This window comes from Schistocerca cancellata, chromosome 12 (genome assembly GCF_023864275.1).
Source record: "Schistocerca cancellata isolate TAMUIC-IGC-003103 chromosome 12, iqSchCanc2.1, whole genome shotgun sequence".
NCBI classification, from domain to species: domain Eukaryota; kingdom Metazoa; phylum Arthropoda; class Insecta; order Orthoptera; family Acrididae; genus Schistocerca; species Schistocerca cancellata.
In genome coordinates this window covers 41337263-41409351 of record NC_064637.1, presented here as the reverse complement: position 1 = coordinate 41409351, position 72089 = coordinate 41337263, and the positions used below count along the sequence as shown (strand labels likewise).

The 72089-nt window shown below is 39.2% G+C and overlaps 2 protein-coding genes and 2 long non-coding RNA genes across 5 annotated transcripts; all 4 read right to left on the bottom strand.

The window, feature by feature from the left end:
* Window positions 1-20971: 20971 nt before the first annotated feature.
* On the bottom strand, window positions 20972-27780 carry LOC126109785 (uncharacterized). Its single transcript, XR_007523729.1, has 3 exons — window positions 27658-27780; window positions 24924-25017; window positions 20972-22747 (listed from the first exon to the last, which is right to left on the bottom strand). It is a non-coding gene; the product is annotated as an uncharacterized LOC126109785 (long non-coding RNA).
* A 9042-nt stretch (window positions 27781-36822) lies between these two features.
* Window positions 36823-44452, bottom strand: LOC126109784 (uncharacterized). Of its 2 annotated transcripts, XM_049914844.1 has the most exons (3): window positions 44376-44452; window positions 42939-43005; window positions 36823-42195 (listed from the first exon to the last, which is right to left on the bottom strand). In XM_049914844.1, the coding sequence occupies exon 3, from the start codon at window positions 41346-41348 to the stop codon at window positions 40437-40439; it is 912 nt and encodes a 303-aa protein (XP_049770801.1). In that variant the 5' UTR covers window positions 41349-42195; window positions 42939-43005; window positions 44376-44452; the 3' UTR covers window positions 36823-40436. The 2 variants fall into 2 exon arrangements, with proteins under 2 accessions (XP_049770801.1, XP_049770800.1); XM_049914843.1 differs by lacking the exon at window positions 42939-43005.
* Window positions 44453-59357: 14905 nt separating this feature from the next.
* LOC126109786 (uncharacterized) lies at window positions 59358-67712 on the bottom strand. The gene is made up of 3 exons (XR_007523730.1): window positions 66449-67712; window positions 61040-61236; window positions 59358-60150 (listed from the first exon to the last, which is right to left on the bottom strand). It is a non-coding gene; the product is annotated as an uncharacterized LOC126109786 (long non-coding RNA).
* A 2643-nt stretch (window positions 67713-70355) lies between these two features.
* LOC126109432 (piggyBac transposable element-derived protein 4-like) lies at window positions 70356-72059 on the bottom strand. The gene has a single exon (XM_049914464.1). It carries the CDS (start codon window positions 72057-72059, stop codon window positions 70356-70358), a length of 1704 nt encoding a protein of 567 aa, XP_049770421.1.
* Window positions 72060-72089: the final 30 nt, after the last annotated feature.

Genomic DNA, 72089 nt, shown 5'->3' with positions numbered 1-72089 from the left:
ACACACACACACACACACACACACGCACACGCACACGCACACACATCCCAACCTCCAAATTCAACCAGTTTAACGAGTATTTATGATTATAGAAAAGTTATTGTGTATGTTAACAATGATTGCATAACTTGTCTCCATAAACAGTCAACCCATTAAATTATACTGAGTAACTTACCCACACACAAGTTAATATCACTTGATCACTGATACAGCAAATGTCATCATGTAAAAACACTAAGTTCATCTTAAATAACACTGGTCAACACTCATTTTCTTGCCAAGGATATTTGAGTGGCTTTAGGGTGGGTTAGTGGTGCTGAGGACGAATATAGCAACCATTTATGCAGTTTGGCTCTAGTTTTTGAGGTAATGCATGATTTATTCAAAAAATTAGAAAAAATTGCTAATACTGAACTCGAGCGCTACAAACTACAATGAAAAAAGAAAATAATCTTTATAAATAGCTTCTATGAAAACCTGATAGGCATTTGTCCACGTATAAAACATAATTGAAAAGTTTCTCTATAAGTATATCATTTTCCGTCCATGATGAACCGCTTCCTGCACGCTTTCCTTTTATAGGTCTCTTCAGAACAGTCACTTTGCAGATTCCAGCAATAATCTGCCATCATATGCCTGTCCCATCTTCCTTTATATCTTTCCTCTATTCCTTTCATATCTTGATGGAACTGCTCTCCTTGTTCCTCACTGAAATCACCTAGATTACGAGGAAATCGATCCAAGTGGCTGTGAAGGAAGTGCAATTTTATGCTCATGTTAGCACCTAAGTTTTGAAAGTTAGTGAGCATGTTTTTGACCAGTTCCTCGTAATTGGGAGCTTTATGATTGCCCAAAAAACATTTTTCAACAGCGACAAAACTGTTCCAGGCCGATGCTTCAGTGACAGTCATGACACTTGGTATCGTTGATGAGCCTGCGAATTTGAGGACCATCAAATATTCCTGCCTTAAGTTTTTCACTACTGAGTCCAGGGAACGTATTGCAGATGTATGTGAAGCAATTACCATTTCTGTCTAAAGCTTTGGTGAATTGCTTCATTAGTCCTAACTTAATATGTAATGGTGGAAGAACAGTCTTGTCCCTACTAACCAGAGGTTCATTAATGATGTTTGCTTCACCAACAGCCATATGTTCCCTTGGAGGCCATGTTTTCTGCTTCCAATGTTCGTGCTTTGCCCTACTATCCCACATGCAGATAAAACATGGGTGCTTTGTGTATCCACTTTGTTGTCCAAGCAAGAAGTTCACCATTTTCAAATCAACACAAATCAACCACTGGTGCTGCATATACTGAATTTTCTGCAGAACCATCTTGATGTTAGCATATGCTTCACAAAGTTTTGTTGAGTGGGCAATTGGAATAGATGCGTAACGATTGCCATTGTGTAGGAGAACACATTTTAAACTTCTAGTGGAACTGTCTATGAAGAGACGCCAGTCCTCTGGTCTATATTCCGGCAGCCCCAATTCAAGTAAAAGTCCAGGTATATTGCTGCAATACACTATAACCTCTTGTTGGTTGAAGTATGGAAGAAGGTTTTCTTCTCTCGTCCGGTAAGCTGTTATTTTAACACTTGGATGAAGACAGTTCTTTTCCTTAAGCCTGGATGCTAAGAGTTCTGATGCTTGCTTTGAAAGATTGAGTTCTCGTATCAAGTCACTGAGCTCCTTCTGGTCGAACTGCTGGGGTTGTGTCTCACGTCCTTCGTATTCCGAACCACTACTTGTACATTCCTCGCCGTGCACCTCGTCATCTGATGATGTTAGCGTGGGTAATGTTGTGAAGGTTGGTACAGGAACATCGTTGCTGTGCACCACCGGTCTTCTTGCTGACTCCAAATCGGGATATTCCCACTTTCGTTTTTTGAACCTATTAAAACCTTTCACATTAACAATGCAAGAATAGCAATCATCTGTATGGTTCTTCTGCTCTCGCCATACCATAGGCACTCCGAAGTTTAAGCTTTTCCTTTTTCGTTTTGTCCACTGCCGTAAGCACTCCACACAGCATTTACAAACTTTATGGGGTGCCTACGCCTTGTCTTGATCTCAAAGTTTAATTCCGAAATATGCCAGATACGCTTCCTTCACAAAAGGAGTGATATTCTTCCTGTTCTTTTGAAGAACGTATTCACCACAAATGTAGCAGAACTCATCTGGATGGTTCACGCAAAGACGGCGTGAAGAACTCACGTTTTCCTAAAACAAAATTGCACAAATACTACGTATTATGCAGAACTTTCTTGTATTTGCATGTCAATCACATCCAACAAACATCATTAATTGTTTTGTGTGAAATGAATACTCACCTCTTATTTGCTACGTCACGATGAAAAGGTTCTATCTCCTTGAAGCTGCACTGCACATGTGTGTGACTTTCGACCATCGCCATTTTTCTTGTTTACACTGAACGCTACCTATCGGCTGTTGTGGGGATTACCTCGGCCAACAAATGAATGTCGAGTACCGCCGAATTCAAATCTGCACAACCCTCAATATCTTCAACACACGCACCGCACAACAGGACTGAACACATGCTGACAGTGTGATGTTTGCATAATGTAATCCTCAACCACACAGATGCACTCCCTGAGCACAATTGTTTAATAAAGATAGTACAATATCACTAATTAAAAAACAGGTAGCAAATACATTACACCATATATGGACCCTGCAGTCGATATTATCCACATGAAACTCTCATTTCCACAAATAACCTATATCTCAAAAACCAGAGCCAATTTGGAAAAAGTACAAATATACTCGAAATGAGTATCATAACAATATCCCATTTTCGTTCAAACTTCCCTGGCAACGAAAAAAAAATTTTATTTTGTAGAGCTGTGTAATTGATGACCATTATCATCTTCGTTTCCCCTCCATCCCATATCTGGTCAGGTTGGGGTAGGTGATAATTGATGTTGGGTAATATACTGTTACGAGAAATAGGAGAGATGCTGCAAGTGCATACATTCTTTAAATTGTAAGTAATGTTCCAGTATCACTGCTTGAGACATTTATTGGTTATTACAACAGCTGTTTCAGAAGATTTCCTTTTTCAACTAAATGTACATTGTATTTCACATGAAATGGTAAAATATAGATTGCACGTAGATTTTGTCCTGTTTTATATAATGTGATGATATATTTTGATGTAATGTCGTAGATATTTCCGTTAATTTTTTTTGTCAGTTCACACCATAGATGTTTTATATTATGCCACGCTGTATAAAACAGCACAAAATTGATGTGAAATAGATATATAACAATTTCACGTGAAATACAATGAGAGCAGTCACAAGGTACAGTCACACCACATTTTATGTCAGTACAACATTCGACAAGTGCCGAAGTGATAAGAAGATTGCAGCTCTGCATTGATAACAATGGTCATCAGTTTGAACACCTTCTGTAAATGGACATTCAAGCCACCTTTTTGACCTAAGTTGATCTTCAAAGACCTTGCTGTTACACATCATTGGATTTGTCTTAATAGCTGCTGTCATAAAATAAGTACCAAACTAAAGCATCCCATTTAAAAAAAACATAGTTGACCTTCATATCTCTGACATGACGCCGCCTAGCAACAAAAAACAAAACGTCATATTGTTACCCCCGTTGTCCCATGCAACTTTTGTCCCACAAATATTTCAGCTACTATCGTACTTTAGGAGTTATTCTAGGTGGCAATAGTTACTCACCCTGTATATTACTTTATACCCCAGTAGGTGTCATGGGCTTAACCCTTTCATGGTCAGAATTGAATTTGTACAGGTTTTTGAGATACGAAGAGAGTGGCGATTTCCTTTCAATGCCATTATTATACAACCACTACCAAAATACTGTCTTAAGTTTTTGCGGTAGCAAGTGGAACACACGTCCTGTGAACCGATGCAGGATATCATCTTCTGTTGACAGAGTGACTTTGTAATCTACTTCCTTAGTCATAAATGGGCTTTGGTAGGAAATCACATAACTGACAAATTATATATATTTGGAATCATTTATTTGTTACGCAAGTGTGCAAAAATGATAGTTATATTTTAGTTAAAAATTCAAAACTTACAGAACCTTACTTGCCATGAAACTTAGAAAAGAATGGTATGGCACAGACTTTTACACCACAAGCAGTGCAAATGACTTTTTAGAGCAATTGCGACACACTTCAAATTTCGAAGTAAAACCACTTGCAGGATTTGCAAGACATTGTATCTTGTATGGAGTAGATGTCTCGTACACTGTCAAACAAAATTTGGTCAGTACTACAATGTTGTTGTTGTTGTTGTTGTTGTTGTGATGGTCTTCAGTCCTGAGACTGGTTTGATGCAGCTCTCCATGCTGCTCTATCCTGTGCAAGCTTCTTCATCTCCCAGTACCTACTGCAACCTACATCCTTCTGAATCTGCTTAGTGTATGCATCTCTTGGTCTCCCCCTACAATTTTTACCTTCCACGCTGCCCTCCAATACTAAATTGGTGATCCCTTGATGCCTCAGAACATGTCCTACCAACCGATCCCTTCTTCTAGTCAAGTTGTGCCACAAACTTCTCTTCTCCCCAATCCTATTCAATACCTCCTCATTAGGTATGTGATCTACCCATCTAATCTTCAGCATTCTTCTGTAGCACCACATTTCGAAAGCTTCTATTCTCTTCTTGTCCAAACTATTTACCGTCCATGTTTCACTTCCATACATGGCTACACTCCATACAAATACTTTCAGAAATGACTTCCTGACACTTAATTCTATACTCGATGTTAACAAATTTCTCTTCTTCAGAAACGCTTTCCTTGCCATTGCCAGTCTACACTTTATATCCTCTCTACTTCGACCATCATCAGTTATTTTGCTCCCCAAATAGCAAAACTCCTTTACTACATTAAGTGTCTCATTCCCTAATCTAATTCCCTCAGTATCACCCGACTTAATTCGACTACATTCCATTATCCTCGTTTTGCTTTTGTTGATGTTCATCTTATATCCTCCCTTCAAGACACCATCCATTCCATTCAACTGCTCTTCCAAGTCCTTAGCTGCTTCTGACAGAATTACAATGTCGTCGGCGAACCTCAAAGTTTTTATTTCTTCTCCATGGATTTTAATACCTACCTCGAATTTTTCTTTTGTTTCCTTTACTGCTTGCTCAATATCCAGATTGAATAACATCGAGGAGAGGCTACAATCCTGTCGCACTCCCTTCCCAACCACTGCTTCCCTTTCATGTCCCTCGACTCTTGTAACTGCCATCTGGTTTCTGTACAAATTGTAAATAGCCTTTCGCTCCCTGTATTTTACCCCTGCCACCTTTAGAATTTGAAAGACATTGTCAAAAGGTTTCTCCAAGTCTACAAATGCTAGAAACGTAGGTTTGCCTTTCCTTAATCTTTCTTCTAGGATAAGTCGTAAGGTCCCTTTTAAGTAGTACTCTTTGTACCACTTCACCAGCAGATTTGTATTCAATTTCACAGTTACTGGTTGGTACCTGCCAATACCATTCAGCTTACGTAGAGCATGTAGTGAAGGGCAGCCTTTCTCCTCCACATTAGTTATTAGGAAGTCAGGTTAGAACTCTCTTACCCATTTCACTTTTCCGGTGCCTTTAACAAGTACAGTGCAGTTTGTTGGTACCACTGATTTGATGGAGTTTAATGCACTATCCAGCGAGACCCCAACTGAATTAATGTTGTAGTGGTGATGGTTCTCTGCCAACCATTTTGCTGATTCAATATCAAGTTTGTAATACGGTGTTGTACATTGAAGAATGTAACTTCCAGAGGCAAACACTGTTCCATCATCGCACAGCATTTGGAATGCCAAGTCCTTAGGAACAAATTCATTCACACATGTCTTGAAGCCTTGACAGTCGAAGACTACAGTATACATCTTGAAAGAAGGTTACACACACACACACACACACACGTGCTGCTGCTGCTCGTAGATGTCGATGTTATCGGTTCAGAGGACATGATGTGCTGTGCTCCAAATCACCCCCCTTATGTACTAAAATTAGAGTACAGCCAGTTAAAACAACTCCTGTTATCAACACGTGTTGGGCAACCTTTTGCTGGCGTGGGTGCTTGCTCAGATAATTGTCCTGAAAGGACAAATTATCTCGGTGGGACAGTGCCGCCCCCATCGCGACCTTGGGACCCCGGGGGCCCCCATTTTTTTTATCAGTTGCTGACCCTCGAATCATGAGAAACGACGCAGTCATGTTTTCGATTCGAGCCTTGAAGCAAGCCTGTAGTACATGGTTGGCGGTCTCCACGGCCTGGCAGCCCGAGTGAGATCTGGTGTCCGCCTCCCGCCCCCGACTGCGCCGTGCCCTCGTCGGGAAGGCGTTAATGCGGGTGCGGAGAGCGTTGATGTAGTCACGCCCAGATAGCAGGCGACTGGTCTCGGTGACCCATTGATGTTGCCCTTTTTGGCAGCGGAAGATGACAGCGCCGTACCGTCGATGGCAACGTGCAGGCGCGCGGCCCACATTTCTCCAACCTGCGTCGACGATTTGAGGAGGTGGCCCTCCCACGTAAGGTGCCGCTCCAGCACCTCAATCTCATGCTGCACCTCGTCCAGGCCTGCACCGTCGAAAGCTGGCCCTATCTTCTTTAACGCCAGGAGACGGGACCGTCGAAGGGTTGGCCCCATCCATCGGCACGATGGGATGCCAAGGCCCCCTTGGCAACAGGAGCATGGAAGTAGCCCAGAGGAGTGTCCGCCGGAAGGCGGAACCATCTCCTGATGGCGGCCCTGATGATGATGTCCGCTGATTTCAGGGCACCCACTCGGGTGCGGCTGAGGGCCAGCCCATGGTACAGGCCAGGGAGAAGTACGTTGGTGAGAGCGTGGAGGTGCTGTTGCGGCTTGAGCCGAGCTTGGGAGATGACGTCGAGCTGCTCTCCCAGGTGGCATCGGGGGTTGAAGATGCAGCGGCCCGCGGTGGAAAATTGCAGCCCCAGGTACTAGAAGGTTTCACCCACACGCAGGGCAGGCACGGTGGTGTTGCCTGCCTTGAAGGTGACGTCTCCGTCCACCTTCACCTTCTTTTCACGTCCAGACGCGACCAAGGCTAGGGTGAAACACCTTCCAGGCGTTGATATGCAGCCCCAGGTGTGCGAGGGCTGCAACGGCTGCATCGATGAGGGACTGCAAGCCCCTCGCGGTCGATGCGAACAGCAGGACATCATCTGCAAAGGCCGCAGCGTTGACTCTGCGACCGAGTATCCGAGCTCCGATGTGGGAGGGAAGTTGACCTAAAACATAGTCCACCGCAAAGTTGAAAAGGAGGGGGAGAGAGGATTGCCCTGACAGATGCCCCTTGACGGCTGCACACACACACACACACCCAAGCCGGCGCCGCCCACTATCACTGTCGTGCTGCCCTCGTAGCACCTCTCGACGTATTCGATAAAGCAGTCCGGCAGGCCATGAGCCCTCAGCACAGTGCGAAGGGCAGCATGATCCACCGAATCAAATGCTTTAGAAACGTCGGTCGACGCCACAAAGACAGAGCAGCAGGAGCAGACTGCGTCGGTGAGAGCAGTGTCCAGGATGAAGGTGTTCTCCGACATCCCATCCCGGGGGAGGAATGCCCACTGACGTTCATCCACAGCACGTGTACGCATCAGGCGCGATGCGAGAACCTTGTGGAAGGTCCGCGCCAGCACTGAGCAGACCGTAATGGAGCGAAAGTCAGCGGGGGATGTTGGTGCAGCCACCACTTGTATTTACTTGAATGCTGACCCCAACTATAAAGGATCCTTTACAAGTAAAGTCCTTGTCGCATTTGTAGCATTGGTATGTACACGAACAATCCTTATCTGTAACAGGAGGCATCATTTCGCTCAGCTTCTGTGGATGGGCTGTGGCCATATGCCTCTTAAGAGTCTTGCAATAACTATACTCGTTTCCGCAAACTTCACATTTAAAGGAACTCGTTATTAAACACTATTACAACACACGAAACGCTTTCACACGCAAATATTTCACACACAAATGGTACACTATAAAACACTTTTCACACGCAAAACACGATATAAAACACTTTCCACAAGCGAAATGTATTAAATCGAACGGCTAAAAAAACAATGCTATACCGCAATGTGCAGCCGAATACGGAAACCACATGGGTCAACTGAAACTATGCCCAGGCGATGAACAAAGACCGGGAAAACTGAGGGTGAATGGGCGGGACTTGTTCCGGAGGGGGTGAGTGGGCGGGACTTGTTCCGGGTGAGATTCTAGTGCTAACGATACTTGAACATCAAGGTCTACCAGCGGGTGGAGTGTAGTGTATAACTCTGGCTGGAGACTGTCGATTAGCCAGTTCGCTGCCAGAAATGGCTGAGGCGTAAGGGGTTGTCTGCTGCCATTGCCCCCCCCCCCTTCTGCCCCCCCCCCCCCCCCCCCCAACTCCCCCGGCGACCAAGGACCGGGTGGAAGGAGAATGGGGGCCTCACAATGGCTGGCTCGGTTTCTCTCGAACTGCTTTGTGCGCCTGAATGACTTTATGCTTTGTCAACATCTCAAAGGATACTAATCAGAGCTCTGAATATCACATGGTTTTATGTATGCTTTGTTGTTGTTCTTCTCCTTTTTTCCTACACCACCTTCTTCAAGAAAAACTGCCTCGGCTTCTATCTTGACCTCAATTGCGCTAATTCTGTTCTCTATCCGGTTTTGGTTAACAGCAAGAAGTTTCTGGGTGTCCTGTAATTCCCTTGCAACTTTAACTAGTCTGGACTCAAGATTTTTAAATTTGATATCGGTGTACGTGCGGGCATTCTGTCTTTGCACACCTAATCTCTCAGACTGAGCTTCCGCCCTGCGTGTAAATTTGTCCTTGGTGAAGTGTTAACTGATGGAATAACCTATTTTCATACGTTTATATATGGAGAAAGTCTTGTAAGTTCCGGCTATACCTACATTCATTCAGTTTACGAGTTTAGTCAATAACGAGAAAGCCGTATTGTGAGTGGTTCGAGCAATCAGCACATATCTTTACAAATTCATTGTATGACATGTCGGTCCCTACGTGAGCAGGGTAAATGTGCTTTAAATTGATTGTTTTGTTTGAATGCTATAGTGAGATTTGCGTTGTCCCTCACCAACTGTTTTGGGATACTGGAATACGTCTGGCTCAGATAAAATACATCAACACCCATATGACGGCTTAAGCAGAAATATTTACGGATTTTATCCTGCTTTTCAACAGCGACATTCTCGAATATGAAGACAGTATTAGGCTTTACGTCTTCATGTGGGGGAATGTCGTCGCTTTCACTGAATGCTCTGTACGTTACACCATCTACTCCATCTAATATTTTCTTCAGTAACTGGTACTTACGCTGAAAGTGTGTTTTGGAGAAGACGAAAAGGTGCTCGACGCGGACTCCATCTATGTGCGTTAGCAGAGCCATGAGGACATTGGTCTTACCACAGTTCGAAGGACCTACAATTATAGCTCGTATGCTGTCAGACAGGAGTGCTCCATTCTTGCTGGTCTTCTGGTCTTGGTCATCATCACAGGACCAGTCACCTACAACAAAGTCCTTGCAGTGAGGGTTTTTCACCCAGCCTGCCATGATACCTACTGTGCTAGGTCCAGGCGTGCAATAGGCTTTTATATGATAAAGTGTGTGTGTGTGTGTGTGTGTGTGTGTGTGTGTGTGTGTGTAGCCACTATAGTGCAGTCACCTTACGAACTGAGCTAACACAGCTACACAATATAATGAACTAAAAGTCATGTCCATTGAGGTAGGTGACATTTTGTCTTGACAAATAAAAACAAATTTAAGATTATAAATATATTTATTTATAAAAATATTTACAAATATGATAATCATGATAAGAAATCAATTGATTCTTTTTTAAAGGGTGCAACAGAAGTACTGTATTTGGAAAATAGCTGTTTCTTGTACGCTTTAAATTCAGCACGTATATCGCATAATGCTATAGGTGCATTGCAATAGTCCGGTACGCCACGAGTAAATTTGACTTCAACATTTTCAATACATATTGAAGGAATAGCACAAGACTTGGGCACTGCAGTTGTACATGCACTAAAACAATGCTCTATATCATCTATGTGGATGCTACATTTGTGAAGCCAGTTTATATCATTACTGTATACTGCTTGAACATATGGACACCATCTATTTAGTCTATCTATCGCGCTAGTTACAGCCGTGCCTAAATTTAACAAGTTATCAACAGTCGAGTGCTGCATGAAAATACTAGAACTGTCAGCACTATTAATTCCTAGTGTAGCATCACGATACATCGATAGAATACTCATAGTTAGACTGCCGCAGTACACGCCCTGGTAGAATTGGGATGGATAATAGTCAGTAGTAATATTATTCTTGATCTGTGTTTTTACACAACAGTTCATCCCACTCTTAGTCAGAAAACTTCACTTTAATATTTTTGAGCACTAACACGGTTGTGAAACTTCAAGTCCTGCACGAATACGTTTTGAACCTCTAACTGGTAACATACAACTTGAGGCGAATTGTAAAGGTTGAGGTGCACTGGCCACAGGTATCTTCTCATCGACGACATCCACACCTGCGCGGTTAGCCTGCTGTTCTCGAATTGATTGCGGCAGGTCTCTTGGGCGATGATGGATGGATGGTGTGTAAGGAGCAGCTCAGTACTGTGAAGCCCCGTCAAGCGCAGCCTCCGGCACTGAAATTAACACCTCGCTATCTTGCTCCAGCATAGTGAGAAACTGCACTACAGGGTCCTGAGTGGAAGAGTCCGAGGCATTCACGTGTGTGGACCCGGACAGGTTGGAACCTGCTGATGATGCTGACATCACGGGTGCAGCTGCTGCAGGACAAAGAGAAATATTGATAAGAATGATAATAATAATAGTTTTCAGACTTACTATTTTGCTGCTTCGTCTTCTTCCTACTCTGCTGCTGCTGTGGTGACTGACGCTTCATCTCGACTGTCCGACTGACTGGAACGAAGATCGAGGAGCTGCTGAGTGCCCCTTACATAGAAGCCAACTACGTCGTCGTGATGCTGTGCTCCTATTGGCTGAATCACGTGGCCACGTGACCTATCGAGGTGCCCTCTAGCAGCGAACTTGTGAACTAGATCAGTTCTTCGGTCTTCTGGATTGGAGGCAGTCATGTCTTGTGGTCCGGGAGCTTACATGTAGGCTTTAGAAAAGGCAGACAGTTCCAGCAGTAGCAGATGGTTCCATGAGATGGGTAATGCATTTTTAAAGCATCTCGCTGCAAAGAATTTATTTGCAGGACTGTATTCTTGTTCCTGTTCACATGCTCGAGTATTAATGCGTGTTTCCAGTCCACATGTAGGTGGCTGAGGAGGCAGTCCTCGACTGTATGCTTGCAAACTACACAGCTGTTAAACTCATCGCGGTCAGACAGCAATAACTCGTCAATGGAGGACATTCAGTATGACTAGGAGGATGGTCTTCAATGATATATGTAGCTTATATGGATATGTTTAACATGAAGCCAATTGGCATATACTAGACGGCTCTTCCTGCTAGGTGGGACAGCCCTGAGCTCTGCTTCTAACTCGAGCTGGAATTGCCTTAAGTGATCTGGAAAAACAATGAGAGATATGAAATAAGAAAATAATTTTTTTAAATGGTTAATATAAATGAGTAGCATATTAAATATTATACTCACAAGGCAATTCTGGATGTGAGTCTAGCACAGGAGCCTGTTGGACCCCAGTCCGCCCCTCGAATTCTAAAATGAAGTTCATATCTAGGCGGGTTTTGGATTCTAATGATAGAGATTAGCTCCTCGAAGGCGTCCGCAATCGCCGAGTACTGCAACTGAGGTATGGTATCGCCGACCTGATCTACTTGACTAAAAGGGCGGGAGAGAGAACTGCCACTAGCCACAGGATCACTAATACTAGAGCTATAACTAGACGAGGTGTGCTGTACCTCGCACGATGGAGGTGATACACGTGCTGGCCGCTGTGAGGGATTAGCGGGCGTGCCCCATGAGAGCAGCCGGGGGCAGGCTCTGAGACCTTGGTAGGGGCGGTGGCAGTAGGTGGAGGTGATGCACGTGGCAGCCGGGAGGCGCCAGGCTGCGTGACCTTGGCGACGTACATTGTATACGTACGTGTATTCTAACGATCACACATGTGGTTATAAGGAGATGGATTAATTACCTTTCTGGCTCTGACTCCACAGCGTGAACAATTCATCGGGGCAGTCTACTGCCCCCCCCCCAAAAAAAACTCTTCAAATCCATCATCCAATAACTGGATATAATCATCTAGAACAAACAAGATACTTTATAAATAGAATTGTTAGAGAAAAAGGAATAAGTATATTATTATTAGAGAGAGGTATTAAAAAAACTTAAGAGTAGGCTGTTGTTGTTGTTGTTGCTCTAATTGCCATTGAATGGCCTCGATCTCCCTATCAACGACCATATCATCAGTCGCGTTTCCTGTAACCGAACGAGATAAAAATTTGTTATTTTGAAAAAAGGATAGCTAGAGTGAAAGATGATTTATTTTTCGTATACTCACGTGAGTGGTGGTGGTCTGGAGCTGGGAGATGAATCCAATTATGTAGGGGGCTACGTGAGACAGCCCCGAGCTCTGCTTCTAACTCGACCTGGAATTACCTTAAGGGCAGACATAGACCAAACTGCATACTGATATTTAAACTTCGATATCTCCTACAACATTACAGTTATAAATTTAAAACTTGACACTATTGTGTAGTACATAATGAACTATAGTCTCTGCAGTGTTTGTTTGATCATGCTCGTGGAATTTCATTATATAATGATTTGAATTTTAATTACCAATGTACATGTAATGTACCTTTTCTCATAAACTATTCAAGCATTAAAGCTGAAACTTTATAGTGTACTTCTTCATTAAAGGCTATTAAAACGTGTGCAACAGATTTTTGTTTCAGCTCATAGTTACTTTCAAATTAGTTTTTCAGTTTTGTGTTACCTGGGACTGCTCTATTTTTCTCAAATTTTAAAGGATAACTTTTCCCAGAGAAAAATAACGGAAAATTGGTGCACAGGATTATTCAGTAAGTACTTCTTAACAACTCTGCCAAATTTCAGGATTTTAGCTCTTATAGTTCCTGAGAAAAGGTACATTAAATCTAAAAATCATCACTTTACGGTAAATCTCATTTAAAGTTTTTATTCCATTTTTTATGAATAGTGCCATACTTCTATGAACTAATGCTGTCCATATCCATAATCTTCATTCTCTTCCTTGTCTTGCTGGGGTATTCTCTCTCCCCGTTTCCTTTGCCTAGTCATCTTTTAGATATTGTCCTCTGCTGCCTGGGCTTTGTCAAGTCGCACTTCATCGATGCTTCGGAGTATCTTCAGTGTGAATGCACCTGCATGGAAGCCTAATCTCTGCAGGCACTTAATCCTGGCTACATTTCCACTGTTGAACTCTAGACAGGCATTACATGCAGCTATATTCACAACATTTGAGGACACAAACACTGTTTTGGGACAACGCATCCATATAAGGTGATTGTAGCTCTTATTTGAATTTTGTGTTTTCCCATGTACACATTTTTTCAGCAGTTCAGGATTGGCTAGATATCTCAAATTTTGCTTTATAACATTTAAAACAGCAAGTGGCAAACCATGCTTATGGGTGTATGGCTTTCCACTGGCTTCTGCCTGAAGATATTCGCACCATGAAATTTCACAGAGGTAGTGTTGAGGAGTCTGATCTGTGGAAAGTTTGTGGAAGAATGTTGCCCACACTGCTTGCTGCATTGTTTTCACACTGTGTACATTGTCCCTGATGGCTTTTCCATAATATATTTGTAATGTGCGAATTTCTTTGTCAATCTGTTAACACCTCCCAGTGGCCTTCCATCTTCTAATTTTTTGCCCGTCATTTCTTTCTTAAGTCTGAGAAGTCTGCCACCCATTCGCTTTTGAACATGTCCCACATATTCAAGCACTAGAATCTCCATCACCTAGGTACTTCACATACCTAACTCCATATTGTTCTACTGACCTTTGGAATATTAGTTTCATCCCAGCTGCCTCCATCCCACCACTTGTTCCCTGATAATTCTTCCAGCAGACTTTCTTGTGTATCTCCTGACACCTTCCTTCTTCACTGCTGTCATAATTCTTTTTGGTGTCGCAATAAGAGCAATATTTTCTCATTGCTAGGAAGTCCAAGATTTTGCCTGTGTCCACACTGATGACAGATGACACACCATGAAGTGATGTATGTCCCCATTTCATCCACGTTCCATTACAGGAGACACACAGATCTGTCTTCACATCACAATTACCTTCTGTCCCTTCACTGTTAACGTCTACACAGCCCGTTGCATGTTTTCCTTGCACTCAACCTCAAGAGCTCTGAGGAGTGTTTTGTTGTACTCAGTGAATCTAGCCACTGGTCGTGCCTTCTCTTCCTACACCCAAGCATCTCATGCCATAACACAATCTTGTATTAGCTTCATACGTTTTCCCATGGAGAGCAGAAGTCATGAATTGAGCATCATATTTGCAGACGTCGCAGAAAAGATGTACATTACTTACAATGCCAATTCTGGCATTGTCATCATACAGTCTGAGGTCTTTGGACCCACAATTACCACATGCACATAAAACATTAATCATATGGGCAAGAATTTCTAAGTCAATTAACCAAAATCCACTACAAAATTCGCCTTAGCTCTGTACATTGCATCATTAATTCCTTCACTGATTTTTCTTCTTCGACGAACTTGGCGATTTCATCGAAAACGGTTCTTCAGACATACAAGGAACATTTACAATGTTCTTATTTAAACATTCTGTGCTCCTTACACGTGAAATTCGACACTTTCTCACTCTGTTGAATACACGGCCACTGTTAAGAACCATTTTAAGCAAAAAAAGGCAATAAATTGCCAGACAACAAACTGTAACACGCATTATTCAAAAGCAAATCATGTTAATAACCAAAGGAACAGGCATGTATAATCTTTGTCACAGCCTCCTAAATACGTCTGCTGTTCGTTTCGACTGTGTGACTGAAAATATAACAAAAATATATTTAGTGTCAAGAAGGAGTGAAGCACAGCACAGATAAAACGGTCGTATGAATAAAACAGAGAATATACTTTATACTCAGAAGTTCGGAGAAAGTTCTCTGGTTGGCATGAATAAAGCGATTCTGAGAATATACTCATGGAGGTCTCCTTATACCTCCATGAATATACTTCACCCGAATATGTTCTCAGTGTGGGGTGAAGGGTGGGGGAAGTTGTTCAAAGCAAAGTATATTCTCCGATTTCGTACGAATAAAGCCAAAGAAGTTTCTCACAAGCGGGGAACATTCTCTGTTTTTGTGAGTGAGCTCCATAGCATACTTCGAGCTGAGTGAGTTGTGTTGTGTTGTTATTAAGCGTTACCGAGTGTTTTTAGCGAAAATGGCGGAATTTATGTTTCTTGAAAGGGAAAAAAAAAATATACGTAGTACGCAGGAACACAGAAGAAAGGAACTGTAGAAGTTTGTATAGATGTAACAGTCAAAACATTAATTGGCTGGCGAATCATTTTCTTCCGGAAAATCACGAAAGAAGAGGAAGCGCCCTTTCCAATGAATGCAAAATGAAAATATTTTTGCGCTATTTAGCGGATCCAGGTTTTCAGATAGGTGTAGGAGAAGATTTGGGTGTACACCAGACTACAGTATCAATAACATTTTCGTATGTTCTGCAACAAGTCAACAGGAAAGCACCGTTGTGGATCAGATTTCCGAGAAATATTAACGAACTAGAAACAGCGAAAGTTAATTGGCAATCGCGATACAAGTTTCCATGTGCGGTAGGGGCCCTAGACTGCACTCACATACCTATAATGAAACCTTCTTCACATGGAGACGAATAAGTCAATCGAAAGGGCTTTCCATGTACAGGGCGTTTCAAAAAGAAAGAGCAGATTTCAAACATTTATTTCTCAAAAACTACAAATGATAGAAACACAATTCAAACGGTCCTTCACTCAATATGAGTACCAAATGTTACACAACAAATATCAAAACTGTACCTCAATATGAGCACCATTTGTTACACGACAAATATCAAACCGGTATCTCATTTCTTGCCACACACGACGCAACTGGTCTTTAGTTACCGAATTCACGGCCGCAACAATTCGATGTCGTACCTCTTGAAGAGTAGCGGGCATAGGTGGGACATAAACACAGTCCTTTATGTACCCCCACAAATAAAAATCGCAGGGAGTAAGGTCTGGTGACCTGGGAGGCCACAGACGATGACATTGATCTTGTGCTCCTGCTCTTCCAATCCACCGTCCTGGAATGGTGATATTTAGGTACTGTCGTACAGGTTCAGAGAAGTGTGGTGGGGCGCCATCTTGCATGAAGATGAAGTGATTTGAATCTTCCTGAAGTTGAGGAAATAGCCAGTTTTCTAACATGTCCAGGTAAATGGTTCCTGTGATAGTTTTCTCCATGAAAAAGAAAGGTCCATAAACTTTGTTTACCGAAATTGCACAAAAGACGTTAACCTTTGGTGAGTCTCTTTCATGTTGAATAACGTCCCTCGGAGTTTCACTCGCCCAAATTCGTACGTTATGCCGATTAACTTTACCAGAAATGTGAAACGTTGATTCATCTGAAAAAATTAATCGTTCGGCAAAATTGTCCTCTTCCATGTCCTGTAGAATTGCAGTTGAAAATTCGAACCTTTTGTTGTGGTCGTCAGGACGCAATGCTTGCAATAACTGCAGTTTGTACGGCTTCATGTGCAGACGGTTACTCAGAACGCGCCATACCGTTGTTTTAGACATGTTTAGTTCGTGACTTGCCCGTGTCGTGGATTTTCTAGGGCTCCTTTCGTAAGCTGCACGGACACGCTCGACATTTTCATCCGATGTGCGTGGACGACCCGTGCTTTTTCGCTTGCAGATGCAACCATCTTCTACGAATCTGTGATGCCACTCATAAATTTGCTTATGACGAGGTGGCTGTTTGTTGAATTGACGGCGGAATGCACGTTGCACACCAACAATGGACTCTAACTTTGCAAATTGCAGCACACAAAATGATCGTTCCTGTGGTGTCGTCGCCATTTTCCTACAAACAAACGCCAGCGCCACTGCGGATTTGCATGGAACTTCTGCGCGGACCATTGAAAAACTTTGAACCTTTCTCTGACAAGAAACGTTTGAATTGTGTTTCTATCATTTGTAGTTTTTGAGAAATAAATGTTTGAAATCTGCTCTTTCTTTTTGAAACGCCCTGTATAAACGTGCAGGCGACGTGTGACAACAGTGAAATGAAATGTTTACGAGTGTTGATGCTTCATGGCCAGGGTCTGTACATGACGCTAGGATATGGAGAAACTCCGATGTCTATCGTATATTGCGTGAGAACCAGTGCAACGCCCTAATTTTAGGAGACGAAGGATATGGCATTGCACTGTGGTTAATGACACCATTTCAAAATCCAGAAACACTTGATGAGAGGGCATACAACAGACTTCACTCTAAGGAAAGGGTGATAATCGAACGGTGCTTTGGACAGGTGAAAAGGTGTTTCCCAATTCTGCAAAATAAAATAAGGCTTGCCCAAACAAAAATCCCCAGTGTGATAGTAGCCTGTTTTGTTTTGCACAACGTAGCAAAACATGTAGGGGATGAGGATTTTGAGGCACCTAGTGATGACGACAACAATCTTCCAGTACTGGGAGAAGAGGAAGCAGCAAACGTACATGTTCGTGGAACAAATAGGAGACGGGAAATTGTAAATGTAATATGACAACTGTCTGCCCAAACATTGAATAATTAAACCCAATTTGATATTTTTTTTCCCCCCTCTATCATCGATTTTACTTTCAACAAAAATTGTTTAACATGTAACTATTTTGAACAGAGATACTACTGTAAATAGCTTTGGACACAATCAGGTTAACATGAACTGCTGGAACCTTACTGTAATTTCTGTACTGTAACTTCAGCAGATTGATGGCACAAGTTTTTATTTTACTTTACCAAAATTGTTCAAAGGATGTGGAGAAGGTATTTGCCATGTGCTACAGTGAATAAGTGCACAACTGTCTAACCTGCAGCATTTAAAATACAAACAAGTTAGGGTGAAGTGGGGTAAGTGTAACCACGTTTTGGCATAGTTCAACTTTGACACCAAATTGCCAACTTGTTATTGAAGATATGATTTTGAAATTTCTCATGCTCAAAGTTTGACTTACTGACTTTTAATAAATACACATTTTGTTTTTGAAAAAAAAAATAATAATATGGTCAAATAATTGTTTTCAAAATTTTGTGTTGTGAGATTACACTTGCCCCATGGTTCGGGGCAAGTGTAACCCCGCATTGTTGTACCCATACAGAGCATTGTAAAAGAGACTTGGGATAAGTGACCTGATTACCCAATTTTTACTGAATTTGAAGGTTTTTAAATTATTAAAATATCTTAAATTTTACTCAAGATATGAACTTTTTAGCACACGCCTCTTTGTATATTATGAAATACACAGAAAATGTTAGCTAAACTAAAAAATAAGTGTTAGCCTAAACCATAAAAAACTGAAACAGAATGCGTCATAGATGATTTATTTTTGTTTTAGGCCAGTAATTTATTAGTTTAAATTCTACAACAGTAATTTTTTTTCTCTACTAGGCAATTTAACAAAAATAATAAAATACGTAGCCTCAAGAGAAATTCACTTTATAAGTTCACTTTCTATTATTTTTCATGGAAATTGAACTAAAGTTGTAGGCAATTTGTGTTTAATGCTAAACTGCCCTAATTCAACTTATTATATTCACACTTAGGCCCTAACTATTATTTAGTCACTGAACGTTGTATGAATCAAACGTAACACCAAATGTCAGGTCTCCCTTGTGACCCAAAGTAGGCTCAGGCAGCACTGAATTTTGAGTATGTCACTCTCTCGCAGAGTGAAAATGTAGACGTCCATTCAAGTCCAAAAATTAATTACCAATTTATGTCAGATTTGACAACTTATGGTTAAATATAACAAACAAAGGAGTAAATTAACATGTGTGATAAATCAGAGGTAAAAATACAGCTTCTTTAAGGCACCATAAGCCATGCTTACATTAACCCCATGGTTACACTTACCCCACTTCACCCATACTCTTTTTGCTGTTCTTTACCAGAAATTGTTTCAAGGATGTGGTGAAGATATTTCCCAGGTGCTACAGTAAATAAGTGCACAACTGTCTAACCTGCAGCATTTAAAATACAAACAAGTTACTCTCTTTGCTTTGCTTTACTTTACCAGAAATTGTTTCAATGATGTGGTGAAGATACTGGCCAGACCCAACAATATAAGTGCATACACTATTTTTAACATTTCAGATTGGATTATATTACTCTTATTGTTTCATTGTAAAGACATTTGTACTGAATAATTTTTGTAAGAGGATATGGAATTTGGTAAATGAGGAATGAAAATGAACATTCACTTTAAAAAGATGTTTTTATTAATAAAATTAGTTATGTAAATAAGACACTACACAATTTGTTTCATTGTTTGTCTTCTTCGCGCATCAATTTCTGCTGCTTACGTTTGAGTATGTCCAATTGATACAATAGCACCAGCCTTTGCAGCTCTGGAGTAGACAAATTACGTGTCTCATCCATTTCCATGCTTAATCGCCGACGTTTATGCACACTCTCATGCCCCGAAGCAGGCGATTGTGAAGGTACGACGACTTCGGGGCCCACGAGGTCCATATGGTCGGCTGGAACTAGTGGTTGCTGCAAAATTGACTCTTGTTCATACATGCAGTCTGTCAGCTACCTCCGAATTCCTTGGTGATGTGATGACAGAGGTGGAACCACTAATGAAAATTTAAAAAAAAAGTAATAGTAGTGTGTCAGGATTCAGTTTCTAGTTGGTAAATATACCAAACAGGTTTACGCAGAAATGTGGGAGAGGTTCGTCCAATTTCGTGCATAGTACACTGTGATACTTTCACTGAAAAGTGGTGATATAGTAGACGAAATTTACCAAACATTGTTTCATTTTCACATGTTAAAAATACGTATTTGTCTGAATCACAATTTCAAAGCATTAAGCGCGTAATTAAAAAATCGAAAAGTATGGGACTTACCAGGAACTCTGTGGATAGTTGGGTTGCAGTCATCTCCGTCCAAAAACTTTAAAAATATCTGCTCCCAATTTTTCAGGGAAATCTTGATGTTTCCCGTCTTATTCACATCCGTTTTCGCCTTGATACGGGATTTCATATTGTGCAGTTTCTTCATTATCTGCACGTCCGTTATTTCTTTCCCGAAAGTAACCATATAACGGTGTTGAACTTCTTTAAGACAATCCACTTTCTCTCTTCTTGCGGCCGGAGTTTGTGATTTGCTGATAATTGCGGGGTAATCTTTAATAATGTTAACAAACGCTAATTCTGAGTCTTCCATTTCGGCACAGAAATAACTTCACAAAACTTTCGCCAACACAAAACACACGCAAAGTCGCTAACGAAACAAACTGAGAACCAAAGATGTTGGATTTTAATCTCTTTGCTGAGAACTTACTCAGTAAGGAGGGGAGGTAGAGAGAAAGTGGGAAGCCTAACAGACACATCATTGTGGTCCAAAACCAGTCGGAAGTGACGTCAAAATGACGTATACGCAACGCGCTGCGCACTTGTCGAGTATCGAGATCCGTGGTCTGGCATTTTATCAAAACCCCACTCTGGGTAAAAAATAAAGATTGCACAGAAATGCTTGCATGGGTATTTATATCTCCGAAAATCTTCACATGTGCAATCTGGTATATCAAAGTTTACAACATAACTACAGTTTTTGGACTTTGCACTCTCCACACAAAATGAACCATCCGATCTCCTACTCACTGATCTTGCAGTTAACTCAACTTTCGCTGATGCATATCGCTGCACGACATGTTTCACAAACTTGTTTGTTTTTTTTATGCAAAAACAGTGGAACATCTTTGTTATAAGCTTTGATGGCATAATTCTGCAGACAGTACTTTCTAATTAGGCTTGGAAGAAACTGGTTTATTATAACCTTAGTAACCCCAGTTAAAGTCCTGTCTGAATTGTGTTTAAGGAAAAAATGTTTTACAACCTTGTTCATGGCTTCAACTCCATTTGTAGTGTCAATGGTTGCAAATCTGCCCTTGTCCTCATACGCTTTCACCCATCTTTCACATACCGTTAGCCATTGCTGTTGAAAGTATGGCCATGCACGCTCGTTTCTCCGAGAAACCTCATGCGTTCGCAACTCTTCTACGTGATCTCTAAATTCTCTCTCTGTTGGTGATTCTGAAATTTCTTGCCACATGTCTAGAAATGTCTTCATGTCATTTGGTACACGTAGATTATCTTTTTTTTTCCAACCATCTTCCCCATGCCTGTTTTCAATGGAAAAGGCACAAGTAAACTTTTGTCTGAGGGAATGCTTGCTCAATTGCATTTATCTCCGACTCCGAGAAATCAGTAACCCAACAGAGGGGATTCCAATCCTTGTTCCAGTCCTTGAAAATGTCTAGTGCTTCATGAATGGATCTTGCATTTTCAATCTGAATGAAAAAAAAAAAAACGACAACCAAATAGCCCACATTACTCTTCACAGCTATAAAAAATAAAGGAATATCATATGATGATGTTTTGTATGTTGCATCTAACAAACAACTACCCCCATACTTCTTCAAAAGATCTCTCTGCCAACTGCTCTGATAGCAAAAAAGTAATGGTTTCACTTCTCCATTGGCTCCCATACAATGTCTATAATAAATCATGTGATTGCTCGAGTCTTTGTGCCACTCATCAACTTGATTCTGCAGTCTAGTCTCGTCAAACAATACTTTATTCGTACCATAAAGGGTCCGATAAATGTGACTGTAAATAGTTTTCTCTGTGGGGTAAAAGGTAGTATTCATTTGACCTGGTCTGTGTGTCCCAGTGAAATTGATTTCAACAAATCTATCTAGAGCCATCTTAATGACTTTGAGAGATGTCATTCCACTGAGTACTAAGTTTTTGATTTCCTTTACAAGTGAAGGATGTATGTACCCACTTGCTTCAACACTTTCAGTAGCATGTGTGTGTGTGTGTGTGCACTTGCTAGGGAAGCAGTCAAATAATAATGTAGGTAGCTCTTCGGCGAGCATGGCAATGCCAAATCTTTCTGTAGACTTGCAAGAACCTGTAAGACAAAAATGTATCAATTATTTAATTAAGAGCATTAAAAACAATAGATTTTAAAGTATACTGTCAACTGATCATGTAAAATTTTCTCCAAGCAGAACCCAAACTGGATACTGACTTTTGCCTTGGTATCCCTGTGTTCAGTTGCTGAGTGCATACTGTAATCAGGATACACCCTTATACACTTCATATTTAAACTTGCTGGGCAGTTGGATTTTCTAGTATCCATGATCCTTAATCTCTTACGAGGAGTCACATGGTCTTCCTAAAGAGGGTAAAGAACTACTATAAAATTTATTTAATAAACTTTCCCTGTAACTAACTTGTTTTATGGAAAGTAAGTCTATCTTAACACAGCATGATATTACCAAGTGCTCAGGTACACTAGACTCTTTACTTTTATAGTATTTTGGCCCCAAAACATAGTGCCTTGACCACACACTCTCCACTGCAAATGCACAACCAAAAAAGGGGATAGGGACATGTCCCTGCATTTGCTTGAAGAAATGCTTTGTTTTACCTGTAACAGTTAATATATTTCTCACAGACAAAAACACAAACATTGTTATTGTTAAATAATTCACATATGTTATTGTTAATTAACTAAATACAATGTGAGAAAACATTTCATTCATTTGATAGGTATTGTCAAAGTTCTGAACTGATGGAAGCAGATTGTCTGTCTACTTTACATAGTACTGGAGCAAAATTTTACAGGATGTCACACCTATTGTATCTAGCAAAGAAATGGAACTGTCTGCCATGTGCAATGAGGATACCATACTGATTTTGGGCAACTGAAGTGCTTTATTGTGGTTCCAATAAATGTGGAATTAATATTCTTTGTAAACAAAGGAGATGTGAAGAACACTTATGTAGAAAAATGTAATTACTATAAATGTGGAATTACAAAAAATAAATGTAACTAGGAAGACAATAAAGCTAAACATGCCTGTCAATAGGTTCAATGAGCTGACTACTGTTTTACATATCAACACCACAATTATCGAAAACCATAGAAACCATTTCAACATTAACACAGCAGTATAGATTCATTAAAATTATTTGTTAGTTGGCATCTGTCACTTGTTGCTGAAGTGTTAGCACACCGGCTGCTGCTGTATTACAGGCAACAAACAGAGCAGATCACTCAGCAAGTGCTGTTCAATTTAATTTTCATGTTAAAAAAAGTAAGTTTAGCTCAGTAGAGGCAGAGCACAGGTTGGGATTACAAAAGGATGGGAGACGTATACATGTAACTCTGTGCAGTGTTGGAAGTGGCCATTATGAAATAACATGAATATCACATGCTCTGCTGACAACTGGTTTTGGAGTGACCAATGGCATAACTGTGGCAGATACGACATTTTATAGCCCAGAATTTAAACTCATTTGATAACCTAACCGTAACATGATGTGCAATAAATCCTAGAAAATGGCTGTCAGCATTCTACAGAAGAACTGTTAATCATACTTTGTTCACAACAATTAATACACTGACCACGGGCAGTCGCAGCAGAGCCTCACACCTAATGCTGTTGCCGGGCCTGGCTTGATGGTGAAACATCCAACACTAAGCATGTGGCAGGAAACTAGCTGAAGCTATTCTCTATAAGCAAACTCAAGGAAAAAAAAATTGTATTTCAGTGCTAAAAGCAAACTAATTTCTTCCTTTCATTAATTATGGCACCTGAAACTGTCCTCACACAAGCTGCATGGACTGCCAAATTACCAACTGATGAGCAGTCCTGGTTTGTATTCAGTTACATGTTATAGGTGACAAGCTGATTTCAAATGAAATAATGATATGAAGAAGAAATATAAGGAATTAAAAAGTAAATACAATGTCGAAAATGACACAGCAGAGTGTTAGAAATAAAACTGCATCCAAACCTATTAACTGAATAAAAATAATGAAGTAATTTTGATAATATATTGGTATAAAAAATATCAAAGAATCTGTCAAGACTCAAATCCACAACTTTATATGGATCAGGAATGTTTCTTATCCGTTGCACTATGTCGCCACTCTACATTACACTAATGTAAGATTATTTGGTCCCAACGATCATGTGCTGCCTTCAGCCAGATCAGCCTTTCACATTATGTTACGATGCTAAAGCTAGCTCTAGCACCATAAGATATTGTAAGGATACATAGTTATGCCTACTGTCTTAAAATGTTGTTTAAGGCCAATCTGGTTGAAGGCAGCAAATGATGCATGGCGTTCAAACACATCAAGAAAGGAAGTCAGACAAGAAAATGGAAGTGGATTGATCAGCTGTTGTGGCAGTCAGGAAATGGCGAACAGAGATAGTTTGGACCTGATGCATTCAGCACTCTGGAGGAAACCAGCTCCAACAGGAATTGTCAACCAACTAATAATTTTAATCAGCCTATTATCAAATGCAAGTGTGTAAAAATTACTGAATGTATGGCTGTGAAAATGGATAAATGACAAACAAGTCAACACAGAGGAAAATAATTAATACAATTCTGCCTTGCATATCACAACAACTATTAACAATAAGAAAAAGAGTCAATTCCATCAATTGTTAGTGCAGCTTAGAAAGAAATGTCCATTTAAAGTATATATACTATCCCTAATTCCAGCAAACTAAGTTCTTCCTTCAAGTATACATATATGAACTAAAATGGTAAACCACAGAAAGTAATTAATGCAGCAGTTTACTTACTTTTCATAACATCTGAAGATGGCTCTTTAAAACGACTACTTCTCACGCAGTATGAAAACCCCACAGTTTTCAGCTGATCGAGAAGTGTTTCCACCTGAGAATAAAGTGACCAGTAGCATAAACTGAGGGTAACTACACTGAAGGTTAACTGGGAAACATGAATGAAGAGGGAAATTTTAGGCTTTACAAAATTCAGTTATTTAATGTACACAGCCTTTCATCACATCTGATGTTTTTGACAGCTAAAGTAAGTGTTATGTTATTAACCATGGATGAGTTAACAAAATTGGGAGTTCATTTGTTTGCTCTTTTGCTTTTATTCCATTGTTATTCACTGACCACAAATTATGTTACTGTTGACTTCAGTTAAAATTGTGATCATAAAATGTTCTTTCAGTTGTGATTATGATGATGAAAAATATTTTCCAAGTGCGCATGAAGTTTAATGACCTAGTTTTGGGGTTAACTGATCAGTGCTTCAGTTAACCTCATTTCAAGCACGCCTTGCCTTATGTCAACAAAAGCTTTATTAAGCATAATAATTATGCATACTATGAATTCCAGGTTTATATACTAAGAATAAGACAATCGCCAATCAAAACTATCCAGTACAACTGATGAAAGTTGAAACTGGTTAATACATCCATGAAAAAGTTTTGTAAAAATTACGAAAAGATTTCTCTCCTACAATTGAAAAATATCAGTTTTCGGCTGTCAAACTCTTAACAAAAGTGGAAGACCTCTGACTACATTACTTCAATACAACATCTATTAAGCTTAATCACAAAATCTGCAAGCATCTTGGCACATTAATTTGCAAAGGGATTGAAATCTGTGACAAAGACCTGGGAAAGAGAGCATGATACGACGAATTGCTCACAGAATTCATGAAACTTCCATTACGTACATGACACACTCCCCTCAAAGACCACAACTTATGATTCTGCATAATCATCATATGAAAAAAAACAGCATAATTTTGCATACTCTCCCACATCATACAAGCCATAAGTTATGACTTCTTGTCTTGAAGTCTTACTTAAGTTATTGTATGGTACAGGAAATTATCTAATGACAAAAGAGCAAAATCAATCACGATCTGGGCTGGTTAGCCAGAATTCCTCCTTATCACCAACAGAAATAATACAGCACTTTTAAGGCTTATTTGACTGATACACTCCAAACTTAAAAATAATTTGCCATCTACTATTGGTATTCCTGACAAGGTTATAGATGCAGACCTCAACATTTCTCCTCCTCGAGAAGTCAACACTATCCAGCAGAAGAACTGAGATAATATCTCCAGAAGACATTTTGCCTCATCCCAAGTCCTATGTTGTGAGAGGAAAAACTAACAAAAAAAAAAAAATGACTTAATAACTCACTCCCATCATCATCTCCAGTAAAAGCCAGATCAATAGAAGAAATTAAAATAAAATCTAGCAGGGCAATAAGAAAAGAGTGTAGATGTGAAAGAACACCTGTAAGAGAGAAGTTTAACTTTGAGGGCTTCAAAGTGTCATAATGTTCTATACCCTATGAGGACCCATATTCACCAACGAGCATTTCTAAAGACTAAAACAGCTTACGTTATCATCAAAATTTCAGTGTGGTGCAGAGAAAATTTTAGATCCTGACAGACTTTGTCTACCAATATAATCCAGCAATCCCAACAGAGTTCCAACATTATCCACACATACTTAAGCAGCCACCTAAGCAGTGGTAATAATTGAAACATCGTAACATGTATTAATTAAGCAGACAGTTATTACTGAGCAATGGTATCCTGAACAAAAAGCTCTCACTCAGCATCCATCAACAATACACCTTTGCTCAGAATTCAGTAGGGAGGCCAAACATGGTCATGTTGCAACATTTGCATAAAGTGGCATTCATTACAGTGCTATTGATGAAAAAAGTTGTTTCATAGCTGATGTCACTGACCTTGCTGAAACTTTGGTGAGAAACTAAGGATCTTACAGTCATTTGAATTACAGAGCTCCATATCCCTGCATAGACAGTTTTCTAGCTAATCTCTGAATTCAGTACCTCAATGAAATTCAGCTCAGTGCCAGCACAAAGAAAACAGCAGTAATGGATTTGTGCAATTATGCACTGGAGCTGATACTGCAATTAGATAGAACTACGTAAAATTCCTGGGAAAATGCAGGATACTTTTATGTGGAGTAAAATTCCTGGGAAAATGCAGGATACTTTTATGTGGAATACAGAGCCCACGCTCTGGCAATGACATTAGCTGTTAATATACTGCTTTTTATTTTCCTTTTGCATGACTGTTCCCAGGCCCTGAGTCCCATTTTCATGTGTGTGTCTTCTAAATTATGCCATTTACTCGAGACGACGTATGCGCTTGAGCTGCTGCAATGTTCAGTTTCTCTTACAGTAATACATAGATGACGAACTCACAAACGGCGATTTTTGAAACAAAGTTGCCATTAACTTCCTAAACAGCGATCATTAATTACAATATTCCACGTGTATATGTTACAGTAAAGGTAATGTAACAATGCAGAACCTCACAACGAAAACAAATAAATTGCATAATACATAAAAAACTCACATAAAAATTGGAATCAGATCGCGGAAAGCGACATATAAAATTTATTAAAATGAAATCTTAACTGGCAGCAGAAAAAAGTTATTTTCTAGAGTTCCTAATGTCTCTAAAGGCGCATATTTTTGCCAGCCAATTCTAACATAAAATTATTATTACCTCCTCCAACGAATTACAATAGCCTGAAATCAGGTCATTCTCTGAAATCTTTCAGAGCGTCACGAAAGATGTTTTCATACACCTGAGACATTTTGCTCGATAGCGAAAACACAACCAATCAAGATACACGGTCAGCATGACAGTGAAGAACAAAGCAGACGCTTTTCCCGCTAACTCCATTCGACCACAGATCTCGATCAGTCAAGTGTGCAGCGCGTTTATGTATACGTCATTTTGACGTCACAGTTTTCTCTGTAATCAAATATACTTCGATTTGTTTCTTTGAAGGATATGAGAAATAAAAGAGGAAACCACAAAAATAGTTTGAAGTGAAAATGTTTGTTTATTCAGTTGATTTGAATATACAAAGTTTTAAGCACTGCTAGATTAGTTTTTTATTCTTTTATGTTAAGCAATAATTGCAGCTTCTCGGAGTTCTTCCTCTATTGAAATAATTTCATTGTCGTGTGAGTTGTTGCCAGCTGTTATTGATGCAAGGAGAAAAACTAGACGTTCAACAAGTTCGTTTGGGTTATTCCAGTGAATGTAGTCGCCGTGTGGTTTGTTTGAATAGTCTTTCCAGTCAATTTTTACATCTTGTTCTTCATCTTCTCTGTTTACTCCAGGGACAGAGGGAATTCCCTTTCCTGTACGTATTTTACTTTTTATTTTCGCTGCTTTACCAATTTTGTATTCCTCAACAATGTCATCATCACTGTCGTCATCCTCGCTTCGATTATTATCCTCTTCACGGTCTTTTTCTGTAGATGTTAGGGAAACCGTTGCTGCTGCTGCTGCTGCTGCTGCTGCTGCAGCAAGCAGTACGACGTTTTGGACCCTCAAGTATTCCAATTAATGGCTTTATGATACGTGTATACTTATATCCTTTGTTTGCATTTACAGGCTTGAAGGAGAGGTATTGTTGTCTAAAGGCATTGGTTGCCTTCAGAATTTTTGCATAGTTTTGAAGATCACGGCTCGTGTAATTCTTGGGCTTGATTTTGAACAATAAACTGTATAGCCCTCTAGTTCCAGGATATCTTACGTTGTGTATTATTAAGTCATTTTCATCAACTTCCACTGGTGAGTTTCCAATTATCCATTCACTTGATAATGGATCAAATCTTACGCCGTACACGGTGTCGCGGGTTTTGTCTATAGGTTTATTAATATACGAAGCCGACAGTCGACCAGCTGCATTTTCTACTATACGCAACACTTGTATTTTTCTGCTACTTTTCATTCTTTTTTTCTCCACATCATATTTTTCTTTAAAGTCACAGCCGTTGATTGTCTTGACACCTAGCTGCAGAATTGCTATTGTTTTCTCTCGCCGGAAATCGGTAAATCAGTTCCTTTTTAGTGGTTGTGAAATGGGCTTAAATGTCTTTTCCAGCACAGATTTTGTTTCTCTTTTATGTAGAGATAGCATCTTTCTTCGGATATTCTGTCTAGCTTTAGCGATCTGTTTTTTAAGATTGTTTCGTTTAATCGAATCGTGCAGCATGTTTTTAGCTCAAAACTGCCCACTCGCTATCTGAACTAAATTTAAGTAGACATCTCAATTTGTAACAGTAATTTCTTCACTTAGAGGTTTCAAGTATGTGTTTATCACACGCTGCGTATGCGCGTCGTCGAGGATTGGTGAGATAATTTTACACATTTGTTCTATACGTTGCTTGAATCGAAGACTGTCAATGGCGGCACGTTGCCAGCAAAGCCCTATGCGAGCCTCTCTGTATACCGAAAAATCCCAATCATTTAAAATGTGCACTGAGGTATATACTTCATTTGGAAAGTGCACTTTCTTTTTTCTCACCTTCTCCATTTCCTATATAGGTCTTTAACGCTAGCGTGTAAGATGTGAACTCATTGACGTCTGTTACGAATCTGAGGAACATGATGATTGCGAGTGCTTTGTAGTACGCAACTGCTCAGATAAATTACACTTTAATGTACAACCCGATATTCAAATTCAGCATGAAGCGGACGATTTCCAAGTGTTAAATGCGAGGCTTTATGGAACTTGAATCTGTCTCCTTTACGTACGTCAATCTCCGTATTCATCAAAAGTTGGTAACTGTTTTCATTCAATTCAAAGCTAATTGTTTCAATATCAGGGGTAATACAGCAACTTAACCAGTGTAAGGTAGTACATACTCATACTGACCATTGTGTAAAAGGTAAGCTGATTCATTGGGATCACCTCAAGGGATGCTGTCAATTCTAAAAATTATGGAACACATTCGATTTTTTCAACATAACCTTTTGTTGCAACATCCGGGTCTTAAATTGGCTCGCGCACATTAGTGTAGCGTTTATTCTGCACGTCTAAAACTCGTTATGTTACACTAATTAAGTCTAAAAAGTTTTGAACTCCTGCATTCATAAATGTATGTAGTGTGTTTTTTAGCTCTCTGAAGTCGTTAAGCTGATTTTGCAGCTTTTGGAACAACAGATCGACATACGATTTACTTACATTACTTTGCCTTCTCAGCAGAATCAACTTTGTCTTTCACACGTTTCACAGAATTTTCGATTCTTCTACGGATGTCGTCTACGTATTTTTTCGTTGCTGCATCATGATCAGTTCGCGGATCAGCTAAGTTAGTGATGGTTTTGCGGTGCCTGACCGTAAGTGAGCTCTCACTTATTTCAGCCGTCTTTATTCATATACATGAATAACACATATATAGTAATACATCAAAATGGTAATGTACGTAGGTGTTATCATACACGCCAATGTCCTCCACCGAGGTGGGGACTTACAGAGGCGAACACCAAAAGACAATATTAACATATATGCAAGAAAAGAAACAAACACAAATTAAAGAGAAGAAAAGGCAAAGATGAACAAAGACGGAGATTCCTCCTGTGATAGGCCCCAGGAGTCAAGGCGAAGAAAATATCCAGCAACCTATCCGACGCTGGCTCGTTCCATCAGCCTTGGCGCCGTCATATATTCGAAGATGCGATAGCTCGTGCAGCAGCTCTGCAGTACCCTTGTGCTTAGAACCGCCAGTTCTCGGGGTCGAAATCCAAGTGTAGAGAGGTCCCTGATCATGTAATCCACTTAAATGCTTATTATTAAAATATATTGCTGCACTTGTAGTGTATATGGAGGAAAAGAAAGCTGTTATCTGCGGCAAAAATTTCGTTATTAAAGAGCTCGAGGCAGCATCAGTATTAGAGCTTGTTGCATCATTTCTTGTTTTTCTCGGTGTCGAGTCTCCGGAAGAAGAAGAAGAAGAAGAAGAAGAAGAAGAAGAAGAAGTGATACTCACTTGTTTCTCAAATAGCTGATTTACTTTATCGATAAGATTTGTAATAATGTTCGAGTATAACTGGAATTTCGAATCCACATATTTTTTATTAGCAACATCGTTACTGTATTGAGGATCTAGTACGAGCAATAGAGAATTGTTACTGCTGTTATCCGAAGATGTTACCTGTGCAGAAGCCATGATGGTAATAATCTGTAATGGTCAAGCTGTTGTTTTAAATACAGATATATAGTTTATACGATAACGACCATTATTTAATTAATCATCTTTGCTAATAACAAGAAAATCGTAGGCGTTCCCATTCCATGCTCGTTTACACATTTCGAGAAATTCATTGAATGTCATGTCAGGATTAACATGATCACTGAAGACATATTTTAAATTATGCTCATCTTGTTTAAAGAGAACAATAACGTTAGCTTTGTCTCTGATTAACTGTTTGGGAATTTTGCTATCAAGTAAGCTTTCATGTGATCTTGTTTGTCACAGGCAATGTCGAAAATAAAAACTGAAAGTGGTCGGGCTTGATCTGGTGGTATTACATCTTCTTTACTGGAAAATGTAAATTAGCCAATATCGTGCAGGTTTTTAAAAATTTTTTCCAAATATTTATATTTGTATTGTTGCAACGATTTGGAAAATATGTAGACATTCTTAAATTTGAGACCATTTTCATGAATTAGAAGATGAACAATCACATTTGTTTTTCCACAATTGGAAGGACCTGCAATAATACATCTAATCGTATCAGGAAATAGATCACCATGCCTACGATCTTGCCTTTCATGAGCGGTGAGGTACACGTACACACTTGGTTTCCGATTTCAATTACGGAGTGGAACAGTGTGTCCCGACATGTCAGGCCAATGTGGCCATCATTTGCTGCACACAATTGCAATCTCTGGCGTAATGAAAGTCGTACACGCCGCAGTACATCTGGTAATGTACATGTGCGTCAGTGAAAAAGACCAACAAAAAGGTGTTAACATGGGGACGTAATGTGCTGTTCCAATCTCTCCTGTACCTAAGGTCCATCACCGTTCCCTTTGGATCCCTACGTAATTCGGTGCTCTCAGATACACACAATCGAACAGCAGAGGAGTGGTACTCAAGCGTCAACTTTAGGTTACAATATCTCCGGATGTAATTAACATTTTACAATGCAACAAACGGCACTGATTACGTATTTGTTTATATGTTCAGATGTGCTAACAAAACTAACGGGGTTACATTAAAAAAAACGTAGGTTTGTGTTAAAAAACATACTTCCGTGCATTTTTTTATGGTTTGTATTAACCAGTTATACTAGCCCCTCTCCTCACGTTCGGTCTGTGGAATCGGTTCGTCAGTGTTTGATGTCGTTTACGAAATATATCCAGCGGTAATGTTAGGTGACTCACCCTGTATAGCAGGACGACTTCTCAATGCAGAGGGAAAGGGAAAAGCTACTGATATTGAGTTAACAAAAAACTGTGCACTTCATCTGTTTTCGGATATTCAGTACCGTCTCAATAACCAAATTATCGATCATGTACGTAATCCAGGAATTGCAGCATTAACGAAAGGATATGCTGCTTTTACACCACGTGACGCAAATGCATTGCAAAATGCCGGATGGGGGGCAAGAAGCGAATTGAAAGAGTTAGTCAATGATGATGATGATGGTCGTTTTAATTTTTGCATTCCGCTTAAAATGATCTTAGGCTTTGCAGAGGATTACAAAAAGATTATTTTAAATGCCCGCCATGAACTGGTACTGATTCGTAGCAGGCAAGATATTAACTGTATTGTCTCAGATAAAGCAGATACTAAATCAAAAATTGTGTTGGAAAAAGATCACTGGGAAATGCCGCATGTTCAAGCGTCTGAAAAGCAACAAATATCACTGTGGAATATCTTAAAAATGGTATCAGTTTGACTCTAGCTTTTCGTCACTGGGATTTGGTTGAAAGCATTGCGCCAGAAATTAACTCATGGACATGGCAAATTTAATACAGCTCTTGAAACAGCAGGGTATGTAATATTGGCTTTTCAGTCAAACAGAAATTTGATTACTGCTGACTCTAGTGTATTCGACAAAATAAACATATCAAACTTGATGGTGTATTTAAATTCTTCTAAATTCCCAGAGGAGAATTTTGCTGTTGATTTTGACACGAAGAATACTGCACAGGCGTTTGAAATGTATGCCAATTTTCAATCACTGTATTATGGAGATAGCAGTGTAAGAAGAGGGAGCCCGCCCATGAACCGTACTGAATTTCAGAACTGTCCTATATTTTTCATTGATTGTTCTCATCAAGACTAAACACTGAAATCTTCGGTGGTTGACATGAAGATTGAAATAGAAACAAAAGAAGCATTTGCTAAAAAAAAATAGCTTACTGCCTGGTCATTCATGATTCAGTGATTGAAATGACTCCATCAACCAATCAAGTCACAAAGTGTACTCGGATATAGAAGGGAAAAGACATGGAAGCTGGAAAGAAAGAAAAGGGTTCACTTTCCTGATGAGCCCTGTACATCAATTCACGTGTTGGATGACTGGGATTTTATCATATACAGAGAGGCTCGCAAAGTTACATAGATGCAAGCAGCTGTTGACCGTAGCCACTTTAGACGTCGTGTAAGGAGGATTTGTCCAAAATTCTCTCTCCAGTTCTCCCCCGTCAGCCAATCAGGTTACAAGGCATGCTCAGAGATATAAAAGAGGAAAAATGTGCAAGCATTTCATCATTGTCGTCCTGTTGCTCCAGTAGCTTGAGAAGGAAATACGATCAAAGTTATAATAATTACCGCTAAGTCTGAGAATCATCCAGTGATAGTGTTAGTGACTAATTTAACACTCTCTGTACCAGGCCTATTTTATGCACCCGTCCCTAGAAACCGGGCAATTTTACCAATATTAAAAAAATTACTGCATCAAATCTACTGTTTGGATTGTGGCAAATTTGGTACCATCTTGAAGCTGCACATTTCTACTTTAATTCTGAGTGAAAGAAACTACTTTACAATGCACAGCTTTAAGGTACAGTTATAGAAATCACTTAGATGTTTTAAGAATTTAGAAAAAGTCATACGAATAAGGGAATACAATTGTGATTTATTTTTAACCAAAATTGTGGCACTACATTACATGTTTCTGATAGTATACAGTATTACATATAAATTTCACACAGAATCATATTGTTTTTTAGTGTGGAAAATTTTAAAGCAAGGTTCCAGGCAGAGTGCAACGCCACACTGTTCACATTCGTATCGTGTCTCTTTGCGAGAAGCCTTGCCACTCTGTTTCTTGCTCCTGGAACTGCACACGTGACACACACGAGCAGCATACTTCTTAGTAGTTGCAGGTATGTGCTGCAAAAAATGTCTCTTTGTTAGCCGACCTACAGTTCCTTCATTTCTTGGAATGAATTCAAGTGTGTCGTCTTCAACAAGCTGAACTGCAAGCACTGTTATAAAGTCTGTTATTGTAATTTTCTTCCTGTGCACTGCATTGTACAGCCAAAATGCATTTGATACTCCCATAAGCAGCAAATGGAAATATAATTTTCGCCACCATTTCACAGTTCTGTGCTGGAACGGATTGTACTGCAGGCGTTGGTCTCCAATATCCACTCCAATTTTATTGAGGTTGTAATCAAGTACCTGAAGTGGTTTCAATACTACAGACCCATTTCTCTTAGTATGCGTACCAAATGTTGCTTGATGCCTTGTAGACAATGTATACACATCTCTCTTATCTTTCCACTTCATTGCCAATACATTATCTTTACGCCGAAAAGACATTTCGCCCTTTTTCAGCTTAGCAGATACTAAATCTTTAGGCAATCCTTTCCTGGATTTGTTCACAGTACCAACAGCTCCAGTGCCTTTCTCTGCCAGTTGCTGAAATAGCTCTGGACTGGAATAAAATCGATCTAAATACACAGTGTGGCCTTTGTTCAGCAAGCTGCTGTCAGACAACAATCGCAAAATAACCGCAGACGAAGAATTGTCAACAATATGCTTACCAGCATAAACTTCAAAATTTACAACATAGCCACTACTGGCTTCAGCAACAGCATATACTTTCAGTCCATACTTATGAGGCTTATTTTGCATGTAAACACGGAAACTCACACGACCTCGAAATGGGCAAATTCCTTCATCAATTGTCACTTTTTCTGAGGGACGATATGCCTGGATACATCGCTCCTTCAAATTATTATAATATGGCAAAACTTTGTAAAGTGGATGAAATCCATCTTCGCCTGGTTTTTTCTGATTTGAATTGTCAACAAGATGCAAGCATGACAGTATCTGAGTGAAACGCAAACGGCTCATGACATGGGGACAAAAGTTACAACTAAGAACAGGATTAGTGCTCCAATGGTCCGCAATTTTGGGCTTTTTCGAAACACACATGTGGAAAATAATACCCAAGAAACGCCTCATCTCACTTATAGTCACTGGCTTCCACGAACTCAAAACTGAATGGGGCTTCAGATTATTTCCTCTTCTTTTCTTCTGTATTGTCTGTGATGCATACAAATTTGTCTGTCTCTTGAGTTCATTTACGTCACTGTCAGTAAGGAACACTTTACTGCAATCCAGTACAGAACTCGACTCATCAATATCCACTAGTATCTGCCTGGGTGTCGTGTTGACAGGCAGAGGTCGGTAGGTGTCAACTGCAGTCCACTCACTGTCTTTCGGATACGGCACAGCTGCTGGATTTGAAGCAACACCTTCAACATCATTCTCGTCTTCATCTGAAGACAAACTGTCATCAATCTCGTCTTCTAAAAAGAATATCACATTATGTGTAACTACATACATCGTTTACACATGTTCAACAGATATGTGCGTACTGCACAATTACGTGGAAAATTCGGAAATACGTACCTTCAAACACACCATTGCATTCAGAATCGTCTGAATCACTCTCTACATTATCCAGAGTGTCGCTATGATTGATCAAATCCGCAATTTCTGCGTCTGATAAACCGCGCCGAAACATGATGACAAACAACTGAATGATATACAGACTGAGAACGCAAAGATAAGTTTTAACATGAATTACAGCGCTGCCGTGACATCTATGGACGCATTTTGTTAATAAACATCTGAAAAACGTATAGCGCTGGCCAAACCCGTAGAAATAACGTTGCAGTGTTTTGAATGAAATTAAATGTAGCGGCCCGTAAATTTTACGGGCTTGGTGATTTTCGCGCGATCCCAGGCCCGTAAATTTTACGGGCTTGGCGCTTAGAGTGTTAAGTGACTGATGTGAATGTGTACAAGTTCATAACACGGAGGCCTCTTTCAGTGCACTGAATTGTTCACTCGATTCGTTGCTAAAAGAGAACAGTGACTGTAAAACATTAGTGTATTCAAAAAATCTGCTGTGTCCACTCGTCCTAAATATCCTAGAACAAATTATTATTCATAAAGATATTGAAATGCTGCGATTGGAAGATCATGGATTGGGCTGTGCTACTAAGAAAGAGAGATGTAGTGCTGGTGCTGCTGCTGCTGCTGATGATGATGATGCTTACTTCTTGTTCGAGTGGATTAAATCAAAACATGTTTATAAACTGCTCTCTCGAATTTATAGGAAACTTACTGTGCAACAGTGTCAAAATCTAAATGCAATTGATTATTACTTATTTCCTAAACAGTTGTTACCCTCTTTATGTGATCTTTCTCATATATTTCACAGTTTACCACAAGTGTTTGAAAATGATGCTCTCATTTCTAAGTATCAACATTGTTACAAGCATTATAAAATGAATGCACGTTATCAAATTGATGGACCACCTCCTATTAAAATGAATCGTAAAGAGTGCAGAAAGGAAATTTCAGATGAAATAAAATAACAATTACGTATGTATTTTTAATTTCAGTCAGTCAACAAAGAAAAAGTTACAATTAATGTATAATGTTTTGTTATTTTCTGTATACAAATCAGTTACAAACTCACATGTACACAATTAGTTACAGATATATTATACAAATCAGTTACAAACTCACATGGAAGTTGTCTGAATGACAGTACTCTGAATCTTTCTCAATATCAAATTATGTTGCAAACTCACATGTACAGTATTTCACACAATAAAATTAGTCAGACGTTGTCATGGTTTTTTTTTTTTCCCGTTGGTGGTGACCCCACGCTAAAGTATTCACCTTATCTGACAGTATAAAACGTTTATCATCATGTGCAGACAAACCAAGCTTTAGTTGTTTAACAGTGGATACCACATGACACTTTGAATAATATACTGTACAGAAGATTTAGCATCTAAATTCAACATACATTCTCGATAATCGTCGATGCTCAATGCTTTAATTGAAGACTGTTTTATACCTTTCGCTCTCTGCATTACACGTAGTGATTCTGTCTATAGTGCATACATTTTAGCTCTCAGGCCTATGAACTCAGTAATAAGTTCACCGTTTAATTCATCTTTCAATAGTCCAACCTCCTTTTTATTCACAAGTGGAATGTTATATCTGTTATTAACAGGAAAACCTGAAGTATCAAACCATTTTTGCACATCACTTTTGATATCCTCATAAATATTTTGAGTTTTAATATGGTAAATGAAACTATCGGTATCAGTGTAACACAGTTTTACATCTTTTACAGGGAACTTGTTCAGTATATACCCATAATGAAAGTCAACCTTTGAAATGTCTAAAATCGCCATACCTACAGATATAGGCTTTGCAAACACTACATTGAGTTTGTCTAATTCAATACCAACTAAATTTTCCTGAAATATAACGCTCCTTTTGAAATTTGGTTTTGCAATCATTGCAGATGCTCCATATTTACCATCCCATGAAGTTACTAGTTTTATGTCCCTCAACTTTCGTATATTTTGCATTGTCTTACCAAAGACCCTGTTATTCATTAGCTTAAAAAAAATTCTTTTCAAAATCGTTATTTGCTGCCATATGTTTCTGTGCGTTAATATCGATGTATGGTTTCAACCATGGAAGTTGTCTGAATGACAGTACTCTGCGAATCTTTCTCAATTTCAAATTATGTTGCAAACACTGTTTGAGATTTCTATAATGAATTTCATAATTTTTCTTATCACACAAAGTAGAAATTAATTTTTTGGGAGCACTAGCCTTGCCTACCACACAGCTAGATGGTGGTATCATTTTCTCAGGACATAGTGGTGGATCAGAATGCATATCGTGGATGTTTTCAGGATATTCAAGATCTACTTCCAGAATGTAGCCTATATCAGTCATCCGGTATGTTGTTTACATCAAAAGTTTTAACAATTTCAGGGTTGAGCCAAGAAAAATGTGAAATTGTGAGGTACTGCATCATTGCCCAACTGTAAAGACTATAAACATCAAGGTAAATAATATAGGATTCATCAGTATTTTCATTATAATTAGACATGAACCTGTTGTTTGCCACAGCATGTCTACACGAGCAGTGAACAATGCCGCCTCTAATACCTCGTTCGACGAATTGAAGTTGCTCAATGTCTGTAATGAGTTCTAATTCTGCTTTGGTAGTTTTCAATAATGCATCCCAAGCCAATCCAGGTGAAGTAACATAATGCGCGGGATCTAACCCATAGGTTTTAATGCAGAGATTTCTTAAATTTTCAAAAACATCGCTTAACAATAACACATCAATTTTTAAATAAAGATCGGAGTATTACCCCAGTGTCTTGCACTTGAACAAGTGCCATACATTGCACGCCCTTTCATAATCACACTCTGAGACAGTTCTTCCACCAGTCAGCAAACTTTTAAATTCCTGAATCGGAGGTAAGAGTTCTTCTGGTAAAACACTCTCATCACTCACATACTCTTATGGAAATATACCCTTCTGATTGACTAAATAAAATTCACGATCATCAGGAAAGTATTTCCTCATTATCCTGAGTTCCTCTGGCTTTAGGTAAGATGCATACTTTTCTAGCGACCATGATAAAAAATTAAATGAATCTATAAATCGGAAATTTATGTAGCAGTGCCGGTCTTTGTGTGTTACTTGAATGCTCTTCCTGAAAGATTTGTATTTCTCCATATTCGATGGTAATATAGAAACGCGGCCTGGATTTAATTTAGTTTTCCTCCTCCCGTTCTCATTCACTATTTGCTCGCAAATATTTGTAATTACGAAATGACTATCATAATTGGACAGATTGTGGAATACGACAGGCACTGTAAACTGAGGTCTGTAGTTTACATTGCAGCTAGCATGCGCTGCACCGCGGTACTCACCTTAAAATGGCAATGTCACGATGCTTCAAATCGCCTGCCTCAAAGGCTTCCTTACAAATATGACAAATCCTTGCAGAGCGAAAGGCTGATTCTTCCTCTGGGCGTAATATCATCTCTTTATTTTGTAATAAGAAACCATTCACATACTCGGCAATTGCATACAGCTGTTTCGTGAACCACTGCATGCAGTCACGACCGCGATACAACTTAAATTCCGAATAGTCATCCTTATAACCACAATGTATGTAATATGCAATACTAAATGGTGTATGTAAATGTATTTGTTCAGTGTTACTACTTTACTGCAGCCAGCAACTGGTTGCAGCATGCACTCAGTGTCCGCATATATTATAAAAGGCAGCTCTAACTTGTTTCTGAAATTGGAAAATTTTATATATTTATTGTGCTCATTTGGCATGATAGTATTGACTGGCTCAAACTGCGTGCAGTCAAGCAAGTGTGCTTCTAACTTCTGTTTTGAATGAAAATAAGACAGACAACGGGGGCATATCACGACAGACTTATGATGAGCAGTAATGCTATAATGTGCTAGCTTCGACAAACTTTTTATATAATAAAAATGATTTATATTTGTATGTGCTAGCTGCAACATTAATAAATTTACATGTTTTTCTCTTTCATACTTTGTAATATGCAGTGGTACAGGGTGAGGCAGTGAAACGGCACGATTTTGTAAAACCACCAAAGATTTATTTACAAGTAAAATCATAATAGTTGAACATGGATCTCAAGTACAAGAGTGGAAATTAAAGATTTAACTTAAAAACAATCATTTTTTAAATATGGTGTCAGTGAGGTGTCGTCCTTGGTTTTGCACACATTGTCTAAGCCTGAGATGAAATTGTCCCATGACGTTTCGTAGCATCTGTACTGGAATGTTGTTAATTTCCTGTCGAATTCGCTCCTTCAGGTCTTCTTTTGTTCTTGGTGGATTTTCCTGGAAGACTTTGCACTTGAGGTAGCACACGATTAATGTTCTCGGGTGTCCGGATTGTTTTTGTGCTGCCGCCTCTTTTCTTTGTTGTGCTAGCAGTAGCTTCAAAGGTTTTAACCCAAAGGAGAATGGCTTTCATTGATGGCACGGGAGCCCGTGGCGGCAGGTTGAATTCACGACGAAAGGCGCGTTGAGCACCAACCACACTATCCGCGTTTTTGTAATATGCCTTTACGGCATATGCACGTTGCGCACTCGACCAACGCTCCATGGTTACTGAAACTTCCACCACTCTAGACGCCCAAGGTCACTTCCCCCACTCTCGCAACCCCCCTCCGCGCCCGACAACCACTATCGAAATCGTGCCGTTTCACTGCCTCACCCTGTATAACTCTGAAATCTTTCGACCTTTCCCTCGTCCTCCTCGCCCCCTCTCTCTCCTCATCCACTTCTCCCCCTTCAACAACCATCCAGTCATAATCCGAGTACTTTATACCGTACACATTGACAGACACACTTTCATTCTGCTTTTCGAATATATGGACGTGCTTTAGCTCTGTAGGAAACGGTATATTAGAAAAGTTTAATTTGTTTGCATGTGCAAAATATGCAGACACACGGTGCCCATTCTTGCTTACAGGATACAAAGCAGCTAGAATTGCCCATTTAAAACAAGCATTACCTTTCGAGTGAACGTTAATTACTGCACGTTTTTTCGCAATCACTTTTGGCAGGTTCGTGTGACGTCCTGCATAAAACCCTTTGTTTTCGTTAACATTAATACATAGTTTTACTATATTACGCAACGCCCGACCTGAATCTCTCAATTGAAATTTCCCCAGTTTCTTTAACGGTACATCCCTAATTTTAGTTGAATACCACTCTTCGGTAATGTCAGAGGAGAATAGATTTAAATTCTTTGTATTTAAGTACTTATCTTCTACGTCACCCGATTTGGGCAGGACAGAGTTGCAAATGAGTGAAAAATTAATTTTAAGAGGCTTGTTAATTTTACGCACCATGTTCTCAAAGACAGAGAAACATACATCCAAGAAATATTTTGGGTCCTTAAACCCCCCTCTGTTAGATATTTCACCTGTACATATTCTATTTTTGAACGCACTTTCAACCGAAACCCATTCCAGAGCATTACTTTCCTGATGATCATGATTCAGCTTAATGCGCTTTGGCGATGGTTCGGTCATTATTCACTTTCAGCGCTTCTCAAAATATCGTATATGGCAGACAACAGGACATTACAATTAGAATATATTAATGAAACATCCCCACTCTTTAACCATGTTTTGAGGCAAGCCGCTCCATTTAGAAAATCAAATTGACAACTAAATGCATTATGAGAACAAATTGTATACAATACAAACAAAATCCCTTTGATGTAAGCATCAACAAGATTATTAAACTTGGTAACATATAACTCTGTGTAATAAGTACACTCGTATTTGTCATAGACTTGAAAAGCAGCAAAATGTTCACCTTGTTTAAAGCACTCTGAATTAGCTGCACTATTTTTCCATTAAATTCGGAATATGCATTTACATCCTCACCACACCCTATTACTTTTACCGCAAATACTAATGTCATGTCTCAAAATCTGTGCCACAGGTATCGTCTTTTAAGGACTGCAAATCTATTTCCTTGATCTTGCCATCCGGTGAAACTTTCCGTATTTGAATAGACATGGTTAGTATCACAATATGCTAACAACTACGTAATATTAGTATAAGGAAACATATATTAGTATTTATCAAACAGATTCAAAGTCAATGATATCCATACTATTTTTCCTACCACGATGTATCATAGCAACTGTTCCGGAATTCAGAAATTCCAATTCTTCATCACTGAGAGTGGAGAATCTTGCAGGAAGGAATATTTTGGACTCCTTCAAGTATACTACGACCGCTGCTCCAAATTTCGTCGTCGTCCGCCTCGCACTTAGGATGGGATATTTCTCCCCCTGTTCCAGAGATGACAGCCGCAGCGTAGTTTTCGAGCCGCCTCCTTCTCCCAGATGCTTCAGACTCTGCAACACTGAATGAGAGGCATCCTTGTTCTCTTGAGTTACAACAACTTAGTAGATGAAAACTATATGCCACTTAGTAGTAGTAGTAGCACTAAGTAATACATGTTAGACTTGCGTGTTTTGAGCCAGCTATGTGTTTCACTCTCTCCGGAAGCGAAGGCAGTTCCAATACTGACACTCGCACGGGCAATCGCACAGCTGAAGGAATACGAAAGAGTGGAATCGTCTGTCGCTTTATACTGGTCTATAGGCATAAAAAAATTTGTTTCTCTGCTACATTCACAGAGAGAGCATCAAATAGACAGACAGACAGAGAAAGAGAAACCTCTTGCAGTCATACTATAAAAAAGTGATTGATACTGACAGTTCCGGCGGGCAGACGGCGCTGTTGCCGAACGTGGCTCACAGCACGCGGCGCCCTGTCTGCTACACGCATTCTCTAGCAGCAGAAATAAAAGCGAGACAAAATACAAGTCGTATTGGTACGCGTGAATTTATTTAAAGTTGGTGCTTGAAATATATTAACTCGAAAACTGATAAGAGCTATTTAGTACAAGTATCTAAGATGCTGAAACATAATAAAGTTATTTGTTAAACTTCACAACTGAAATGAAAACTATTTTCGCAAGTTGTTGAACATTAGCAGTTTTGGTTTCCATTGTTAAGTATTAGCATTATTAATTTGTTCTACTACAAGCTACAGAATAATTGGTCAGTGTATTAAGAGTTATAATCTGAAGAAAGTACTCACAATATGATGATCTGGTTGTTGATCGATAGCAAACTCCCTCCTTACATTCCTGAATACGTTGTAGTTACTGTAATGGAAAAACATCACTCACATCACTGTCAGAATCTGATTTGACATTGTCTTCCTCAGCACTGCACGAACTATCACTGCTCTCTCCCAGATGTATAATTAAATTTTCGATGCATTCTTCCACAACCCCTTCGGTTTTGGCCGCCTCTCTGATGGCACTTGCAGTGCTGTTTACAATTTTAGCCCACGCCTCGCTTGTCACTTTATTGATAGCTGCTGGAAGGAGAGTTTCCACTTCAGAGATCGTGAATTTTTTATTGTTTGCAGCAATGTAATTTTTTATCTGCTCCCACACTCCTTCAATTGCATTGAAGTGACAGTGGTATGGAGGGAGCCGAACGATTTCATGCCCGTGCCTTTTAGCAATCTCGTCAATTACGTATGTTGGAAATTGGGGTTTCTTTTGTGCCACAATTTCCAGCAGTTCCGCCTTCCTTAAATCTTCTCTGAAATCTACTTTTCCCCGTTTCAACCACTGAATGATATCGTCTTTTTTTGTTGCCAAGGTTGGTGCCTTATCGTAAACAAAGGAATGATAAGGCGCATTGTCCATAACAATCACTGATGGACTTGTCAGATTCGTCATAAGCGATGTCTCGAACCATTCTTGAAATACTACGCTGTTCATTTCTTCATGGTAATCTCCCGTCTTTTTTGATCGAAACATTTTCAAGCAGTTTGGCACAAAACCTTTCGATGTTCCTGCATGTAAGACAATAATACGCCCTCCTTTGCCAACAGGCTTTCTCATATGTTCATAGAGTCTGAGACAATAATTATGTGACTGGTTAAGTGATATTAATTTATAATTAACATTAACAATCTTAATCCTATATCGTAACTTACGCATCAAATCTTGTCCATGTTATCAAATCTCTATCTTTTAGAGAACAAATACGCATAAAGTGATCATATCTCCTAAACGCTACAACACTCCAATTAAAATGTCTCTCAAATTCTTCATTACGAGTAAATAGTTTGTATGTCGTGTTTGGCACTGCTTTCATTACTGCGTTATCATATAAACAGCTTGGCCAACCCAAACCTTTGAGAACTATTGTCTGTCCTCTATAGAGTAAGTCTTTAGTTGACACAGGTACCTTCTCATCGATACATGCTGCCCAATCTGCACAACGTTGGACAAATTGATCATCAGATTCTCGGCTTCGAATGAGTGATTCTTCATTCTCACCTTCAATATCACTTTCAAAAATTAAGCGTCGAATCGTACTACTATTAATATTGCGTCTCGGAGGAAACGATTCGTTACTCAATAAAGAGACACTGTTGGAAGAACTCTCGTTGGAGTCGGACGAACTCATTGTATCGCTCCGAGTTAACGCAAATTAATTAAAATAATATAAATACCTTTTTTCTTTGAAAGCCACGATTTTACGCACTGTTTCACTGTTCAGACCTATGACAGTAGTAGCACTTGTTCATCAGGTACTGACTGAAACGTACTCAACCGAGATAACGCTACTCCTTATATACCCGATTCACATCTTATTAGAATCGCAAAACAATTCAAGGTTAGCCGCTTTCCCACCAACTGATTACTTGCCAATGACCCCCAGCCACCCGCCGACCCTCGGCCGTGACGTCACGGGTGCCGCTGCCAAAGGCACAAAGTAGGTAGCACTATGTGGCGCGCGTGCATAACATCTGCACTGGAGAGCTGCCAGAAGAAGCAGCGAGCAGTAGTGATGTCACGGGGCGGTACGGTGCTAAGGTCGGTATTACACTATTAAATTTCTTTGTCAAAGATTTGATCAAAGATGTGATCCAATATTCAGTCAAATATATTTGACAAAGATCTTTGAAAAAGTTCAAGATGGCTAACAAAAACAAATTGTTATTTACCGCAGCAGCTGCTGCTTGTGCCACATTTGCTGTGTGTGCATATGATACAGAAGCGGGAAAAAAAGGAAACGTACCTGTGTGAAGCCGTGGGTTTCACGAGACGAGACGAAAAAAGCATTGAGCAAAACTTGTTACGTGAGCTAATAGTGGAAGACGTAAAGTCATACATCAATTTCTTGCGAATGGATGAGCATACTTTTCAGTATGTTCTCAGTGAAGTGATCCCTCATATCTCAAAACACAATACTCACCTAAGAACTGCTATATCTGCAGAAGACAGGCTCACTGTAACACTTCGATTCCTTGCTACAGGAGAAAGTTACTCTAGCTTACAGAACAGCACTCGAATTCCACAATGCACGTTAAGTAAAATAATACCTGAAACGCTTGAAGCAATTTATAAAGCACTAAAGGACCATTGTCTGAAGGTAAATAAATGTTCGATACACTTTATGTTCAGGAAGATAAATTGTTATTATTTAATTTAATTTTATTTACATAGCAAATTTCAATTGATGTGTGATACCACAAAATTAATAGAGATGTATGAAGCGGATGAGACGCTTTACAATGTGAAGCACCCTGATTATAAAAATAGATTACGAAGATGGGAGAGATACAAAAATTATATACATATATATTTATAGAATCGAATCCTCTTCCTCTATTCCAGCCTGCTGCAAGGCAGCCTGGATATACCCAGAGGTGGACGCTTGTGCTTGTTGTGCACGGGCTGTCGCATGCAGCAAATCCCACCTGTCCATTAATGTCCGCTGCAGACTGTGCGCAGTGACAGTGGTGTATTCCCTGCCGCCCACTTTTTCCATTTCACGCAGATCTGCTGCGATGTGGGCGCCAAGGGTACTGTAGCGGTCTTCACGGACAGGCATGGTTCTGGCAGCATCAGCCATAGCCTTAAGTGTCCTGCTGGCCTCCACCATGACGCTTGTTGCCACGTCTGGTGTGACTTTCCTCGTTTTAGTGGGAGGCCGCTCTTGACGCAGGTACCCACAAGCAGAGGAGAGTGGGAGCAAATTGCAGAGGATTTCGAGAAGTGGAACTGTTATACGAGGGCAGTTCAATAAGTAATGCAACACATTTTTTTTCTGAAACAGGGGTTGTTTTATTCAGCATTGAAATACACCAGGTTATTCCCCAATCTTTTAGCTACACAACACTATTTTTCAACGAAATCTCCATTCAATGCTACGGCCTTACGCCACCTTGAAATGAGGGCCTGTGTGCCTGCACGGTACCATTCCACTGGTCGATGTCGGAGCCAACGTCGTACTGCGTCAATAACTTCCTCATCCGCGTAGTGCCTCCCACGGATTGCGTCCTTCATTGGGCTAAACATATGGAAATCCGACGGTGCGAGATCGGGGCTGTAGGGTGCATGAGGAAGAACAGTCCACTGAAGTTTTGTGAGCTCCTCTCGGGTGCGAAGACTTGTCTGAGGTCTTGCGTTGTCACGAAGAAGGAGAAGTTCGTTCAGATTTTTGTGCCTACGAACACGCTGAAGTCGTTTCTTAAATTTCTGAAGAGTAGCACAATACACTTCAGAGTTGATCATTTGACGATGGGGAAGGACATCGAACAGAATAACCCCTTCAGCGTCCCAGAAGACTGTAACCATGACTTTACCGGCTGAGGGTATGGCTTTAAACTTTTTCTTGGTAGGGGAGTGGGTGTGGCGCCACTCCATTGATTGCCGTTTTGTTTCAGGTTCGAAGTGATGAACCCATGTTTCATCGCCTGTAACAATCTTTGACAAGAAATTGTCACCCTCAGCCACATGACGAGCAAGCAATTCCGCACGGATGGTTCTCCTTTGCTCTTTATGCTGTTCGGTTAGAGTTGAGCACTGAGTTGTTTGATGTTGATCCGTCGATCATCTCGAACGAGTGTGTTCGCACGCTCCGCCATTGCAGGAGTCACAGCTGTGCACGGCCGGCCCGCACGCGGGAGATCAGACAGTCTTGCTTGACCTTGCGGCGATGATGACACACGCTTTGCCCAACGACTCACCGTGCTTTTGTCCACTGCCAGATCACCGTAGACATTGTGCAAGCGCCTATGAATATCTGAGATGCCCTGGTTTTCCGCCAAAAGAAACTCGATCACTGCCCGTTGTTTGCAACGCACATCCGTTACAGACGCCATTTTAACAGCTCCGTACAGCGCTGCCACCTGTCGGAAGTCAATGAAACTATGAGACGAAGCGGGAATGTTTGAAAATATTTCACAAGAAATTTCCGGTTTTTTCAACCAAAATTGGCCGAGAAAAAAAATGTGTTGCATTACTTATTGAACTGCCCTCGTAACACTAGAGGAGCAATGGACGGAAAGCACATTCGTATTAGATGTCCACAAGCTAGTGGATCTCACTTTTTCAATTATAAATCCTTCAACAGTATCATTTTATTTGCCATGGTAGATGCTTCCTACAAATTTTTGTATGTAGATGTAGGAACTAATGGGCGTGTTGGTGATGCTGGAGTGCTTTCAAAAAGCAAACTACGTGAGTGTCTCATTGACCGATCTATGCTCAACATTCCTGAAGGCAGGAAGCTTGGGAACACAAACATTACTACTCCAATGGTAGTACTGGCAGATGACGCTTTTCCTCTGAGTTATAACATTATGAAGTCATACCCCTTAAAAGGAATCACAAAAGAAGAAAAGGTTTTCAATTACAGACTGTCACGAGGAAGAAGATTAGTGGAGAGCAGCTTTGGCATTCTTGCAAGTCGTTTCAGGATTTTTCTTACTACCATTAATCTGCCTCCTGAAAAAGTTACCACAATTACATTGGCTGCCTGCACATTGCACAACTTGTTAACTGAGAGAAGAAAACACTTGTACACTCGTCAGGAAACAGTGTCTGCCGTAGTAGGAGACTGCACTTACCTTGAGACACAAAGCACTGAGGACCTACAGTGAATGGAACCAATAGTTTGCCAAGCTGCTTCTGGACGTCCAGTACACGCGAGAGCAGTTAGAGAATACTTGAAGACATTTTACAATGGCGCTGGGAAGGTGCCCTGGCAAGATAATCACATTTAGTTACGTAAAATGTAAACAAATGTACATACCTCAAACATTTCTTCGAACGTCGGTGTGGCACGTTCACTTTCACTTTCCGTGCTCTCTATATTGCACTCTCTCTCGTCCGCCTCTGTTGCCTGGTCGAGAAATTTGAGCATTTGGAACCAGTACACTTGTGGTGTATACGCCGCCTGCGCACTGGCGCCGCTTTTGCTTTTATGCATCTGCAATATTAGTAATGAAAATAATTTAAACTACTTGTAGGTTACGCAAACATTATTGTATGCTTCAAGTCGCTGCAGTGAACAAATTAATGCAAATCATTTGTATGACATGTAAACTTTACTTGCATAAATAAATATAAATGAATATGTCAATACGTACTTTTGCTTTCTCGTACGAGTAGCTAGTGCGGAGGCCATTTATCTTCCTCTTGATATCCTCAGCCGTCCATCCAGGCCGTATGTCACGGTTAATAATCTCTGCTATATTTTTGTAACTCTCCAATCTTCTTAATCTATTTTTATAATCAGGGTGCCTCACATTGTAAAGCGCCTCATCCGCTTCATACATTTCAATTAATTTTGTGGTAGACGCCACACACCAATTGTACAGGGTGGCGCAGATGGATCGGGTGGTTTTAAAATACTTGTCAAACTGTCAATTGTAAAGGTATTGGATTGAAATAAAGTGCAAAACGTGTAGTTACAATGGAAGTTTATTAACAAAAAAATAGTAATGTTAGTTTTTAAAAATTACATCCATCAAATGCCCTCCTTCTCGAGCGACGCATTCTTGGAGTCGGTCCTTAACGTTCCGCATTGCCCGCTCAAGCACATCACCAGGAATTGATGTGATTTCGGTGTGAATTGCTGCCTTCAACTCCTGAATGGTCCGGGGTTTGTTCATGTAGACCCTTGCTTTTAAATAGCCCCATAAGAAAAAGTCACATACCGTGAGGTCCGGTGAGCGAGGGGGCCAATGGACATCTCCATTACGGGAAATCAAACGGCCAGGGAACAGAGCGCGTACAGCTTGCATTGATATCCTAGCGGTATGTGCAGTTGCCCCGTCTTGTTGGAACCACATATTGCCCATGTCGTAATTGTTCTCTTCAAGTTGTGGGAGAAGAAAATCTTCAATCATGTTCACATAACGCTGCGAATTAACAGTAACCGCCTGCTCCCTTTCATTTTCAAAAAAGTAAGGACCAATTATCCCTACCTTAGAAACCCCACACCAAACCGTCACTTTGTCACTATGGAGAGGCCGTTGGTGTAGATCTCTTGGGTTAGTGTCGGCCCAGTAACGGCAATTTTGCTTGTTTACGTATCCGTTAATGTGAAAGTGAGCCTCGTCAGACATCATGATAATCAGGTTTACATCTTCCAATAACTCCAACATCTGTTGGCTAAACTGAAGCCTTTGAAGATGGTCTGTTGGGAGAATCTTCTGTACCAACAGGATTTTATAGGGGTGGAATTTCAGTTCTTCGTTAAGAATCCTTTGAAGGCTCCGACGTGACATTCCAAGAGCTTGAGCACGACGTCTCGTTGATCGACGTGGGCTCGCAGTGACATCGCGTCTCGCACGCTCCACGTTCTCAGGCGTTGTTATTGTTGGCGGTCTAGGCGTCCATTTTGGAGCACATGAACCAGTAGTGCGGAAATTATGCACCCAACTCAATATCGTATCTCGCTTAGGAACACTACCGCGAGGTGGGATGTTGAAACACCGGCGAAAGGCACGCGTCACAGCAACAATTGACTCGTTATTGCGTATGAACTCTTCCACTGCGAAAACACGATGCTCAACGGACCACGTAGCCATCGCGACTGACTGCCAGCCTGCAACTGAAACTTCCCGTCCCCCCCCACCACAAGATGAAGTCGCCGAACACCTGGCTCCCCCCCTCCAGACGTACAGTCCACTTCAAAACCACCCGATCCATCTGCGCCACCCTGTATTTTGCAGCCGTGTTTACAAACACTAAAGATGACAGAACGCTCCAGCGATGCTGGCGCTCCGCGTGGTAACATATCGCATTGCAGTGAACAGAAGACAAGCGATTTCTTTGATCAAATCTGCGGCCTCGCCCTAGATTTGATCAAATATCGTATGACATTTGTCAAAGTTCCCTATTACACTATCAAATATCTTTGACAAAGATATTGGACAAAGAAATTTGATAGTGTAATACCGGCCTAAGGACGGTACGTATATGTCCGCAATGTGTTCCAAAAGCCCCATATAATATCTACTGATTTCATTCTTAAAACATCAATAATGTAATGTAATAAATATTTTGCCCTATGTCTGCACTGAAAGTGACAGCCAGCACGCTAGGGGAAAGAGTGCTGTTGTCTGCTTGTGACGAGGTCCAGGACTAGTCATTGATGTCTTTAAAGGACTGGAATGTGGCTTTATCCACATTTTTGCACATATTTATGATTTTTTAAATAATAAAAAAAGAATGATTATTATTGACCGTGGAATAATAACATTGGATTATTATTTTTCACAATAAATAAAGTGAATTTATTATTAAATTCAGAATTTTTCTACAGTGTTTGCCATATTTGAGTAAAAACGATTATACCATTTTACAGACACAGGATTCCTTTTCAGTTAAAAAAATATGAAAATTGTTCAGATAGTTGTATTTACATGATTCATGAGCATTATGCAACTAAAGCAGAGGTATCAAGAGCTAATTACACTATCTTAAGAGGTAAATAATATCGCTAGTGAAGTTCCACTGGAAAGACCTTTTTTAACTAAAGGCAGACGTATTCTTTTTTTACTTCAACTTAGTGGCTCTAAAACATGTTCCACTACAACGACCAATTGAAAATACATTTTCATTCACGTAAAATAGTCTAAACCTTCCAATGTGCGATAAGCATACATTTTTCACCTAAGGCCTACTAACTCCACAATCGGCAATCCATTCGACTCATCTTTCATGAGAACGATAACTTTCTTGTTTTGTGGCACAATACCGTAAGGATTATTGACCGCATAAGGAGACGTGTCGAATTCATAGCTGTGGTACCTAATTACTTCATATGGATCACAGTTTTCACCCAGTAGATGAAGCAATCTGTATCAGTATAAAGTAATTTAGGATCTATGAAATGAGTTTTCGCGAACTCATAATGAAAGTGGTACATGAGGAGTTTGGATAGGTCTAGTATGCACATCCCCACATAGATAGGTTTAGTGAACTCTACTGCAGTTTTCGACATCTCCACAGCAATAAAGTTCTTATTGAAAATTATGACCCGTTTAAAATTTGGTCTGGCAATGCATTTTCTTATACCTTAACGCTAGTCCCACTGCGTTGTAATAAAAATTTCATGTCGTTCCCTCAAATTCTCCATAGTTTTACCGAAAATTGAATTATTCATTAATTTATAAAAATCCTTCTCAAAGTCACACGACGCGGAGGTTCTCTGTCTCGTGTTCAAATCAATGTACTCCTTCAACCAGAGGCTCCAGCTCCATACCCAGTCTGAGGCATTGCTGGAGGTTAAGATAGTGAATGATGTACCCCTGCTTGTCCCCCAGCGTTGTCATCAGTTTCGGTGTGGAACTTCCTCGCGGAACTAGTTGCTCTGGACACAGCGGCAGATCGGCATGCGCGTCATGATATGTGAGTTCTGCCTCCACAAGATACTCTACATCAGAATCGGCGGCCATTAGAACTCTGTACTGTTTCTTGAATTTTTTAGAGGACAGTAGAAAATATGGACAGGTTCCATCCTGTTCAGTGTTAAGTGCTCGCCAAAACATGTTTACTTAAGGCGAGTGGTGTCGTGGACTCCGTGACGCTGGTAGCCAGGGACTGGTCGCTGCCTACCTGGCGAGCCGGGCCACGTAGAAAGCGGAGCGTGTACGTCACCTGCACTATGCAGTTCGTGGTGTGAGCATCTCGAGGATTTGTACTGAGTGAGTTGGGACACACCTGCATGACCCTAATGCTTGAAATAGTCATTTTCCCACCTTGTTACTTAGCGTAGTACAAGTGAAGAGATTTTAATAATTTAGCGGCAGAAGCATAGGTGACCACAAAAATTCAAACTTGGTCGACTAAGGTTAGTGGATGTGGCCCAATTGGCCATCTTTAATTACGTGATGGAGGTGGGGCAGATGTCAAATAACCCAGTTGGACACGTACTTGATATAAATAATAATAATAACAATAATAATAATAATAATAATAATAATAATAATAATCCAAGTAGCCTTTGAAGTGCAGGCAAATGGTATCTCTGACAATTTCTTTCCGGACATAACCGGTGAATTTCTGGAGCACAGACAGTACTTGATCCAGATCGCATTTGCCCTTGTTGTATAAACTGATCAGGGCATCCATAGTTGCCAGCTTCATGTTCTTCTTAACTGGCTGGGCAACCTTCCTTGGTGTCACCTTAGGGGTCTTCTTCTCAGTTTTCGGTGCTGGCCGTACTTTCTGGTAATAGTAGGCCTTGTTGTTGGTGTATCTCATTTCTTCATCCATCCAATAGATGATGTAATGCATAGTTTCACAGTAGAAACCTGCATTTGTCCCTTTCAGCGTTTATGGCTGACACCAGAACTTTCCGATGACGCCAATGTCACCATTCTTAAGCACCTTGACCGACAAGGTGTTTCCAGTTGACCATGTCTTTAATTTGGCCAACACCTCCTTCTTTGCCCATTTATTGGCACGGGCACGGTTCAACAGAGATTCAAATGTCTCTGGTTTGACATCATGGGCAGCCCGTTTCTGATACTTCTTGATCTGGGCAGCTGTGTTGATCTTTTTTGGCATTGGTTTTTTGTCTGCCAATACCACTTCTGTCTCCTTCTCCTCCTCCTTGGGCATTTCTGTCGTAGTCGGGGTGGTGGATGATCGCTTGAGTGAGTGCAGCTGGGAAAGGTCAACCGAGACGCATGGGAGAGTCGGGAAGCTGTCATCGGCAGTCTTACCCTCCTCAATCCTCACTATCATCTCTGAGTCCATTGGCAAACTTTATTTTACTTTAATGAGGTATGTAGATAATTGTCGCTACTGCTTACTTCTACTACCTCTGTTGCCCTAGACTAGCTTTTAAAACACCAGGTAACCTGCTTACGCGCAGGCCGCTAAATCGCTTCAGGGCAACCTCGGAACACGAATCTATTGTTCCTCAAACGTCTCGCACAACGCTCTAAGTACACCGCATCCAATAACGCAACCTCAGAACAGCTGTACGGTTACCCGAAAATTCCTAAATGCAATGTAACATATATCGCACAGTTAAAAGGAAGTCACGCTTGATCAAGGTCTGCGTCACTTTCCATTTTTAACCAGGTATAACGTCTGAGACAGGAAAGAGAGAAATAATAATAATAATAACAACAATAATAAAGAGAAGCCCACCATTATCCTGTTCATTTTTTTCTGAGGGTTAGGTTAGTAGACATAGCACAATTGGCCTATTTTCCCACCAAAAACAGCCATCTTGGATGACGTCATGGGCTGTTGCCAAGTTTACACACCACCATCTTGGATTACGTCATCGCCGCCATCTTGAATAAATTTGGCAACACTGCAGAGTGGCGTGACACATACTTAGTCCCACTATTATTATTATTATTATTATTATTATTATTATTATTATTATCTTCTTTCCTTTCTCAGACCTTAGGTCTGGTTCGAAATGGAAAGTGACGCGGACCTTGAGCAAGCGTCACTTCCTTTTAACTGTACAGTATATGTTACATTGCATTTAGGAACTTTCAGGTAATTGAACATGTATCAATAATTGCAGATTTCTGTAGTTGTATATATAAGTTTGGATGTAGCTGTATTGTGGTGATGTACTGGTGGATATTGCGTGGTATGACTCCTGTAGTTGAAAGTATAATAATAATAATAATAATTATTATTATTATTATTCTTGAATTTGTATGAACTGTACTCAAGCTTTTCACACCAAATCTCTCACCTTATCTTCTACTAATGATATATTTCGTTTCTAATATAGGCATCAAATTCAATCGCATAGAAGCGCAAGATCAAAAGGTCAAGTTAATTGTATTTTCTTACACACATGTATCCCCAAACTACTCTCATTATATTAAAACTCAAACATCATTCTACACATATACAGGATATACATAATATAAATTTTATAAATCATAAAAATTTAACTTATCAAATACATCCATTTTAAGTCAAAATTATAAACCCGCATTCTAACATCACTTAAGCTCTATCCTTTGCGTCGAACGAGACAGGCTCGTCGTCAAGCTACCGCCATGCAACACACACAAATAAAAACAAATATAAAATAATTAATCAATTTTTATTATTTCATAAAGAAATTGTACATCATTTTCGTGTTTTTGTTCTCCTTGCTCCTCCTCAGAGTACTCCCCCGGAAGGAGGTACCACCGGGGGCAATGGTTACGTACATTTATTCAAACATAAATAAATTAATACTATATAAACTACAATCAACTCACCCCATTCCAACACACACACACACACACACACACACACACACACACACACACACACAGCATTTATAATAGCATTTTTTCTATTCATTAGCTGGCCCTGCCTTCGATCACAGACCACCGTGGTTAGTTAACATTGGATTTAACCGGTACACCACTGCCCCTTTTGAAGTTGACTGATTAATAAAGCTCTCGCTGTTCTGCAGATGGAACAAAAATTAGTCGGGGAATGTTGCTTGAAGTAATTGTTTTTCCAGCAGAAATTTCCTTTTAGCACCTCCTCCTTAAATAGACTTGATTTCTCCAAAAAATAATATATTCTCTGCCTTAAGCACAAAGATGGCGTATCTATTTCAGACCCTTAAACTGTAAAACCGCGTACACACCTAACAACAAAGTTGCGGGACTTCGTATGGGGACAGTCGTGATACAATGTCTCGAGACTGTCGCTAAACATTGTCACGTGTCCATGCGTATGAAACCAGTTGCGATACAGAAATCAGAATGCGATGTCACAAGAAATAACTGTTTGTGCGGTTCATCTCTGTTTAAGTAATTTAATGTTGTTAAGAAGCAAAAAGTAAACCTAAACGGTACTGGACGAGGAATTTATTTTCTGGTGGAGTTTCTACAACTTTGAAACTTCTTGAAAAACTGTAGCTAGAAGATGGCATTGGTTTCAGAAATTTTGTGAAAATGAGCCCTACCAATTTCGAAACCCTTCTGCAAATGGTTGGAGAAAAGATTTTGAAAGAAAACACTGTATTTAGGGAAATCATTCCAGCCTCAGTCAGTTTAGCTATCACCCTCCGGTTCCTTGCTAGCTGCGAATCATTTTCCAGCTTGATGTACACCTTTCGAGTGTCAAAACAATCAATTTCAAGTATAGTTCCAGAAGTCTGCGAAGCCATAATTACTTCGCTGAAAGGGTTTGTAAAGGTAAGCAGTAATTCAATTTATTACATGTTTTATTTTAAGAATGAATTAATTACAGGTATACAATTTTATTTTTTAAATTACAATGATTTGAAATTTCAAAAAAAAGAAAAAGAAAAAACGCCTCTAGGGTTTGGTCTTCTCTGGTCCCTTCATTTTGAGGAGGAGGTTCCAGATCTTGCGAAGATGTTGAGGGGTGTAAAGGAAGAGTCTGAAGAGTATGAGTTTTGGCCGTCTGTACTATGGTATGTTGATGGTGAAGAATGGAATGGAGGTGGAATTGTTTGAAGTGGGCTCAACTGGTTTGAACTGACTGGGGTGAATATCCTATCATACTGTACATTCCTGTTTCCAATTTTTAGAATATGTCATCAATTTCTCGCTGGGCTAAGGAAATTTCGATGCGACTTCTACCGCAGTTTCTTCATTTATTAGCAACATGCTCTCCGTAAACCACAAATTTATCTCAGCTCCTAACAGCCTCTGTTAAAGATTTCCTGCAGCTTACTGCATCCCTTGCAATATCAACATGATCTGCATTCTTCCTCCTTTTGGGTATCGGTGGCCTTCTGAATTCTTTTTTTGTTGGAGTGGACTGTCGTTCATGATATTGCTCTTCTTCTGTTCCGTTGTCGTTATCCTCCTAGGGAAAAACCAATAATTTCATTGAACTTACTTTGTTTAACAGCTGTTACTTGTATTTATTGCTTTCATGTTATTGTATTTTGTGTAATATTTCAGATGCCAAAATCTAACTCCGAATGGACAGCAATGGCAGAACAATTCGTAACGAGATGGAACTTTCCTCAGTGTTTAGGTAGTATAGACGGCAAACACATACAGATAGTGGCCCCAGAAAACAGTGGCAGCATGTATTTCAATTATAAAGGAAACTTTAGTATTGTGCTTGTTGGAGTAGGTGATGCCATTTATAACTTTATATATGCTCATGTGGGATGTCAGGGCTGAATATCAGATGGTGGTGTCTTAAAATTTACATCTTTGTACAAGAAAATGGTGCAAAAGAAACTAAATATCCCCCCCCCCCCCCCCCACGCACACACGTACAGACTGCGAAATGCCGCCCGTTTCAACGGTTAACCTGAGGCTCGAGACTTTTGTATAGCGACAGTCTCGCAACACGAGAAAATGTCCCAGAACAACACTGAGACCTGTCTCGGGACACGTGTTTCGCTACTTTTGTTGCTAGGTGTGTACGTGGCTTAAGCTGCACGTAGTAAACAAGATAGTCAAAGTAATAGCCCGTCCTCCACAATTATCTTTGCACAATGGGGTCATTATGTCTAGTAATGATGCCTGATGAAATTTTAGAAGCTTATCACAAAGCATGGAAACCTATCCAGATAGCACAGTAAACCGGTTTCAAACTTGTTTCCAGATGTAAAGTTAAAATATATAGGCTTGATCAAAGCTGGAATATTCAGGCCTGTTAGTTGGATTCAAGTTTGAAACAAAGTTGGCAGAGTTCAAACTCTATTTCAAGCTTGACTTACCAAGTTTGGCTCCAGCTGTATCTACACACGTGGAATACAGCTTGTTTTAAGCTATATAATTATTAATCTGAATTTATTGAACCTAATTAATTAAATGAATATCAGAATGGAAATGGTGTGAAAAAAATTATCAAGACATGTTATTATTATTATTATTATTATTCGTTACAGTCAACTTTGGACTACGCTAAGCATCAGTCATTTCTTGTGCTTTTTCTTGCGTTCTTCCCAGTACTTCTTCATTTTTTCTGAGTGGGCTTCTTTACGTTCTTGCGACCAGGTTGTTCCCGTCTTCTTTGATTGCGTTCGGTCTTTGAATCCCTGTATTTTGTTGATGGCATTCCTATATTCCATTCTGTTGTAAACTGTCTCTGGTATAATGTTCATTTCTGCAATGTCTTCTTTTACTTCTTTCAGCCAGTTAATTTGTGTCTTTCTGCTTTCCATGTATTCCAGGATTTTCTTTGCCGTTCTTTCTGGTGCCATTCTTTTGACATGCCCATAGAAACTCAGTCTTCTCTTTTTAAAGGATGTTGTCAGTTTTTCAATTTTCTCGTATAACTCTTCATTGGATCGCAATTTATATTCTTGTCCATCCTTTTTAGGTCCTAAGATCTTTCTCAGTATTTTTCTCTCTTTTATTTCCAATTTCTCCAACAGACGTTTTCTGTTCAGTGGGATGCATTCAATCGCATACAAACTTTCTGGTTTTATTACCGCATTGTAGTGCCTGAGCTTGGCATTGATGGAGATCGACTTTTTATTGTATACATTTCGGCATAGCTGGTATGCCGTTTCCATCTTTATTGCTCTTTCCTGTAGTGAAACATTTGGTAACCCTGTCGGTGTAATCCATTCCCCTAGATACTTAAATTTATGAACTCTCTTAATTATTCCATATTTAGTTTGCAATGTCTGTGTTGGGTCTGTTTTGTCCTGTATCATCAGTTCTGTCTTTTCATACGATATTTGTAGACCTGTCTTCTCAGCGATCTCATGCAGCATTTCTATCTGAATCTTTGCTGTTTCAATGTCATCTGCCAATATTGCCATGTCATCAGCAAATGCCAGACATTCAATTTTTGTTTTATTTCTTCCTAACGTTATCCCATTTTTCACTCCAGCTTCTGCCATCTTCTTTCTCCATTCCCTGACCACTTTTTCAAGGACAATGTTAAACAACAGTGGGGAGAGCCCATCCCCTTGTCTAACACCTGTTCCAATTACAAACGGTTGTGACAATCTACCCAAAAACTTCACTTGCGATTTTGTTCCCGTAAGGGTTTCCTGGATTAGACTTCTGCTTTTATCATCAATCCCAAATTCTTCTAATGTGTTAATCAGAGTTGGTCTATCAATAGAATCATATGCTTTTTTGAAGTCTATGAATGTAATTACTAGATTTTTCGATGTGCGTGCGCGAAGTTGTATTATGGAGAGTAGACTGAATATCTGTTCACTGCATGATCTTCCTTTTCTAAACCCAGCCTGATATTCACCCAGTTCTTTCTCTACCTGATTTTCAATCCTGTTTTGTAGTGCCTTGGATAGGATCTTATAGGCCACTGATAACAATGAGATACCTCTGTAGTTATTTGCATTTGTCTTGGCACCCTTCTTATGTAATGGATGAATCAATGCTGTCTTCCATTCCTCCGGAATCTTCTCTGTATTCCAAATCTCTTCAAACAGCGCCTCGAAATTATTTATTAAGTTTTCTCCTGCGTATTTCAGTAGTTCCGCGACTAACGAATCTTTACCAGATGCTTTATTGTTTTTCAATCCTTTCAAGATCTCTTTAATTTCTTCTTTATTAGGTGGTTCAGAGTCTGGTAGCTTATTCTTAGGCTTCTCAAATGTCAAGGTTTCATCAGGTCTTTTGCAGCTTAGCAGCGTTTCAAAGTAGTTCGCTAGGTGTTGGCAATTTTGTTCCACGCTGGTGATCAGATTTCCTTTTTCATCTTTGAAGCAGAGTGTCGGTGGTTTATATCTTGTTATTGTAGTTCTGAATGTTTGAAAGAAATTGCGTGTATTGTTCTTAGAAAATTCATCTTGTATTTTCTGTATTTGTTGTGTGTCATATTTCCTTCGTTCACTTTTAATGATTTTCGTCGTTTCACGTCTTTGCGTTTTGAACTGCTCCCAGTCAGTTGGCCTTTTGGTTGAGTTGTATTTCTCCCAAGTTCTGGCTCTTTTCTGTAGTGCTTTCTCACAGACCTCATTCCACCAGGGATGCTTTTTCTTTTTGGTTAGTAAAATTGTTTGTTCTGCTGCGTCTCGTATTGAGGTTGCAATTTCTTCCCATTTGTGACTTTTGATTTTATCTGTCTTTTCCTTGTAGTCGTCTAAGACTTGCTGATTGAGCATTAAGTCCTGTACTCTGTATTTGGCTATTTTTGTTTCGTCACTCTTGTGACTTCTTTCTGGTGTTAATTTCATCTTCATCAAGACATGTATGTTTAAAAATTTTTATTTTAAAATTTAATTATTCTGAAGCCCCTCCGGCCCCGGCACACAGACCAGAGCAGGATCAAATATCGCTGACTTCTGCCGGTATAATGATCCTGTAAAAGGTAAAAGAAAATGTTAGCCGTACCTAAACATAAAAAACGTAAAAAGTTGAAACTGATCAACCTAAATATAATTTATGCCCCAGATTAGCAAAATAACTTCAAACTCACTCATGTAGTGAGAATCATTAACGAGTATAAAAGTAACTGAGTAAGCAGCTGCTTCTGGTGACTTCATTCCAAAGAGTTTTTAAAGTAATTTGAAGTAACTTTTTGTTTGAAATTTCTAACAGTTTCAGGGCCATTTAATCTGAATTATAAAGAAACAATTACTTGGAATCATATATACCTCATACTGTAAGCTTATAAGGAAACTACTGTTTGGAAAGATGTAGACGTTTTATTCTATCCACAATTATTTTTTGGTGAGTAAAACTGAATCAAAATGAAATAAAAGATGAAATAGAAATGAATTTAAGAAATTACCAGTTCAGTGGAACTTAAATGTAAAAGAACAAAAAATGTTCTCCTTCTCATATTTTAATATTGCCTTTTATTAGATTTCAGCCACATTACAAATAACAATAAAAGTAAGAAGTACCAGTAGGCCTTGCAGTATTATTTCTCCTAGGGAACAACAAAATTAAGAGCCATCACCGATTGTAATTTAGTGTGGTCTCATCATGGGGTTTGACTTCTGTTTTTTTGACTGTTGAAGCCAGTGTCCTATATTGGTTTTAAACTGTTCTTCGGTTGTCGAAGGAAATATTTTTCTGACTGAACCTGAAAACATAAATCAGTTTATCATTAAAAGTAGTGGAAAGTGTTAGAGATTTACACTGGAACAAAAATTACTTTTACAATTGAAATTATAAAGCCACTGTATCAGGCCAGCCTGTAAACTATTGATTTTCACCAACCAGGATTGTGCACAGAGGATTGTGAAAATGCTCTTCTCAAATAAGCTATTATTTCTCTAAACCCTGTAAACATCTGATTAATAACAGCCCATTCAGCATCAATGAAACATAACTACTTCCTGATAATAATAAAAATATGAATTATCAGTTGTTTTCTTAACTTAAATGAAATATCAAAATAATATGATCAAATCAAAACAAATTTTTCTCTATAAGATAAACTTTTAAGGCCAGTGGGGTGGATGCACAAGGTCGAATCTGACCAAATTTCACAAAAACCATCCCAATGCTAAGCTATATTCTTCCTGCAAATTTAATTCTGTTGGGGCCTATATTAAGGTATTATTTATCTTTTTTGGGAAGGTTATATGGATGGTGTTATGCATCACTAGTTGAAGCACCGTATGTCATATGTGAGACAATGGAACCTCTAAAGTCTGCATTCCCTTAAAATATACGTATTCAATAAAGTTTCTCAACTTTTTGTACCGAAGAAGGGTTAGTGTTCTTTATCTTAGTAGAAAAATCTCACCGCAAGTACCTACTTAACAGTACTAAATGCGCTCACATCAGAAATGTTAAGTAATGGCACTTGGTCTCATGATGCATAACACTGTCCATATATTTGTGTTTATATATTAGTGTTTAAAAGATTTTGAAGTAACAAATTTAAAGTTTGCATTTAGAAAAAATGTGCACGATATATAAACAAAACCAGCATATTTTTGGCAAATTTTTAAGTCTTTGCTTACTTTGAATTGCTGCACAAAGCAAGATTGAACAGAAAGCTCTTTTCTTTTCTTTTTCTTTTCTTTTCTTTCGTCTTCTCTTTTGGAGGCCTTCCTGTATATGAAAACTTCATTCCTATCCCTGACGTCAGGCATCATTTCATACAATTGAACATTAACAATTTTGCATCTTTACCACCAAGGGTTGCAAGTAACTTCACCTGTGAAAAAATAAATTTTCTTGATGAAGCTGTTATATATCATCAAGATTCTTCATGAAACAAAAGTGTGTCATACTCTCGGGAAGAAATTTCATATTACCGCAGTTAAAGAGCAGTCAAAACTATGTAAATAAAAAAGACTGACATCTATGTAGTGACTGGTTCTCGATATACTTTTTCCCATTCACCATGTCATTACTATTTGTATTCACACTTCACGATTATTCATTCATGGCGTGACACACACGAGTACTTACAAGTAAACAAATGTAATAGGGTGAGAGAGATATATATATATATATATATATATATAATCGCCCTATTACAATTCACACAAGTACAAAATATATATAAATAAAATTCACAAAATAAGTGTTACATAGGCAAGAAAACATTCTTTCACAACTCAATTTTCATCTTCCTCTGAGGGACCAAGGAAATATTTGTGTGTGTTGGGAATATTGATTTGTTTGATGTCCCCTTTAACTAGCAATGTCAGATTCTCAACAGATCTCCATTCAACGGTACCCACTTGGAGGACATTTGAGGCTGAACTAATACGCTTCATAACCTCCTTAAGAACTTTCCGGGAGACACTTTGAAGGTCATCCAGTGATCTCACTCCAACTAAGGTACCCATGCCTTTCCCTATTGCATCGTAGAATCCCTGACTGAACAATTGGGTACGCTTTCTGCTGAATACTCCTTGGAATGAAAGCTGTGTGTAGGAGGCGCTAAGAAGACCAGATATATTTGCAGACGCCAACTTTGAATAGTACCTTTGCTTGATAGGTTGAAATGATACCTCTTTTGCTGATCTTCCCATGCCTCGAAAACAATTCCCCAATTGAGAGTGGGTATTCCATGACCCAAAGTTAGTGATTTCCTTCAAAAGGTTTAAGTCCTCTTTGAAGGTACTAAACATACTATGATAAAAGATCTATTTGGCCTGAGAATCTGACATTTCACCATGCATTTTAAATGGACCTATCTCACACATCATCTTATATAAGGCAAACACACCATCTCCTGAAAAATTCACCAACTTGAGCTGGTCTAAACTTGGACACCCTATAGGATCTTGCTCAGTCACTCCATTACTGAAAGCTGCAGTAAACAACAAAAGAGGAAAGAAGATCCTATGAGCGTTCCTGCTGCCAACCATAAGAAGTGTGTCTGCAAGAGGGGTAATCACTGATGCGCACTCATCAGCTGATTTTCCTTTGAGAACCTGGACGAGGTCTTTAATATATGGAATATGCCCCATTGACCTGACACACGCAGCTTCCCATTTTTGTCTATAAACACCCTCTGTTCTAAGGAAACACAGTAGAGCTGTTAATGGTCCAAGGCTTTGAGCCATGCTTGCTCTCTTCTCTGGCAGAAAACCAATTCCCTCCAACAGAATATGATGATTAGGCATTATTCCATAATGACTCACTTTAAACCTTGTTTCTTGTCCATTCAACTCCTTTTTCACTGTCATTTCGTCATGTCCCAACCTTAATTCTTGAAGCCTATATCCTAATCCTACAAAAAAGTCAATATATGGCCCTGCCATTCCATACCAGTTTTCTTTGTTATCCCTATCGTATTTTTCATATTTAAAACCATATTCAGAAAAAGCAGTTGTTACAATTGTAAGTGCTTCCTCCTTATTCAGTGTATATTCAATACCCTTAATAGTAATGGTAAAGTCTTTAGATGCTGTTTTTGTAGCTACATTTCTCTTGGATCCTGGGTCTTGAGCAGCTTGTCTTTTGATTGTGTGACAAGTGAAAAGCACATTAGAAATCTGGATATTTAGGTGTATGTCTTTCAAGTCCTTGTTTTGAGCACCTATTTTATTATAAAGTCCTTTTGCAGCCACACATATTGCACATAAAATTTTAGACTTCTTGTCACTATCTAATTCTATTCTTGGTTTCTTTGTCTCTTGCACAGGTGTGTGTGTGTGTGTGTGTGTGTGTGTGTGTGTGTGTGTGTGTGTATATATATATATATATATATATATATATATATATATATATATATATATATATATGAGATTTTAAAAAGATAAAACAACATTAAGTTTTAATTTATTGGTGCCACGTACTAGAGAGCTGGTTTAAAATTACCTCTTTTTACTGAACAACTTGTAATATGTATTCTTAGCTGGTAATCCATTTCACTTTCATCCAGGCTCAATTTTGCTACGTAAAAGAATATGATATTTCTTTACGTTACATAATAATATTAACGTACCACTAGAGGAAAAATGCACCAACGTACCTGTAATACACTATTTATCCTCTTCAGACCCGGTGTAGCAGTAAGGCAGGAGGCACCACACACTTACCGAACTATTTTCCAGTATAAAACAAACTTCACAACAGTCAACAATCATTAACGCGCGTCACAAAGGTAAAATGGCCGTAAACCTAGCAGTTAGTGCAAGGCTTATAAACCCTTGTGGCACTTCCCGCGGACGTCTATGGAAGCTATTCTGCACGTGCATCTGCTGTACAGCCTTCCAGGGAAATTACAGTTTATTTCAAGCTTGGGAAAATTATTTTAATTCAAGCTAAATTTTTACAGCTTGATGTAAACTGTGTAACAGGTTGATTTTTCAGTCGTGAATTTTCAGCTGAACCTAAACTCAATATCCACCTTGAAATAAGCTTGAGTGCTAGCTGGGAACAAGATGCCGCTTGCATAGTATATATTACCTTAAAATATTTGTGGCTTTCAGATACTTAAATTACCAAAGAAAATGGTTAAATGATATTTTTGTAATGTGTGCATACGTGACCCATGGTATAGTGTGATCAAGGTACAGTGGTCTCCCATAAAGCAGCAGCAATAACCTCTGCACCATAAAACCAACCTAAATGTGTACAGGATCTGTACATATGGAAAACATATGGCATTGTTTGACTGAATGAATATTGCACCAAATTACTGAATATGCCTGTATAGAACAGCATTATTACTAGTGGTTATCACAAAATGTTATTTTCGCACATCATATTTTGAACTTGCAGCTGTGCTGTTTCTGATTTTAGAAATTGTAACTATACCTGTACATCTCATTCCTAATTACTATTCAGTGTGTTGATAATTGGTGACAAGCACAGATACTACGATTAAAAGTTTAATTCTGGTTTGTTTACTTGAAACATGAATATTATTTAAATTTTACTGTATACCCTCTACAAGGCAGACTATATGTGGGAAGCCAATGTGTGCAAGAATACCAAGCCTCTACTTTCATTTCTATGTGTGCCAGTTGCAACGATGTGTTGGCTTTGGGTGTAAGTCAGTGTGCGCCAATGATCTGTGCCAGTATAAACTGTGCTTTATAGTTTGTAATAAACAATTGTTACCAGGTCTTGCTTTTTGAATCACCCAGTGTTTATGGGAACAACAACTTGAACACACAGAGTGCCTGCAAATACAGTATAGAAAGCGTATTTACGTTTAACCATTACTGGTTTCGAATTTCTTAAATCCATCACCAGATGGCTCTCAAAAGGTTCCTGCTGATAGCCAAACCCAGTTTTGTGGTCGTTAATTGTTCAGTGCTATGTTTCACATCAAATAAAGATATTGTTGGCCAAGATGTTAGTAAAAATTAAAGGGAACTTGGAAGAAAGGAATAAAGTAAATAATTTTAAATAACATTTATTTTAAATTATATGCTTTAGATTTATGTACTTCGTGAAAATCACAAACTTTAACTATAAACACTTGCATGCAGGAGCACTCGAAAGAGTTGCAGGTTCTGTGTGTCTTGATCAACCATATACAACAACCAAAGAGTACTATACCAAAATGCACAATTTATGCAATCGATTTAAATTGGAGCACACAATTTCACTTTCACTTGTTTGAGTGCTGCATTTGTTTCTGTAGGTCTTTCAATTTTGCTTCTGTGGTTATGTTAACGAGGTCTCTTGTTAATTGCATCCTGATTTCACTGCACTTTATTTCCTTTGTAAGGTTAGCAATGAATACCATGCAACTATCCATTGTTAACTCTGCCGAGGGTTGTTGACGGTCTTGGGTGGCACATATTTTATCAGTTATTACTTCAACAGCACCCGTGTACCCATCACCAGGCCTCTTCCTTCTTCTATCCCTGCTTTGAGTGGCATGGGTAGGAGGTGGTGGTGGTGGTGGTGGTGGTGGTGGTGGTGGTGGTGGTGGTGGTGGTACTTCTGCACATTGTTCCACAATGCAGACATCATTCAGCACATCCACATCAAGATTATAACATTCTTCAATGTATTGATGTGGAGATGGCTGCATATACATACTTTGGGAACATGAGAGACTGCATGTCTGTAAATTGCAGAACATTCTGAAGTTTATTGCAACTGAATGAAATGCATAACATCACTATGAACAGTTGAGCATACTGAAGTTTTGTAAATAATGTAAGAAACAGTTACTACATAAGGCGCAACTTCTATTTAAATCACATTTTGTTGTTATAAAAGTGGGGGGGGGGGGGGGTGTTCTTTTCCCCAATTTCAGGGACACTGAGGCAACTTTTTCGCACTGACAAATTTGATCAAAGTAGCTCCACAATATTTTCATTGCTATCTTAACACATTGAAAGGCATACTGCTTAAGAGATTAGTGTTGTTACAGTGGGTATGAATGCAAACAAAAGCCAAGAGGATACCAATATGCACATTACAATGCACACAAAATCTGAAAGAATTCCAGTAATCCATAACAAATGGAACATTTGCTAAATGTCACAAAATGCTTCCGAATCAGTGAAAGGTACTAGTAAACAACCTGATACAAGGAAGAAACCAGGCATTGCTTGATTATTCTAGTGATAAAGACCTATCATGACAAAAAATTGCAGATAAGAAAGTTCAGATGAAGACTGGGAATAACACAGAATAAATAAAACCACCAAACCACAGAGAAAACATACCTATCCACAATCAAATTAATCCACACTAGGGCTACTTTGCTCCAATTTTTAAAAGGTTAAATAATTTAAAAAATATTTCTGTCAGGGTTTACTATGGTTCTTAAATAGATTCGAATAGAATAACCTCATTTTCAAAAGTAATTTTACAAAACTACTACCCACTACATGATTTTGTATGAATAACTACGGCAGTGGAGCACAGTATTCTAATTCTACATGCAATGTGTCTAACACCCATGAAATTCAGTTTTTGTCTTAAGTAAATAGGTAACTTACCTCCTGACTTTCATTGTCCTCAGTCATGGAATGTTGAGTCAGGCCTATGGATGTGTTTTTTCTTGGCAAGCAATGATCTGCCAAAAACAATAACTTATCATAATACCATAAAGATGGTTTGTATATCTGCAGAATTGTAAGTTCATATTAACCTAATAAAATGTACTTGGGAAAGCTGTATTGTAATCCATTAACATTCAAGATTATGTGCTTTAATAAATCGGGTGAATATTCAGTGTGATATTTCTAGGAAATAGTCTTAAATGTGTCAGATTTTTGCAAGTTGTATGTTTCTACATTCAACACAAAATTCATAGTTTTGTACTTACATCGTTTTCTTTTGTCACTAGTTACTCTTTCATAAGTAATAAAACTCATTTTCTTTAATTAATATTTTACTTCCTGTCTTAATGTTTGCTATTATTTCAAACAATGGAAAATCCAGGATGAAATGTAACAATATTATGAGAAGGAAAGTTGCTATTCACTATATAGCGGATATGCTGAGTCGCAGATAGGCACAACAAAAAGACACAATTAAAGCTTTCAGCCATCAAGGTGTTAACAAAAAATACACACACACACACACACACACACACACACACACGAGCGAGCGAACGACTGCAGTCTCGGGCAACTGAAACCACTATTATTTGTCTGTTTTGTTTCTCTCACCATTATTTGAGTCTTGTTTGTATTTATTTTCAGTTTGTGGTTACCATGGCATCAGATACAATTTGTATTATGTTGTTCATGCCATTTTTCATTGCCTTCTCAGACTATACCATGCGCAAATAAATCAAAGATAGTGTATTTGTTTACGATTAATTTTGAACCCTTTGGTGCCACTTTTTGTTTTCTATAAATAAATAAATATGGAAAGAGAGGAGAGCCTTGTCATACCTTCTTATTTTAGGCTGTTTCTTAATGGTATTGTTATCTGTTTATTTTTCTTATCTTTTAGCTCTCCAAACAGTAATTTTCAGCCCACTCTATCAAAAGCTGTCTATTGGTGAATGAATGTGGCATGGATTTTCTTGTTCGTCTTAGTTCTTATTTCTAAAATCATTTGTAGTGCCATTATAGCTTCCCTAGTAGCTTCTGATTTCTTACATTTATGTTGGTCTTATCCTAAATTATGGTTAATCTTAACATATGATCTTTAACAGTCTTGAGTATAATTTTTGAAGCATGGCGCAATAGTGCCGAGGTTCTATAATCTGAACAATCATTGCTATTTCCTTTCTTAGGCATGGTTTTTTATTAGTGACTAGCTGACCCGATAGACTTCGTCCTGTCAAAAAGATTTGTAATATGGCAGTTTTTTTGCCTACGTATTTAAAAAAATTCTCCTGAACAGAACCGTCACCCTGGTGATAGGGCGTTGTGAATAAAAAATAATTAAATAAAACATATATAAGGATTTAAAAGTAAGTAATCGCTTTATTGTTAATCATGTGAATCATAATTATTATTATTATCATTGTAGTGCTTTGTGGTATACGATGTTTTTTGTTTGATTACCTGGCGCATAGATAAACAAATCTGATGGTTTTCCAACACGGGAACAGGCAACATACAATTGACCATGTGAGAAACATGGGTTTTCTAGATTAATACCACAAACACTTAATGATTGCCCCTGGGACTTGTTTATAGTCATAGCAAAAGCAAGCCGCACTGGAAACTGTAGTCGTTTAAACTCAAATGGCACATCAGTCGGAATCATTGGGATGCACGGTATGAGAACATCTTCTCCTTTATACTTTCCTTTGAGTATAGTTGCTTCTATCACATTGTTTAGTAATTTTTTTATCGCTAACCGTGTACCGTTGCAAAGACGCGGTTGGTTGATATTTCGCAACATTATAACCACCGATCCAGCCTTTAATTGAAGATTGTGAGGTGGCAATCCTGGCAAATCCAGCGAGTTTAAAAATTCCGGTGGATAGTTGACTACATCATCTTGATTAGTGGCTGAATCAACTGATTTATATATCCTCAATTCGCCTGTAATTTGTTCTTGAATTTTGAAATTTAATTCATTTACATCTATGTTTTTTGCAGCCAGTATAGCTCGTTCGCTCAACCAATCATGGTTTCTGTAATTTTGAGAAACATCTGGAAACACCTTCTGAATAAGTTCATCTTTTGATCGAGTTAACTGACAAAAACTTTGAGGAAAGTTAATGCAGCCAGTCAACATGTCTATAGGAAATTTGCCATTACCAATGTCAATGAGTTGTTTAGAGAATATGTTTCCAGATTGGTCATTTTGCAACTTGACACGCATATTCTTGCTTAAATGAAGTACTTTGACATGTTTCCACAAATTGGAGGACTTTAGACATGCATTGAGTTCATCAGCTGGCGTTGATCGTGGAATCACTGGCAATGTTTGACGAAAATCTCCTGCTAATAAAATCATTGCACCACCAAATCGGTTATTATTGCTCCGTAGATCTTTTAAGGTTCTGTCTAAAGCCTCCAAAGATTTTTTATGTGCCATCGTGCATTCATCCCAAACAATCAATTTACATTGCTGCAAAACCTTTGCCATTGCAGAGTTCTTCGAAACGTTGCAGGTTGGAGTTTCATTGCTTTGCATATTTAATGGCAATTTTAGTGCTGAATGGGCTGTTCGACCACCTTCAAGCAAAGTTGCTGCGATTCCCGACGAAGCGAGTGCAAGTGCAATTTTATTTTGTGAGCGAATTGTTGCTAATATTAATGAAATCAAAAAAGTTTTTCCTGTACCACCAGGTGCATCTAAGAAGTAAATCCCTCCAGTTTCATCATTTGTTACTTTCATAATAGTTTCAAATACATACTTCTGTTGTTCATTTAACAGTGGAAGATTTGTTTGAATTAATTCTTTCAAAGCGTTGAGATCATACAGTTTTTCTCGATGCAACTCTTGGTTAAAAGCGTCATGCATTGGACGATTGGGCGCGGTCAGGCCTAATTGAATTAATAGTTTGTTTGACATTATCAAGCACATGTCCTCAATTGAAATCAATGCTTCATTGTAAATTTCTTCACTGATTTGTATATTTGGATTTCCCATTCTATTCCGTATTTGATACAAAATATCATCACACATATAATCTTTGTACTTGATCCACAAATCAATTGGGTTTGATGGGAAGCATGTAGATATGATTATAGAAAACAGTGTTCGTATTTGATGAGCATGTGATGATATTACAGCATCATTGAGAGTTTGCTCCCAATGAGCGTCATTTTCAAGAAATTGCAAACGTTGACAGGCTTCTCTGTAGGATCCACACAATTCACCATGAACAGTTCGTAACTGTTGGAATGATGTTGGGCCACGTACATTGACTAATAGCAGTCGTAAATAAAAACATTCATCATTGCTTGGATGTACTGAATAAATCCGGCCAATCGCATCGGTTGAATATACATCTGTATATCCTGGAACTGGTTTTCCTTGTTTCCGTCGTATAAATCTCCTTGAGGATTGATTCCAGGTATAATATTTTGGCATTTCAGAATATAGCAATGTTTGTGCGAAATGATCGTTTTGGCATGTCTCAAAAAAACTGGTTAACTCTTTGATGCACAGATTTTATGTTTAATTAATTTTTTAATGAAACATGCATTTTCTATGTCTGGTGGGGTTGCTAATAAAGGAAAACATGAATTAAAATTTTTTATTGTATTGATTTTGGTTTTAGATGGTGGTATATATAATATACCACCATGCCACTTAGGGCCGTACCTAAAGTTTTTGAGATATCTTGGTTTGTGCTTGTAACTCACCTTTAAATTCTACTCTAAGCAGTAATAATTAGTATAATTAATGTAAAATAATTTTATTTCTGGCAATTGGTCATTTACAATACAAAATCAAATTACAAACCTTACAAATAAAATATGTTTCTTATTCCTTTTTGTGAAAATCTTGAAAGCACCTTTTTGTTTTGCTAAGGCACAAAGGCACTTTGCATTCAGCGCACATCCAGAAAGTGCGCACTTGCTTCTTTTTTGTACTGCATTTCGCACAACGTCTGGCGGTAGTACGCTCTGGCTGGTGGGATGAATTGTCGAGACGCTGGCGTGAGGAAACATATGGCTTGTTTTTCTTTACGTGGACTTGACTCTCATGAAGTCTAGATGGCCTCAATGGTGTTTTCTGGGTTACTAAGCTTTGCAGGATACTCATCCTGAAGACTTTGGCAGTCATTTTTTCTCTATCGCCTAGTTCCTTCCAAATTATATAGCTGTTGACGATACTGACATCAAGCAGGTGAAAGAATATTCGGTGCCACCACTTTTTACTTCTCCGGCTTATTTCATATGATTTTTTCAGTTGGTCGAACTTGTCGACATTGTTCATGTGTGCATTGTAATCCATCACTGCTTGAGGACAAGGTAGCTCTATGCGTGAACCATCTCTTTCACGGCGAGTCACTGTAGTAACTTCAGGACTGTGAAAATTTGAAAGGAGATGAACAGCTCTCTTATCTTTCCACTTCAAGTAGAGGATGCCACAGTTGCTGACCCTCCAGTCAAATTCACCTCTGCTTAATTCTTTGTCTGTTTTTAATTTGGGTAAATGTTTCCTTGTTGGTTGAACTGTCCCACAGGCATATATGTTTCTCTGCTGTAAACCAGCCAACAAGTTATAGCTATTGAAATAGTTGTCGAAATAAAGATAATGGCCTTTATTTACGAGTTCAGAGGACAAACTCAGCACTACATGCTCCCCAAGGCCTGTTTGCACTGTGTCACCTACTTTTCCGGTGTAAATATCAAATTTCAAGTTGTAAGAGGTCTTGTCACACAGCATCCACACTTTGTAACCACGCTTTATGGGTTTATCTCTCATGTATTGTTTCATACTGTTGCGGCCTTTGAATTTGATCATTGACTCATCAATTGCTAGGTGTTTGCTGGGTTGGTAACACTTGGAAAAAGATTCAGATAGTATCTTGATCACTGGTCGCAGCTTGTACAGTTTGTCATAACCTGGGTGTCCTTTTTCTGGATGCAATGTGTTATCATTCAGATGAATGTTCCTCAGTAACCATCCAAACCGATTTACTGCCATCAGAGATGCAATATAACGATCATGAAGTTCTGGGGCACTAGACCAGTAGTCTCTGTATGCTGGCATACGCTTTATACCCATCAAAATGTTGATTCCCAGGAAAGTTCGTATTTCATTGTCAGTTGTTGGAGTGAAAGACTTGCCAGATTGCGTCGCATATAAATTTGTTTGGAAAACGATTAGCTCAACTAGCTCTTTTGGAAATATTTTTTCGAATATATCGATAGGTTCTGGATCATCAATGTCCCTAATAAAAGCACTTGGTCCTGATTCACTGTCGAACTGCATTCCTGAGGTAGCATTGAATTGTTGTCCCCAAGTTGGCGCTGTGTCAGCAGCGCGTTTTGGCGGAGTGGACTCACTTTCTTCCTCGCTCTCTGAAACTTCGCCTTCAGACGACACAATAGCCTCCGCAACAATGCTTGCTTCATAATCAGATTCGTCATCTGTGGTGTCAACAGTGGAATCCTCGTCTGATGGAATTTCACACAATAATCGTTCGATTTCTTCATCTCGTAAGCCTCTTCTTGACATTTTCATTTTCAAACAACAGCCTGAATCCAA

Excerpts from the sequence above, each read along its gene's own strand:
- LOC126109432 (XM_049914464.1), bottom strand. The coding sequence starts at position 72,059 with ATGTCAAGAAGAGGCTTACGAGATGAAGAAATCGAACGATTATTGTGT.
- LOC126109784 (XM_049914844.1), bottom strand. The coding sequence starts at position 41,348 with ATGACCGAACCATCGCCAAAGCGCATTAAGCTGAATCATGATCATCAG.